Here is a 72,089-nt window from a genome sequence, read left to right as displayed (position 1 = left end):
CGGTTGGGGTAGGGAAAGATAAAGACTTAGATGAAGACTAGAATAGGCCTCTCTTTTGAAACAAAAAAAAATGATATTCCACCTTCATTTTTCTTGATTTGACAATATGATATTCCTCGCACAATTTTGTTAAGATTTGATCTTTGAATGCAATTGAAGAAAAAAAATCCATTTCATCTGTTCTTGGGACCAGTTGAATTGGATTTTTTTTCCCTCACAGGTATAAATTCTGCAACATGGAAACACGGAGCAGAGTGGCTCAAGAGTTGATCGACAAACCACTCTGTGCTCACTGGACACTGGCGCCCGTGCCAATCTGCCATTAGCATGCCACATGGTAAAAGAAACGAAAACGTGTTACCAGACCAAGAAACTCCTATTGTCAAAAAAAAAAGACCAAGAAACTCCTTGTTTTCTTTTCCCAAGCTGTAAGTGCAACATAATAGAAAAGGCTAAAAACAACTCTCAGTACATATTTATTTAACATTCACAGATATACTCTTTGGGAAACTTTGTTCAAGTCAAACTCAGATTGTGAAACTGTACACGTAACTGAACCATTTCTGAACCAATCCAAAGTATCATCAGGGAAGACAGACAGTTCTCAAATCATGACAAGGCCGTTTTTTATCTTATTGATCAACAAGAACCAAAGTTGGCCATCTTGATTTGTACAGGGGAATCTTGCTTATCCAAATTGAACAATCGTTGAACCTATATGATTCATATTTAAGAATAATAACAAACAATGTACCCAGATTCAGTTCCTAGTGTCTGGGGCCAAGCATAGACTGCAAAATGACTGATGACCCGATGTACTAAACTGAAATATACTTTTATTTTTTGCAACAAAATAAAACATACTTTTCTTTGTCGTGGAAAACTGAAGAAACATACTTTTTTATTTTGACCGAACAGAAACATACTTTTATTGTTTGTGGAAAACGGAAACATAGTGGTCTTTGTTCCGTTTTAATGCAATACTTCACGAGTCTCGTTTCTTTTCACAGAAGATTCCACAAGGATGTAATACTTTTCTCAATGAAATTTCATTGTAAGGAACATGGTATCGTTAGGCCATAGTTTGTGATTTTGTGGATTGTGTGACAACATAATCAATAGGACTAACAATGTTTGTGGGCTCAAGTTTGTAGGATTTCTAGGTCTCATAGATGTAATCCAATGTCTCCAATTCGCTATCAAGACGTTCAAATCACAGTGAAAAACCAGAGATAGAATATATTTGAGGTGTCCAAATGATAGCCGCGATGAATTAGACAAGTGCAGCTGAAAAGAGTTGATCGGTTAAACCGACACTATTATTCCATGATGGGTCGATGCATGGTCAGTGCATTGGACAAGATGCAACATAAATAAACTGACCGGTTCAACCGACAGCATGAAAAACCAAAAGCGTCGGTGCATTTGAAAGTGCACATGGAGATCAAATAAAGAAAGTTCAATAGCACCGGTTAAACCAATGGTGCAAGAAGAGGCATCGGTGCATTGGCATTGGTATTGTCCAAAGAGCATGTCAAGGGCAAAGGGACAAAGCTTTTAGGACCGGTTGAACCAACGGGTGTCGATGCAATGATGTCAGCAAAAGAGGATAGTTGGAGTTCAATGATCAGCTCAACGGCTAGCTGCGGGGTCAGTGTGAACGGTTAAACCGACGGTTGTGACCGGTTTAACCGACGCGTTGTGCAGATTTGGCACAATGGCTAGGAACGGCTATGTGCTGCCCTCTAGCCTATATAAGGGCCTTACCCCAGGTCATTGGCGGTTGCTGGAGTCTATAGATGCTACACATACACCAGAGAAGACCTCCAAGCCATCCAAGAGCCCATTGATCAAATCCTAAGATTTTGGCATATGCTTTGTGAGTGATAGTGCTATAGGCTAGCTCAAGTTTGAGTGAGTGTGCAAGGTGTAGTTGTCCTGTGGTGGGTTTTAGGAGTGAACCACAGCTTTTATCTCAGTGTGCCGGCCTCTTGGAGCTTTGGTGGCTCACTGGCAAGTCTTCGACCCACCGGCTTGGTGTGGAGCGGCGTCGATGTTCGTGTGCAGGGGACGTGGAGATCTCCATTCTTCGTGGAGAAGCTACTTAGTAGAAAGCGGGATCAATGTGACCGGGGGACTTGGTGTGAGCCTTGGTGGCCTAGCCTTTATGGCAAGTCAAGAGGTCCTCGGAAGAGACTTGTTGGCTGAGAAGCAATACTGTTGATTGAGTGCTTCAACAATGGGTACTAGAGGTGGTTTAGTGCCTACCGATATCACGGGATACATCCTTATGTCAAGTGAGCATTAATTAAAAATTTGTGCTTATTTCAATGTATAATTAGGATACCATTTTTTTGCGAGCTTTGTGTATCATCATCTGCTGATCTATAGGTCACTAGAACAAGAGATATATAATACCTAACAACGGGGTTTGGGAAGCCCGATGGTATGAATTCTAGGATAAAAGATATATATAAAAAAGAGGGAGTAGTACCTAGGTTTTCTCTTTTTTATCTCTTTCTCTTCTCAGTATGGATGAAAAATATGATGTGAACGACGATATGTTGGTAGCCAATATAGGTGGTTGGAAATGTCCATAAAATTCGTATCATGAAATACCATTCCAACCGGTTATTGCCATCGATATCACTAGCTGTACCTGATTGAGTGTGAAATCCTATATGTAGAATAATGTTAAGCTCATAAAGTCGATGACAACCGATCATGCATATAGAATAGTGAAAGTTTCGGATGATGAAGAACCTTATTAGGACGACGTGGACTTAGACGAAGACAGGACTTAGATGAGCCTCTCTTTTGAAACAGAAATGACAGGAGTACTGGTAGGTCATTTTCATGTTTTGATGATATGATATTTCTCAGTGAACTACTAGTAGAGAGTAATCATTGTTAGTAAATTACTGCCTCTAAGTCTATAAAACAAGTCGTTTTCAGGTTGTTCTAATTAAGTCAAACATTTTAAACTTTGACTACATGTAAATTTTTATATGTTAAGTTGTGAGATGTGAAAATGGTACGAATAGATTTATCTCGAAATATGGTTTCATAAAAGTATAGTTTAGCTATATTTTAAAACTACTTTAGAGCAAAATGTATTAGTCAAAATGTATTTTGAAGAACGTGTCAATGTCTCCAAACGACGTCCTTACGTGCTTTTCCATGCAATGCAAGGTAGTAAACCTGCCATGTAGGAATCGTCTCTGCATTTCCTTGATAGCTTCCCCCTTGTTTCGGGCAACTACTGGCCTAGAGCCTCCCACGCACGTAGGACTCAGAAATTCAGAATGCCTGCCCTCCTTTTATCACCTACTATATATAAGGAATTTTTTTATTTTAATCCTTTTTAATCTAATATTTTAATAATAACCCGTGCAGATCTAAATTTCCAAAAACTAACCCTTTTGGTCGCGCCACATGCTTCGGCGCTACCGAGCTGCCACGCTGGCACACGCGTGCTAGGGGGCCTAACGTGGCAAGGCTGAGTCGCGCCACATGCTTTGGCGTGACTCAGTCGTGCCATGCACCGTGGCGCGACTCAGCCTAATACAGGCCCACCCGGCCAGCCTCCTCTTCCTCCTCCTCCCATTCTTTTTTCCTCCGCTCCCCACTCGACCCGACCTCCATGGCGCCGCCCCTCCCTCTCCCCCTCTAGATCCACTCCATCCTCCACCCGATTCGAAGGAGAAACAAAGGGAAACCGATCCTTGAAGGTAACTCCTCCATTCTAACCAATTAGTTTTTCTTCATTTCGCGAATTTTTTAGGGTTTGAGTTGGTTAGGGTTTGAGACGGCGGGTCCGAATCGAGGCTGTGTGCGGGCCATCTCTTGAGCGGATGTCGATTAAGGTCCCCATCTGTACGGTGCCGCCTCGCAATTGCTCTCCCGTTGCATTACCGTGGCATCGGTGTTGGCAGGGGCCGGGAACTGTGCGGTGGTACCTGACGTGGCTTCCGAGTCGGGTTTGGCCGGCCGCAGTGTCCTGATTCGCTGTTCCTGATGGATACATGGATGGATCATGCATATATACCTTGCTTGCGATGCCTTCTCTCTATTCATGTCAATACCCCGGCTGCTGCTGCTGCTGCAGAGGTGATCTCTTTCACCTGCTGTTGCCTCTGTGTGCTGTGCTGTGATCTGCTCTGCTCTGCCTTTGAATGTTCCTAGCCCTTCCGCTCCTCATCCTCTCCACCTTGGTGGCTTGGTGTCATTTGGATGGGCAGTGCGAACGGGATCAGGATATGAGATGAGATGAGATGCAAAGGAGGTGGTTAAGACTTGGGTAAAACTACCCTGTATAAGTGAAATTTTACTTAGGCTGACCAAATCTGATATGGAAACAGATGGGGACCTATGTATGGGGTGCTGATGAGGGGCGATGATGTTCAACCTTTTCTGAATTGCATGCCATTGAATAATCAAGTCAGTTGTGGGTATCTAATTTGAGCTGAGCTCTCCCCTCTTGAAGCCTATTTAACCATCCCTTAATGTTTGTGGTTCTGTGCCTAGGATGGTCATTCAGATATGTGATAACCAGCCCAGTTCTACTTACATTGGGATGAGTAAATTTGTGCAGCAAGAGATGGAGAGCTTGGCTTGTATGATTGAGCAAAGGCGAAGCTGAGCCCTCTCAGTGCTGTTTCAATATTTCACCATTGTCTTTCTGTACAATCCACTCTCTCTCTCTGTGTGGAAAATTGGTAGGCACATCTGAACGTTGATGTGCCTGGTGTCATCCCCTGGCGAGAGAGAAGGTGTGCATGTTCGCAGCAGCAAAGGATTGGGAACTGTAGGGCAAGTTTGCTGCGGTTCCGGTTGGGGTTTTGTCAGGCAGTGTGAGAGCTGGCCTTGTGATTGATGGATCCTTCCCGCGCTCATTTGTTTATCTGTTTGTATATGCACTCATGTCTGAATTTTCGCTTACATGCTTGCCATTGAGAATTTGAGAATGCCATTTGTCAATTGACCCGGATATTTATATGAAAATGGACTGCTAACGAGTGGGCGAGTGGCAATGATGATGAGCCCCTTTAAAGGACTTGCCTCCCGCAATATTATGTACACATCATGTACAGGTGCCGACCGCGCCCCTCCTGCAATATTACGTACACATCATGTACGGGTGCTGTATTTGCAATATTATTTCCATTTCTTATACTTAATTATTGTAATTAGCTATATATATATGTTGAATAAATTCTCTTTTATAGGAGGACGTCGCGGCCAACAAGGGGCTCTCGGTATTGCAACCCCTCGTAGGAAGGGCAAGGAGGCACCACCTCAGGACATCATCAGCGAGGAGTCCGAGGAGACATCAAGCTCAGAGGATGCCCACAAATGGCTAATTATTTTACTCTGTCTACATTTAAATTGTAGGATTATGTAACTCAGTGCCCATGTTCACTTATTGTATGCATGGGTATATCTATTCAACATTATCAGTGTGGTGTTATTTCAGGTCTATAATGCTGTGGAGATTTTTTTTAAAATGATAGATGTTTTGGCCTTGTTTTTCTTATGAGAAGCTAAACTCGGCTTAGCACTTTCTTTACTATGTATGCTTTCCAAGTTGTTGTTATGTTTTATTTTCATACTCTTTTCAGTTATCAGGAGTCGCGCCATTTATCTTGGCGTGACTAGTTAGCAAAATTTTGACCTGGGCCAAATCTGGTCGGGGTCAAAGATTGGCGCGACTCATCACTGAGCCGCGCCGCTAGAAATGGCGTGACTCTTTGAAGAGTCGCGCCAATCCACTCAGCATGACTTGTAAAGGAGTCACGCCATGCGGTAGCACTGACCGGATTTGGACTAGGGTAGTTACGCGCCAATTAGTCATGCCATGGGAAATGGCGCGACTCCCTCGCATTGGTGCCGACCAGATTTAGCTCAAGATACTTTGGCGCCAAGGGAAATGGCCCGACTCCTTGCAAGACAAGATACTTGATTGCCAATCACAAGATTGTAGATATCACATTACCAGTTTGATAGGACATTACAATATACTCAATTGCACAAAGTGTCGTCCATTACACGTCTAATAATAGTAGTACCAATACATGACCACAAAGTGCACATTATAAGTCCACTACAAGAATAATTCAAATTACAGTAGTGCATGATAGATAAACAAGATCCATGTGCAACAAAAGACGCTCTCTTCCACCGCTTCCTGATGCCGTTGGGGGCCTGGAGCTGCTCTGTCCACCGCTGGTGTTGTTCGAGGATGTGTTCGTCGCGGGAGGGCTATGCAACGGACCTCCACCACCTGCGTCAAGAACAGATCGAGGCACAAGCTTTCAGATTCAATTTAACTGAGATAAAACCTGCATTGCTTGTGACGACCGACGAGAAGAACTCTGACATGTGCCAGTATTTGAATATGGCTGTGTTTAGATGGTGAAAAAATTTGTGTTTTGTGATTAGTTTATATTTAATACTTTAAATATGAAAAGATTCCATTTCAAAATTCCAAGAAAAAAGGAACTAAACACGGCCAAAATGTCTACTCGTAAACAGGGGATCATCAATGAACACATCGCAACTACTCCAGGTCATCAGAATAGCAAAAGAACTCACAAACCCACAGCTAAAGTAAAGATCCATGTCTGATGAAACCTGCTTCAGCTATCAGCTAGACCTCTCTGCTCATGCATCTCGTATCTAAACGACACCCAACCCAACGCAACAAAATAGTATGCCCATGCATCATCAAGAAAGAAGCAGCAAAACAGTGATGGATAATCGTATTCAGCACGCGCAATAAAACAGTGGGGATTCATTAGCAGCATGATGTCATACCTTGCTCCGGCGCGCTGGACGAGGTGGTCCCCTGCAAGGCGACCGTGCGCCTGAGCTGGAAGCCGCTGGGCACCGCCTGCTCCAGGGCTTCATCGCGGCCGGCACCGGCGCTTGTGCTTGTGGCGGACCTGCCGGAGTTCATGGAGTTCCGGCGCTCGAGGCGCTTGCGCTTGGCCTCGAGGCGCCGCTGGCTCTGCATTGCGCGGCGACGGAGCCGATCCTCCATGTACACGCTGGGGAGCGAGGACGTGCGGACCAGGTCGGACGGCGCCGCTGACCCCATCTCAACTCAAACCCTACAAAAACCCTAACCAACTCAAGCCCTAAAACATCCACGAAATAGAGGAAAACCAATTGGTTAGAATGGAAGAGCTATCTTCAAGGATCGGTTTCCCTTCGTTTCCCCTTCGAATCGGATGTATGATGGAGTGGATCTAGAGGGGAAGAGGAAGGGGCAGCGCCATGGAGGTCGGGTCGAGTGGGGAGCAGAGGAAAACAGAATGGGAGGAGAAGGAAGAGGAGGCTGGCCGGGTTGGCCTGTATTAGGCTGAGTCGCGCCACGGCGCATGGCACGACTCAGTCGCGCCAAAGCATGTGGCGTGACTCAGCCTTGCCACTGCACGCGTGTGCTAGCGTGGCAGTCGGTCGCGCCGAAGCATGTGGCGTGACCCTTCTGGGAGTCGCGCCACGGGACTTGGTGCGACCAAAAGGGTTAGTTCTTGGAAATTTAGATCTACACGGGCTATTATTAAAATATTAGAATAAAAAGGATTAAAATAAAAAATTCTAGGGACGACAGACCAATTTATAAGCGATAAAAATGAAACAGTGGTACATGCAAGCCACACCACATGCAGTAGTAATTTAGACTGTGTGATAAGCAGCAATCAAGCAAGCTCTAGAGGAGAACTAAGGTACGTACGTACGTACTGCTAATACTAATAAGTAGTAGTACGCATCATTATGATTATTCTCTATATACTATATTATGCAGTAACATACTTGCACTACCGGATCCAACACAGCACGTTTGCCGTGTGCTGCACACGGCAAAGGGCACACGGCAAACAGAAGCTGGCAAAGAGAACTTTGCCGAGTGCTTTTCGTCGTGCGCTCGGTAAAGAGTTTGTTGTGTGCGAAACAGACACTCCGCAAACATTTTTGGAAAACATAAAAACATAAAAAAAAAATCCGGCCGCTGCTGCCGCCACCAGCCGGCCGCCGCTGCCCCCACCAGCCCGCCACCGCTGCTGCCCTGCCACGCTGTTGGTCCTCCTCGTTGGCCCGTGTTGCCGAGATGCCCGGATCCGTGCCGCGCCGCTCTGCCTCCGCACGGCCGCACCGGCCGGTCCGCGGCGCACTGCTCACCCGCACACGCCGCGGGCCGCTCCGCACTGCTCATCCGCACACGCCGCGGGCCGCTCCGCCCATGCGTGTCGCACTTGCGTGCCGCCGCCACTCCTCTTCCGCTCGCGCGCCGCCGCGCCGCAAGCTGTTCTGCTCTGCCGTCTCGCGCACGCTGCGCCGAACCAGGTGGAGGAGAGTGAGGGGTGAAAGGAAGGTGGAGGGAGAGGGCCGGGGAGGGAGGTAGCCGGGGAGGAGCTCTCGCCGGCTTGGGGCCCGCCGCTGCCGCTGCCGTCGTCGAGGAGGTGGCCAAGAGAGAGAGAGAATGAGAGAGATGAGAGGAGGCTGGTGGCTTTGACTTGGGACTTGGGAGAGAGAGGGGGGATGTTCCGGCTCATGGTGTTTGGATCAATGGTAGAGCTCCATTTTAAAGCCTTGGATTGATGACATGGCAAGTGTGTTTCTTTAACTACCTTCCAATACATTTTAATACAGGCAAATGAGCTCAAATGAAAAAGTTGTAAACTACAAAGTTTTAGATCTTGTCGAGCTCTACAACTTTGGTATAGAACTTATTTACATCCGAAGTCATTTTGAAGTTTTAAAATTTATAATTTCAAATTAGATAACTTATAATGACATTTTGAAGTGTTAAACAATCTCAAATATAAAAGTTGAAAACTACAAAGTTCTATATTTCGTTGAGTTGTACGACTTTGGTATAAAGTTTTTTTTCATATGAGATCATACAAAAAATTTTGTATTCAAAAAATACATCCACTAACTCTCTCACATACAATCACACATATACTTCTTGTGAGATGTTTCGATTTTATAAACATCATTATGACAAAATATGCTAAATCTTCTCAACTTTTTATCACAGCCTCCACGTGTGATACCATCACATCATGACAAATCTCATATTTTTCAGATTTTATTTGCTTTTTTTAGAATTTAAAAATCATTCGAACAAATATTAGTGGTCATATTTCTTGAACAAGATGTTCGAAATTTCTTTTTATTTCTTGGGTAAGGCCTCAAACTGGGCTAAATAACATGAATATAATTTTTCTACTCGTTGTATTCTATTATTTGAATCAATTGCAGTTCAAATTTGACATGATTCAAAAAATTGCTTGAAATGTAATTAATTAATTAATTATAGCAAAGAAATAAAAAATTATATCAAATTTTAACATGGAGTAACACATGTTGTACGTGGAGAGTAGGAAAAATTTTAAGATTGGGAGTGGGAAAAAAACTTAATTCTTTGCTGAGTGTAAAAAAAACACTCAGCAAACTATCATCTTTGCCGAGTGCCAAAAATAATACACTCGGCAAGCCGAGTGTTTTTTTATGACACTCGGCAAAGACCTTATTTACCGAGTGCTTGAAAAAATACACTCGACAAAGGTTCAGGCACTCGGCAAAGATCGAGTTTCCCATAGTGTTGGTCCGTTACAAAATATAGGTCGTATTGATTTTTCTAAATACACACCATATTTGCTGTGTATCTAGATATATATAATGTATATTTAGATGCGTAGCAACATGAATGTATATAGAAAAGTCAAAATCGCCTGCATTTTGGAACGAAGAGATTTTGAAACGGATGGAGTACTAATTAGTAAGACACAGAGTAGCAACATCTAATTGTATTGGCGGATTCTTATATGATCAGCTGGTACTGTACCGTACGCGGATCGATTATTATTAAGCAGGTAACTCCGATCCACCGATCGATCTCCCATGGCGGCAGAAATGGTTGGAATGGTAGGCTCCGCCCTGGCTCAGGAGGGCGTGGCCGGCGTGTCCTCCTACCACTACGTAAGAAAAGATCTATAGTTATGTGCACAAAAATAACATGTTGTTGTTGTCCGTCACCCCACAAGTAGAGGTGATGGGCTTTATCTCCACGCGTCACCCTCGGACCAGTTTGGACCTCGCGAGGCCTCGGCAGAAATGTGGCCCGTCACCTTTGAGATAGGATAGGTGACGTGCCTTAACAACGCCCGTCACCTATACTGGAGGTGATGGTCCACATTCTTTGTCCGTCACCTAGAGTACATTCAATGGTGACGGGCCATGGTGACGGGCCATGACTGAAGCTGCCAAGGTGACGGTCCACATTCTTTAACCGTCACCTAGATTACATCCAACGGTGACGGGCGATAACTGAAGCTGCGAAGGTGACGGCGTTTACTTAGTCCGTCACCGCATCTTGTGATGCGTTTAACCTATGCTACTTGAAAGGTGACGCATTATGCGCATAGTTCGTCACTTATGTGTATGCGTCATCTTAATTACCAGTGGCCACGAACTTAGCCATTTTTTGTTGGACACGTCGCCGCAGTTCTAACAAAACGATGAAAATTGCAAGGTAACAATGCTGAGAATAGCGTAAGATAAGAAAAGTTTGGAAATTGCGAGATTGTTGCAAGATAACAAGGAGACAGAAGTTCATAATATTTATATATATATATATATATATATATATATATATATATATATATATATATAAAGGGAGCTACATACAAACTATGATATACATAGTTTATGGCAGCCCCCTCATGACTTCCGCCACCATGAAGATGGTGTAGACGTATCCGGCGATGCTCGACACAAGTGGCGCATTCACCGGAGGTCTCCAAAGGCGGCCGAGGGTCTCCTTCATCGAGTTGAAGGGGTGGGGATTGAAGACGTCCTCCCCCGCCGCAAGGGCCGGAGGCGGTGCCAGAGCCGGAGCAGGGGCCGGCGCCGGAGGTGACGGAGGACGAAGGCGAGGGCGACGAGAGGAGAAGGGGGAGGAAGACGGCGACGAGGACGACGCTTGAATGTAGTGGCGCCGGCGGCGGGAGCGGCGGGAGGGAGAGCCACCCGACATCTTGGCGTGCGGCGGCGGCTGCGCGCGTGAGAGCAGTTGTGTGATCTGAAGCGCGCGAGAGCAAATGTGGTGAGTGGAGAAGAAGAGGCCGGGAGGCAGTATTTATAGGGCCGGCGGAATGCGAAAGGGCCGGCGGCTGCGGAGAGGGCAACGGGCGGCGGTTGCGATTCCCGAGAAAAAGATAGTTGACGGGCGGTATGTGGAGCCCGTCACCTGTAACCATTTGAAGGTGACGTGGGCAACGGGCGGCGGTTGCGATTCCTGAGAGAGAAGATAGGTGACGGGCAGTATGTGAAGCCTATCACTTATAATGATTTTAAGGTGATGTGAGCGCTTTGTCATAAGTGACGGACCACTATGTCGTCCATCACCTGTAAATGTTGCCCGTCACCTGTAACCATTTCAAGGTGACGTGAGCTCTTTATCATAAGTGACCGACGACAACGACGTCCGTCACCTTTTTATCTTAACCTAGTATTTGCCCGTCACCCCGGTTGATCTTAACCTAGTATTTGCCATCGATCAGCCGCCGCTCGGGCAGCCAGCCGCCGCTCGTTGCGGCGCAGAGGTGGCGATTTTTGGCAGCGACGCATTTGGGCGATTTGGGGGTCGTGCAAGGTTAGTGCTCCAAATTATCCCGTTTAATCTCCCCATTCTATCCTCCTCGGTCACTTCAACCTCGATGTTCATTTAACTGTTAAAAAATCTTGTGTTTTGCGAGTAGATGGAGGATAGAAGTTGGATGAGCCTTTCTAGCCATTGTTGTCCGCAGTACTTAAGGGGGTTGAAGTCTTTCATACAGATTGCCAGGGCCGACATGGAAGTGAGGTCTGAAACAATAATGTATTGTCCGTGCCTCGATTGCGGAAAAGATAAAAAATACTCTGATTTTGAACTGATTTATGCGCATTTGATCGTTTGTGGATTTGTACCAAATTACACTTGTTGGAATAAGCACGGAGAGGAAGGGTCTATGGAAAGCGGGGAATGGATCGCCGATACCTAAGAAGCAGGGTGCAGGGATGATGATCAAGATGGGCAAGGCAACTGTGATCAAGAAGGGTGCAGAAATGACATCAATGTGTAAGTGCAAGTGCAAGTGCATTACCCGTCACCTATTAGCCATAGGTGACGGGCGACATCTGTGTGGCCCGTCACCCATACGTCAAAGGTGACGGGTACAAAACATAGCCCGTCACCTAAGACATAGGTGACGGGCCACATTGGAAACAATCTTCAGGTGCTGCACTGTAAAGCTAATAGAAAGGTCACGGGCAACGAATACTGGACTTAAATCATCCCCCTTAGCCGTAGTTCTTTACGGCTCCCATTTCAAACCCTAGGTCGCGCCCGCCTCCTCGCCTCCTCCGGTAGCACCGCCCTCTTCGCCGTCACGCAGGCCCACCTCCTCGCCTCCTCTGGTACTCGCGCCGCCCTCTTCGCCGTCGCGCAGGCCCACCTCCCCGTCTCCTCTGGTCCTCGCGCAGCCCTCTTCGCCGTCGCGCAGCCCCACCTCCTCGTCTCCTCTGGTCCTCGCGCCGCCCTCTTCGCCATCTCGCAGGCCCACCACCTCGCCTCCTCCGGTCGTGCCGCCCTCTTCGCTGTCGCGCCTTGACCCCCGACGCCGCCCTCAGCCTCGCCCAGGCAAGAGCCAGAGGCCAGCCGCCGCCAGCAGTCAAGATCCAGAGCTGGACATGCCGTCGCGCAGACAAGATCCAGAGCCCAGCCACCGCCAGTGGGCAAGATCCAGAGCCGGTCATGCCATCACGCCCATCGTCGTCTTCAGGAAAAATTGTTCTTGCTGTCATATATTTATATGGATTTGCTGTCAATTTTTGCTGTCCGAAACATCAGTCTGCATTGCTTGGATCTGCTGTCTATTTTTGCTGTCCAGAACATCAGTATGAATTGCTTGGATTTGCTGTCTATTTTTGTAATTAGAGGCAAATGATGATATGGGAATAGTGAATATCTTATTGCCATACAAAATTGAGAGATTGATAATTGCCATGAACAGGTTAGCCTCGAAGGGCATGAAGCAGATGCCATGGACACTCGCTGGTGTGTGACATCTGTTTCTGCCCTTCGAGTCTGAGCTCTTTATGGATTCTTGAGAGTGAATCACTCATTGCCACCTTTCCCAAATTAAATTGAGAGATTGAGTACTTGCCATGAACATGTCAGCCTCGAACGGTATGAGCAGATGCCATGAACACTCGCTGGTGTGTGACATCTATTTCTGCCCTTCGAGGCTGAGCTCTTCATGGATTCATGAGAGTGAATCAGTCATTGCCACCTCTGACAAATAAAACTGAGAGATTGAGTTGTTGCCATGAACAGATCAACCTCGAAAGGCATGAAGCATATGGCTGAGGTCTTCATGGATAGTTAGTTAATCCAAACATATCTCTCGCACTTTTGATGCCTTTCTATGTTATATTTTTGATAGTTGACATGCAAGTGCTGCTGATCTTTTATGTCTAAGGTCATTTTTATGTATTATTGGATCATTTTGGTTTTATTGAATCTTTCTGCAAATGATGATGTGGTAGATTTGCTGCCTATTTAATTGGATCATCATAGTTTATTTTGCTGTCTATTTTTGCAGGATTAGTGGAAGCAGCCATGTCGGAAACTGAATCCTTCGATTCAAATCCACAACTTGACCAGGTGCTGAATGTTGAATACGAAGTGTCTGCACAAATAGGTGCATGTAGCACCTCCCAGCGTAGGAAGCCAAGAGCACAAACCAAGTGGCCTAGTGACATCATCAAAGTCGCAGGCTTCGACGGTGAGGGGTTCCCAACAAATGATGATGGAATGAAACGCTGACGACTGATCTGTGGATTAATCGCACGGCAAAGGGTTGGAATCAATGTCCACTTTGAGGATTTGGATGAGGCCGCGCGGCAGGGCTTGTTCGATATCATGAGGCAATACTTGCAGTTTCCTGAGGGCACATCCGAGGCAGAGCTGAATCGTGTCAGAGGGGCGGCATGCAAATCAATTGCCAAACTCCACAGGAGCTTCAAGTCCAGTCTGGTACGAAATTATGTCAATGAAGGTAAAGAGCCCTTCAAGCTGCACAAGCACTTGGATCGCCAAGACTGGGAGATATTCGTGGAGACTGCCACCTCGGAGCACTTCAAAGAGAAGAGTGAGCACTTCAAGAACCTTCGTGCTAGGATCACGGACAACCACCGCCTCGGTCTAGAGGGCTATGCTGAAAAAGAGAAGGGGAGGTAGAGCAAAGAGGACAAGGCAATGGAGGAGGCGGGGTCAGAGAACCCCTGGAAACAGTATTCTGGGCGATCAGAGCCATATTTAAGGGCCAGGGCTGGTCCAACACCATCCACCGGGGAAATCACCTAGAGTAACGATGGTACCAAGAGGCTGGCCGACCGGGTGATCAAGCTGAAGGATCATGAGAGTGGTGTAAGAGAACATGACATCCTCTCCACTGCTATTGATACGCCAGAGCACACCGGTCGCGTCCGTGGAGTCTCCAGTTTAAGGGGTTGGAAGGAAGCCTTCGGCAAAGAACATGAAGGCTTGTGGAAGAAAAAGAAACGGTCTTCTGCAGTGGATCTCAATCGCCTGAAACAGGACATAAAGAATGACATATTTGATACACTCAGGGCAGCAGAGATTGATGTTGAAGCAGCATTATTAGCTGCAGCCCGTGCGAAGAGCAGCTACGCCTCCAAGCCCACGATACAGCAAGTACCAGAAGAAGCAGCAGCAGCAGCCGCCTTGCCTAACCCCCCTCCCCCGATCAGCGCAGCATGCTGAACCCAAGACCCCCCTCCCCCAACATTGGTCCTATATTTAATGAGCCGGACACAATTGAAAGGCTCAATAATGTTTCAACCCCCTGCAGCATTATAACTGGAAGTTACTCAACTTTGTTGATTGAGCTAGCACAGGGATTGTGCAACCCGGGGACAAGGAATGCCACACGGGGCCAGTGCAGGGTAGGTATGTCGTGGTCAAAATTGATTTTGTCCACGAAAACGCCAAGGATGTCGCTCTACCCATCCCGCTGCCAGAAGCCGACATTTATACTTTGAGGGATGCTCGTACCATGCGGATCCAATGGAAGAAAAGTGGTATTCTCATCCCCCCCCCCCATCGGTCGGTCGTCAACTAGTGGTGCCACGCACCCCAACACCTGATTCTGAAAATGTGAAGGATGCCGCGGCATGCGATGACCCTTCCGGGGCACCAAAGAAAAAGAGACCAGCCACCCCAAAGAAAAAGGGAAGGGGTAAGGCGGCACCCAAGAAACCAGCACAGAAAGCAACGGAATCAAAGGGTAAGGCTGCACCCAAGGAACTAGCTGCAAAGAATGTATGGACTTCTGCTCACTCCAAGTTTGTGATGGGCAAGCCAATATTACCAGAGCTGGATCTGGCCACTACAGGGGTGAATACCAAGGGACTCCACAAGCACTACATGACCCATGCCAACGATGATAATACGTCAATCGTGGGTCAATTCAAGGCTGAGGACTTGCACAGTGGGCCTGGTTTTTTCTCTATTTTTTGGTCTGATCTGTACGACGTCTTCAACCTCGATGCCTTGGACATCTTCCTCATCCGTTGCTTGACACTGTGAGTATATGTAGCACAAAAGATTGTTCACTGCCATTCTTAATTACTTCGTAATGCTAAATCCTATGTCCGCTTTCTGAAAACTACTGTATTTGTATGTAGGCAATTGGCTAGAGAATCAAAGAACCGTCAGCTTGGTGTTGAATTCATTGACCCCCAGGATTTCTCTGCCCAAGTGATCAATTCGGATCCGTAGCACGTAAAGTCTGCCATCACAAAGGTCTTGGGCTCTTCACATGTTGTGTGCTTGCCGCGCACCACACATGTTCCCACTATTTCCTAGTCGTCATCTATCCCAAGTGAAAAATAGTGTGGTACATGGACTCCTTAAGACCACGCGGCGACGATGGCATCACTCTGGGACAACGAGACTTCACCAGCATCAAGGCGGTTATTGATAGGTATATCTCCAAGTTACCACATTTGCAGTCTTCTCATTTAGAGCCTGTCACCTATTTAATTTGCAGCTAACGACATCCATAACGCCTAATGCAGTGCTTTCTCCACCTTTCGAGCCGAGCACTGTCTTCCAAAAACCAAGTTGACTCACGTGACCAATTTTCCGGTATATCTCTGACCTCCTGCATACTAAGTTTTCATGATTTCACTAAATAATATATTTGTCCTAATAGTATATATCATCTTAAGCAGTGCATGCAGCAAGGACCTGAAAATGAATGCGAGTTCTATGTTGCATACCACATGGTCCGCCTTGCTGAAAGTTTCAAAAGCCTTTATATATATATATATATATATATATATATATATATATATATCGTACAAGCACTCATCATTTGACTATCACTTAATTTTTGCTAGGACGTGCGGGGTCGTGCGGGGTCATCCGGACAAGCAATTGGACAACAAGCAGCTCTTGGCTATTAGAGAAAAGCTTGCCTCCTTCTTGCTTCTAGATGTCATAAGCGACAAAGGTGACTTCCACTGTGACAGCTGAACTGATAATTGCATATGTGTACTGTTAATTCTTTCATGGACGTACTCTCGATTCATGTGATTATTGTATATGTGTACTGTTAATTTGTAGTGCAGAGATACAATATATAGTTTGTCATGTACAGTTGGTGGTTGTTTCTTATGTAAGCTTTGTGAGATATCAATTGAGTTCTATTCTGTGTGTTTGCTGAATCAACAAAAAGGCTGTCAAATCCTAGCTGTGCTCTAGGATGCAGCCAGGAAACAAATTTCAACTTGCAGGGGTCAGGTTCTAAGGTGACGGGCAACAACCAAACCCGTCCCTGCTGTATACTCACCAGGTGACGGCGCAGTAAAGCACAACCCGTCGCTTATCTAGAATCGCAGGTGACGGGCGTCGTGAGCTAACCGTTACATGTGTTGGACAAAGGTGACGGTCGTAGACCCCATACAGGAGGCCAGGTCATCGAGAAAGGTGACGGTGCTAAACTGAAGCGTGTCACCTTCTACATAGTGATAAGTGACGGGTTTTGTTACAGGCCCGTCACCTGGAGTAGACAAAGATGACGGTCGAAGACCTCACACGGGAGGACTGGTCACCAAGAAAGGTGACGGTTGCCTACTCATATCCGTCACCTTTCAGTCACATAGGTGACGGGCAAATGCCCATCACTCTTCTGTTCTAAATAGTGACAATGTAGGAGTGACGGGCGCGATGTCCGTCACCATAGAGAGATGACGCCCATCACTATAGGTCTTTTTCTACATAGTTACATAGTGTACATCTCCAGCAAGCTCGACGAGACGGCGTCCAGAGCACACTTGATGGCGAGGCTGGAGATGGCGCTCTCCCAGCTGGAGTTCGCAATCGAGCGGACACGGGAGCTGACGATCACATACGTCTCGCTCCTCCGCCGCATGAAGATGCTCAAGAGCGCCTACGCCGAGGGCACGGACCTGCTCAACAAGCTAGCACAGGCAGAGGCAGCAGCTGCGGGAGCTAGAAGACGGCGGCGGGGGCGATGTTCCGGACCGACCACCGCCGGTAACTAGTGTAACGCGTCGTCACCGCTTCCTTGCCTGGGTCGGCCGCGCCAGAAACCGCCTGCTGCCGGCCTCGTCGTCCCTCCTCGGCTTGATGACGAACAAGGCGGATCACCTGAGCTCCTCCGTCGTCCTGACGTTCGAGTGGTACGCCGCCTGAGCCGACAGGTTCGCCGCCGACGTGGAGTCCGCAGGCCGCCCGCTCCGGCGCGACACCACCGTCCGGTACCCGCTCGTCCGGCGGCTCCTCGAGGGCAAGACGCTCCGGTACGAGACGGCGGTGAGACGGAGCCGCCGGCAGCTGCACAGCCTGTTGGTGTGGCCCGTGCGCCTGGAGGAGAGCGTCGTCGAGGCGCGGCTGCTGTACCAGTACCTGGACAGGGAGCTGCCGGAGCGGCGGCTTAGCCTTCGCCTCTTGCTCCGGCTGTCGGAGGCCACCGACATCGTCGCGATCGACATCAGGTGCCTGCGGGCGGTGTCGGCGCAGTTTAAGCTCGTCGTGACGGAGTGTGCGATGGGGGAGCTCGCCCTGCGTATCACCTGCAGGACATCTCGCATTCCTATGGCCCGCCATTGGACTGGAGCGAAGAATCGTACGCCGCGTGCACGAAAGCGTGGCGGCCAGACCCGATCTGCTGCACTAATAACGACGGCAGCGGCGGTGATGGTGTCGTCTCGCCGCATGGTGTGCCGGAACCGGTCATCGCCGTCGGCTTCGGCTGCTACGTCTCAGCTCCGGAGTTGACCTCATCGCTGCACGGCGGCGGCTCGGCGGCGGGCGGGAACGAGGACCATCACCACGCGCCGCCTCTCTACATGGTGGCCGCGTTCGTGCCTCACCATACGTGCGCCACCGGAGCTCCGCGGGGGCTTGTGCTCACGTACGGAGGCAGGGAGGAGTGCGTCGGTGGCGGCAGCGTACAGCAGGTGGAGGAGGCGGTGAGGTCGACGGCGATCGGCAGCGTCGTCCGGCAGCCGGAGCCGGCGGACTACGATGTGAGCTGGTACGCTACGCATGGTTTCCCGCGCATCACTTTGCGCCAGGCGAGCGACGAGCTGGCATGGGCGAAACGGGCGGCGGCTCCAACTCCAAGACGTGGCCGGAGCGCCGCCAAGAGTAAGCGCTAGAAGGAAATTAAAGCCTGGTGCTACTACTAGCTAGGCGAGAATAAGTCGTACTGTAGTCCTATATTTTGAGTCCAGATACAAGTAATAAGATTATAAGAAGAATGATGTAATTAAAGATTTGTGCATATATATTCAATACTACAAAATTGATATGTACTATTCAGTGGCGTACTTAGGATTTCAGAGAGGGTCGAGACATTTTCTTCCACTTGCAATTCGGTATAATTCATATATAATTCGGTAATAAAATTTAAATTTCACCAAGAAATTCGGTTACCAAGAATATAAGTTACATTCTAAATTTTAAATTCAACAGTTAAATATCGACACTACAAGAGATTTAACTATCTATGATGATCCATTATGGTCACTGAAGCGGCTGCGGCTGCCGCGCCATGCAGTGAGGGAAGCGGCGATGGCTACGAAAGTGGAAGAGGAGAGAGGGTTGACGCGATGAACCTGCGGATGCAGATCTGACGGCGCGTGGTGGCTAGGAGTGGCACGGTCGGCGACGCGGCATGCGGCGGCCTGGCACCCGGAGGACGGCGGCCCGGCGCGGTGGGGCCGGAGCACGGCGACGGAGTAGCGCCCGGTGCGAGGTGGCCCAGCGCGGCCCGCGCCTGATGCTTTGGCTAGTGGCGGCGGGGCTTCGGGACGAAGACTGGAGTCTGGGAGAGAGAAAAAAACAGAGAGGGGTGAGGGGTTCGGAATGAATGGATTTAGAGTTTGGGAAGGTCTGCTGGAGCACTTATATCCGCTACTGGTCTCTTGGCAGGGCACAAAAATGTGCACTACTACAAAAAAAATATTAACCGCGATCTTTAAAAAGACCCTCGGAGGCGGGCAAAAAAAATAACCGCCTTAGTTAATGGCCAGCGGTCATTTTTTATTAACCGAGACGGTTAATAAACCACCCAAAATGAATTAACCAAGACGGGCTGTTTTAAAATAGCCGGCTCGGTTAATATCGATTAACCGAGGCAAAGCAAACGCCTCGGTTAATCGATATTAACCGAGGCAGGCACGCTATAAAGCCTGTCTTAAAAAATATAGATCCAAGTTGGAGCCCAAACAGCCCGTCTCGGCCCGAAATCCCGCTTAGCGTATATATACCTCTTAGCTAGGGTTTGGAGTCTCGATTTCTCTCCATTCTCCCTCTCTCCACCACACAGCCTCTGGCGCCCCTCTCCCTTTCCTTCTACCCCTCTTCATCTCACGCGCGCCTCTCCATGATTGACTAGCTCCGCCTGTAATCGACCTGCCTGCCGCGTGGAAGGATCGTCGGTCGGAGCCTCGGAGGACGACGGGGCCAGGCGTTCCACCCCTGGCGCCTGCTGCCCTGTCGGAGATCGATCCGTCAGTCAGGTAGCGCCTCCACCGGGCGGCAACTGCGGCGGCAACCGCCGCTGGACTGGAGAGAAGACAATAGCTCCGCACCAACGTGCGACCGACGCCCTGATGCCGAGCTCCCCCGCGGCGAACTCGCGCGCACGCAAGACGTGATGGGGACACCGGTTCCTCATCACGCGCAGCGACCCTTGCGGCATCGTGGGCCGGCGAGCGGGGGCGGCTGCAGCCCGAAGCTTGTTACTCTCAAAGGGGCCTCGGGGCCAAGGACGCTGGCAGGCCCAGATCCGGCAGCCTTGGGGCCGGATCTGGCGCCGGCGTAGGGCGACCCCCCCCCCCCGATCCGATCTCCCCGGCGGCGGAGTGAACCGCGGCGCGGCCTCCCCGTGGATGGGCTCGGCGGGCCCGTGGATGTGCTTCGCGGGCCTGTCCACGGGCGTTTTCTTGTTTTTTTAATTTTTTTATTCATTTAACCGAGGCAGTTGCATTATAAAAAATCACCTCGGTTAAAGGATTAACTGAGGCGGGCAGGGAAACCACCTCGGTTAATACCACGATTAACTGTGACCTTCGCTCCGAGGCGGTTGCAAAAAACCGCCTCGGTTAATGTTTTTTTGACCGCCTCGGTTAAAATTTTTGTAGTAGTAGTGGACTGGCGGGATGAATTTTAAAATATCAAAACTTTTGATGGTAAAGTAAATTCATGAACATTTCTCCAAAAAAAACTAAATTCATGAACTCATATATAATTTTATTTGTCACTTGTAATTTTTGGATCTTAAGTACTAAACATGTTGGTCAAATCTAAAATAAATCAAATAAATATGCAGAAAACTATATAAAATCTAAAAATATATTATTACCTAAAATTTTAATTAATATTTCTACATAAACAAACATATGAAATCAGGGTTATATTAAATTGGCATGTTAAAAACATAATTTAAACTACTAATAACCTTCAATATTTCTAGGAACAAGAGGGAGGATTATAAAGTAGTTACAATTTGAACTACATGTATCTCAAATAATATTAAAAAAATCCATAAAAAATATACTTAAAGTACTTTTGTTCATATCCTAAAAATAGATTAAAAGTTTAAATATTTATTTATAATATTGAGAGAGAGGTGAAAGAGACGAGGATGATGTAAATATAGAAGATGATACAACTCAAGGGCTTTTTTGCATATATTCATGCGATGTGGCGCCACGTCAAGGGGTATGCACCTAAGTGGCACAACTTAACAAGTTCAGGGTGCTAGATTTCGATTTTACGAGTTTGTGGACCTAAGTGGCACCTCGGGACAAGTTCGAGGGCCGCTAGTGTATTTAACTCTTTTATTTACAATCTTATTATAAATAGGTAGAAATATATTTATATGATAAAAATAAAATTATTGAACTCAAATTAGAATTAATTCATTTTCATGAACAAACATGGTAAAATCATTACTTGTACGGTTGAAATTTGGAAGATATTATAATACATAGTAAGAGATACAATTTGTGACAAATCTTTGTTTGTCATGAAATGGAAACGTCACTAATAAATTGATATTTAATGAAGAGTTTGTCAAATCGTCATTGATTGTTGCATCTTTTGTGACGAAAATCTGTATTCATCACAAAGATACTCGCCTACCTCAACTTCACGACGAAAACACTTGAATCGTCACAAAACATTGACTATTCTGTGACATTCTTTACCTTCGTCATAGGGATTTTCATCACTGATACTCATATTTCTTGTAGTGCGATGTTGCATAATTATAATACAAATAGTTCAAACATACTAGCTAGTTCAAATGAATAAAAGAAGTTGCTTCTTGTCTGGTCTATGATTTCTAAAGTTCATGAAAGTCTCGATTATGTCATTTTCATCCACTTCAAAGAAAATATCCCGCTCAATGAATGTGACGAGATAACCATCCAAAAGAGCACCACCCAACTTATTTCTTTTCTTAGTTTTAGCTGAAGCCATTGCAGAAAATACCCTTTCCACACTTGCCGTTGCCATTGGTAGAAGCAATACCAATTTGAGAAGCGAATAAACCATATCATACAATGTGTGTCTATTTATCTGCACAAGCTTTACCGAAAGGTCGACAACATTCACAAGGCCTTTGAAGCTATCATTTTGCCTCACATCATCAATATAACTGTCAAGCTGCAACTCAAATTTCATCAAATCATGGCCTTTAATGTCGTTAGGGTAGAACTTAGCTAGTCTACGTACCCCATACAAGAAAGCAACTCCATATGTATCTCATCAAATTGAAAATCATGCTCTTCACTAATTTGATCAATGACACCAATATATATATTTCTCTTCTGAAGTGATAATCATTTGTTTGGTTCCAAGCATAACGTGCTGATTTTTCATAAGGCACATAATTATCCTCTATAGCTGGAATTTGGACACCATGTTTGTTGCAAAACTACGTAACATGGCAGCTGGGCCCACATGGCAGCGCCTCGGACTCACAGCAGACTCGACGCATTGCTGTCATTGCCGTAGGCAAATGGATTACTCCTTACAAGGTGACCGCGGTTCCCCTGGCTGTTACGGTTTTGGGATTAGATTAGTACAGCTGTAATGGGCAACTGATATAATCTAGCTAGTCCCCTGAGACTATAAATAGCGGGGCATGGTGACCTTTGTAATTAAGTCTTGACTAATGCACAATTATCCACAATTATTGCTCGTACCTTTCCTGTTATTCATACTGTGGGACCATTTCGACTTGTTAGACTAGAAATTGCTTCACAATTGCCTTCAGGGCACGTACAACGGCTCGTCGAGAGCTGTAGTCATGCAACATTTTTTTCAAAAAACCCCCCACGGAGCAGCAGTTACTGCCCACTCGTCGCTTCATCCGTCTACGGCTCGAGTGCGTGCTCCCAGACGAAGCAGCGTCGAAGACCCCCGTTGTAGGACGCGCTGCGGGGAGACAGCGGCGACCATGATCCGCTGCGCGCGTGGGGGAGGGGGGTTGTTTTGGCATCCAGGTTCGCGCCTTCCTCCCGCGAACATTTCTTTCCCGTTCCCCATTGCAGCAGCCATCTCTGTTCTTCCCCAACCCCGGCCCGGCCACCTTCGATTCGCCACCTGTGGCGAGTTTCTGTTCGATTCCTCGCAGCTCCGGCCTCTCCTCGCCCTCCTCTACCCATTCCGATGCTAATCCCGTCGTTTCCCTTGCCGTGCAGGGCCTCCCGGCGGAGCTCTCCCGCTGGCGCTGCATCTGCTCGCCACGCCGCCCACTTGCCGCGTAGTCCTCCGGTCCTCCCGTTCACGCCTCTGGTGAGCTTCGCCTCACCCCGGACCATACCCTGCGCCTGCTCGCCGGCCGCCGCTGGCTTCCCTAGCCCATTTCCCCGCTCGGCCGACCTCGTCGTGCCGGCCACACGCGTGCTTGCGCATTCTGGCCGCGCCTCGCCACGAGTAAGGCCCCTGGCCTGCCTTTGACTCGGGCCTGGATCCCTGATCCCCCCTAGGCCCACCTTGAATATATATTATACTATATATATATAAATAAATAAGTACATATATATAATATATGCTTATGTGAAGAATCATACAAATTATTTGAATGTATTGTGCATTCTATCATGTATACAACAAAATAGCTACAAAGATCAATTATGCATTAGATCACTATGAATTGAAGTCAAAGCCTGAATTAATCACTCTGCAAATGGCCAAACAAACAACTCATTGTACAAGCTATCTGCTTAGTTGTCTGTTTGTGACAAAAAGACAGCTGTTGTCTACACTGTTGTACTTGCCCTCACTCGTTTCCCTCCCGGCTCCCACAGATTTCCACCTGCGGTTTCCCCTATTCAACCTCCTACAGACAGGATAAATAGGATAAGCTCTTCCCGTCTTTCGACTCTTGGTAGCTGATACGTGATCGTTGCGGCATTGCTGCTCGTCATGAGGAACCCTGACTTATACATCAAACACATACGCATCTAATGAGTTGGCAGCAGCCGCAGTGATAGTCCAGCGATGTTGGCAGGTAGTCGGCTGCCGCGCCGTGCCCCTTTCATGGCTTAGGTAGTTAAGTAGCCGCACTAGCGGGTGTGGACTGGTGTTTTTGGTTTCATTTTCAATACACCGACTCAGGTTGGACAGGCCAGGAGTCCAGGACGCAATTGACGAGCCTCCTGAATTGTCACTGACACGTGGGCCCACTGGCAAACGGTCCCACATGTCAGTAAAACAGCCGTCTGCAGTAGCTGCAGAGGTACCGTTTCCGGCAATTGAGGGCACGGGCATGGCATCGCCTGGCTGTTCATCATGCGGGCGATGGGCAACATAGGCAGAGATCTACAGCTAGGGTGCCCCAAGAGCCAGACCTCAGGAGACTCAGATAACATCATGTACCACAGCAGGCCACAAGCCACAACAGGCATCTTCAGTGAGAACCATTTACCAAATAACATCAACGCTAGCATAGTCATCACAACAAGCATAAGTCATCTCGTTATCGACGACAAAGATATGTTGATGTTGGGCTAGGGCTCGATCCTAGATGGATCGGAGAAATGCAAACAGACCACAAGGAATGGAATAACATAACAGCCCCAGAAAGAGTTTATGGGGTAACATCACACACTCTGTTCACTTGGCTTCTCAGCCAACCAGCTAACAGTGTTTTTCTCTCACACCAAATCAGCACCAACCACCAGCCGCAGCCAGCCAGTAGTACTTTCCTCTCACACCAAATTAGCACCAGCCACCAGCCACAGCCAGCTGAACAGAGTGACAATTGTCTGCATTTGTGCAGGAACATCCCATGGCATACTTCTGGGTCCAGCTGCGGGCTGTCGCCAAGTACTTAGGCCGGTCTGTCTTGTACATGTGAGCAATCTCAGGGACAAGAGGGTCCTCTAGGTTGGGATCAGTGAGCAGCGAGCAGATAGAAAGCAAAACCTGAAACATGAAAGGATGGTCATTAGTTGTGCAGCTACGCATTAATATGCAGGTTTTCGAGGATTGCATACTACATACTGAATGGTAGTTGTAGATTATGTGAGCTCAAGGTTCCGCTAGGCGCTAGGCGGATTATAGGCGCTGACCCTCAGCCTAGCGCTTAGTCGGGAGTAATCGCGCCTAGGCGTTGCTAGGCGTTTTTCTAGGTGATGAATAATACATGTATAAATACTTAAAAGAAAAGAAAAAAAAGGAGATGAGTGGTCATAAAAAAGGAGAAAGGGAAAAAGGCCCATTTGAAGGCCCAACTAAACCCTCAGACCCTGTATCCCGCATCCTCTCTGCCTCTCTCGCATCTCTCCCTGTCCCGCACGTGCCCGCCGCCGCCTGCACCTGCGCCTGCCGCCGCCTGCGCCGCGCCCGCACAAGCCCGTGTGAGCACACGCCGCCACCCGCAGCTCCGCCTCCCCCACGGGCGACCTCCGCCGGACGCTCCTCCACCCCCATCGGCGCCGACGACGAGCTGCCGACACCTAAGGGTCCGCCTACCCCCATAGGCGAGGCGCTGACCCTTCGACTCGCGATTAGGCGTGCCTAATCGCCTAATCGCCGCCTAGTCGGCGCCTAGCGGAACACTGTGTGAGCTTGAAGAGACAATTACACAAGTACTCTCATAGTCCTCCAGCTGAAAGGTGTATAAATACAAAACTGCAAATATAATAATCTCCCCAGTGCTATTTGAGCACGTGTAAATCTTGGAACTAAAAGAGACAATTGTAATTAATATTCTACCATAAACTCATAATTGTGCTGATTTGCTAACTGCATAAACAAGAAATAGTACTACTTAAGATATTTTTTATTCTGAACCAATTGAATGGAGAAACAGCAATACATCATCGAATCTTCTAACATTTAAAGATTGTTACCATTACCAGGTGGCAAAGACTTGCAATTTCAAATTTCAAGAAGCTATAAAGTACTACTAGAGTTGTTTCAGCACCTTAGAGATTGTCAAAGCAGGGCGCCACTGCTCCTCTATAAGAATGTCTAGACATATGCTCCCATTGCTATTGATATTCGGATGGAACACCTTTGTCTTAAAAGATACCTATAAAGGAGATAGTTCAATGACGGTCAACAGAAACAGGAGAAAACATACAGAGAAAAACATTTTACAAAAAGGATCAGACCCAAATGACAATAATGGAAAAAAAGGAATAAAGATCAACATAATGATTGATAAATGAAATGCTAAAAAACAAAGATAATAGAAATAGAAGTGTTAGTTGACCCTACACTACAGGTCAAAATCTGGGGGAGAACAAACAAATGAGAATTAAAAGTATTACATTCATGAAATGTGTAGGTAGCTAACAAGAACACCTCATCAGAATAAGACATTACATAAGAGATTGACAGCAGAGCATTTTTTTTCATCCTTTAATAAAGAAAAAAACAAATAACAGAGAATTTAACTCTCGAACAAAACTTATGGTAACCTTTGGAGGCTTGAAGGGGTAGTCCGGAGGGAAATGAATGTTCACTAAGAAAACACCTCCAGCATATGGACTATCAGGATGACCCATGATGGTTGCCTGCCAGTGGAACATATCCTCACCAGCAGGACCTAAATAAATAGAAACCTATAATCCATGAATGCCAAAGTGTGTAGAAGAAAAGTACATAAAAGAGCAAAAATAAAATCAGTGCTCAGGACTCATCAAGTCATATTTTTTAAACAAATAAAGAAAAGTAAGATGCTCTGTTCCGGACACTTCCTTTTTGACAATCAAACATTAACATCAGCTATTAGTACAACATGAGACATTAACAAGATGGCAACAGATACATTTCACAGTATCCTGAACAAGAATGGTGAATAAACATGTATAATAAATAAATCTGTGATTACGACAATTGCGTTCCCAGCTGACAAACTGCACTATATACAGAATTCAAATATCTTATGACGGATTCCTGACAGAACCAAACCCACGAACAATTCCAGTTTATTCATGGTCATTCAAAGTACAGAAAATATATGGCAGGCAAAAAATATTTATATATAACTTCACAATCAAAATTCTATTCTCTAGCATAATAAAGATATGAGCTTCTACCCTGTATCTTGATAAGAGATGAGCAGTTTAATTATTATATATCCACATGTATGAATGCTCAATTGCTCAGATATGGCATCATTCATAAATCCACTGGTAAACGAGCCCATAGCCCCATACCTGCACCGCATGATGTCGGAGGGTCCTTTTGCATGTCCCTTAAGTCCTTAAAGATACGATTTGATGCCATGATAAGCCCCTACTTTCATAAAATTCACATTATAAACCCAAGAGTTCAAAACAAGTTTCAATCTACTGCTACTTGTATTAAATAAACTGGCAGCCTGAGTAAACAGAAGGGGAAAAAAGCAAAGGGGATGACATTATTTGGCTACTACTGTACTGCCTCATCCTAAGTAAACCAGACATTAACAATAAAATCTGTGGATTCACAAATACACCAAACTTTGACCTGATTCTCGTTCAATACAAGCATATAAGACATCAATGAGGTATCAATTGTCAATTGGACCGATAAAGTTACCAGTTACAAACTTAGCTGCATGAATCATGGTAGCACTAGCAAAAAAAAAAACGCACCACAATCTGTGAACATCAGATCAACCCCCGCTACTGCTAAACCCATGGCCAGAAACAACGTGCGGGCATGGGAGTCAAGTGGAGCACCCAAAAGAATAGCGAAATTGAACCGGTTTCAATTCAGTACGCCACAGCAAGCAAATCCGCAACGAACTGGATGCATGAGATTTCAGGGCTCGCGGCAGAGATGATACTCTGCCGAGCAAAACGATCAATCCGCCCAAGCTATCTAGGGCTTCCAAACCAAACAAAAAGGGATCGAATCCAGCCTTGGATGGATCTCCAATCGAAGCCGGTGACGGGGGCACGGGGACGGCGAGGACGCATACGGGAGAAGGGAGGGAGCCGCGGTTCCGGCTGAAGGGTACCTGGATCTGGATCGGGGCGCGTCCGGCGCGGCGGGCGGGCGGGCGATGAAGAGCCTGCCGAGCTGGGGAATGGTGGTGGTGGTGGTGGTGGTGGTGGGGTCTTCGGCCTCGGTTGGTGCGGGTGAACCGAATATGCAAGGTGGCCAGGAGGTAATTCGGGAATCCCGAAATATGGGGGCTTGCCTTTCCAGGAAACAATGGCGTAAAAATAAGGGCTCGTTTGTTTAGGCCGTGTCTTGGACAGCGGTGGCGATGCTTAAACGTGGAAAGCGGAAATAATCCCGCCGAACGCCTCGCGTCAACGCCCGCAACGCAAAACGTGAAAGTTTGAACTGCGTGGGGAAAATCGCACAAGCGACGTCGGAGCTGCGTTCACGTATAAGCGGCGCGCTGCTGGTGGTCGCGGTCCCAAACAGGCCTTAGTTCCCTAGTGAAAATTTTAAAATAGAATCTTTTTATATTTAAATTATTAAATATAAGTTAATTACAAAACTAATTACAGAACTTATCTGTAAATTAGGAGATGAATTTATTAAAACTAATTAATCCATCATTAGCATATGTTTACTGTAGCAATTTATTATCTAATCACGGACTAATTAGGCTTAAAAGATTCATCTCGCAATTTACAGACAATCTGTGAAAACCAATTTTTTTCGTCTACATTTAATACACCATACATGTGTCCAAATATTGATGTGACTGATATGTAAAGTTTTTTACTAGGAACTATACAGGGCCTAATAATGACAGCTTAAGAAATGACATCTATTACAAGATTGTTATGTATAGAGTTTAAGATAAATGTTTTTCCCGAAATACAATAGTAAATTGTAGAAGGGCACATCTAGCATTACAACAATATTTTGTTAAATTTTGTGCCTTTGAGAGACGATTCTTTAATCCGTGTGCAACAGTTGTAATGTACTCCCTCCTTACTCGTAAAGGAAGTTATTTTGGACAGCGACACGGTCTCCAAAACACAACTTTAACTTCTTGTTTCTATAAAAATATTTATCGAAAAGTGATATATGTATACTTTAGTATTTTCAAGACAAATCTATTCATATAATTTTCACATTTTCAAACTCAACAACTTGAGAGTTATTCATGATTTATATTTTCAAGGTTTGACTCAAGTATAGTCCCGAACGACTTTACGAGTACAGAGGGAGTAATTGTTTAGTCAAAAAGCCTGAAGTCAGCATCAAATTTGCACAGTAGCTAAAATAGGCACTGGATTAAGTCATGCTTCTTTCAAGTTTCCACCTTTCCGTTAGGAAGATCTCTCCTAAGGATAATGAGAAAGTCAAAGGAGTGTCACGAACATTAAATATTATACAATGTGGTAGAGTCATTTATGATAAAGTCATCACTACATACTTCTCCGACCAGTTACCAATTTTTCATCTTTTTTATAACTTTATTAAGATGATACGACACTTCCAGCTGGAACTGGTCCAACTGCCAGCCGGAACTCGGTACTCCTCCCTCGTCGTGTCGTCACCGTCGCCCGTCGGCCAGCGTGGGCACGGCACGGCGTCCGACGACCGCCACGTGAAATCGAGGCCCCGGCGCATGAATACCATCACGGCTGCCGCCGACGCCGGCAACCAAGCACGCCGCGGGCCTGCCGCTGCCGTGAAGGCGCGCACGGCTACAGCCTACCTGCCTCATGAATCAAGGGGCACAGGAGCGCATCGTCGTTTGCTAAGGACGCTACCGCCAGCTAGCGGTTGCTACGCACCGGGCGCCAGCAACCAGGTAAAGCAATGACTTCGTTTGGTTCGATCTTTCCGACAGCTACGAACGAAAAACCCTAAAGAAAAGGGGCAGGGGAAGGGCACCAGTCACCAGATCTATGCGAAAAGCACTGCGACTGCGAGATCCGACTGGTGAGTGGCGGAAATGTACAATGGAAATCGAATTCATTAATCACGCTGCAGAGATTATGTCAAATTACAGAGCAACGTTATCCTATGAAAATCAGAAGAGCTACTGATTTAACTGAACGACACAATGGCATGGATTATCAATCAGATCGCTAGAATAAGAGGGGGAAACATGGACAACAGATTTACTGAAAACGACCGGGGATAGACAGAAAACTGCGCTGCGCAGGCGGCTATCAACTTTGCTGAAGCTCTATAGGCAATTCACTATGCAAGGTAGCTACCATCTGGCTAAACTATGCTGTACCCCTCATGGTGCCTGGGCAGTCTCCGGCTTGTCCTCTAAGGGCGTCCTTGTCCCTGAAGAGTAGGAGTTCCGGATCTCCGTGATCCTCCTTGTCACCTCCTCCATCTTAGGCCGCTGTTCGGGGGCAATGGCCACGCATGCCATTGCGACCTGGAGCATCTGAACCATCTCATCCTCGACGTTGGTATGCCTTAACAGCTCCACATCGAAGACCTCGGCGGTCCATTCTTCACGAACCACAGACTGCACCCATCTTGGAAGGTGCAATGGAATCCTCACGCCCGGGAGATCTGAGAGGGGCTTTTCCGGTTAGCATTTCGAGGAGCAAGGCACCGAAGCTGTAGATGTGGGACTTTTGAGTTGGTTTTTGGTCTTAAGGACTTCCGGTGCTCGGTATCCGACAAGCCGTGGGGGCGCCTGTGGAGTGGTCATGAGCTGTGCCAAGCCAAACTCAGACACACAACCATCCTGGTTCTGTGATAGGAGGACATTCGATGCTTTGGTGTTGCCATGTATGAACTTCCCACCTCCATCGGCATGAAGATGAGCAATACCACTGGCTACATCAAGCGATATCTTGACCCTTGTCTCCCAGTCCAATGGAGCTCTTCCAGCAGATTTATTCCCTGAAAATAGTTACAATGAAATGCAATAGTGTCAATTCATTTCAACGGTCAACACACATTAAACGATTTCTCTTCAACAAAGACTGATGCTTCTGGCATAAGCTAACAAACATTAAAAACATAACGCTAAATGTCTGAATCTTTTTATTTTTTGTGGAATCAAAATTTCTGAATCTTATCGATACACTTACAGTGGACGCTAATTCCCGTGCATTTTCATTTTGAAAGATGATGCCCGTGCAGTTTCTAACTCATCTATACTAAAGTTGAAACAATTAAAACCTTTTCTCACCAAGATTAGACCTACCGTACCCCTCACGGAGGTCCCACTTGACAGCCCAAAGGTTTGACGAAAGAGGGTATAGACTCACGAAATTGTTTGAAGGAAAATGTTTCCACCCAAAACTCATGTTTTTTTTTTTCACCCAGCTTTGTACATACCCACATCGCGTACACGCCCTGTAGATGCACTTTGCATCCGCAATTAAGCCAGTTTACTTTCCTTTTGCATGTTCTGGTAATTTCCTTTTGCACGTCCACGGAGATCAGGGGTAGTTTACTTTCCTTTTGCACGTTATGTTAATTTCCTTTTGCACGTCCATGGAGATCAGGGTGGTAATTTCCTTTTGCACTTCAACCTCGACTCGTACACCACGAGCGTGCGCCGCCGCACGTCCACGGAGATCAGGGTGGAGCTTGAGGAGGTCCCGACAGCACAACAGCGACGGCAAGACACTGTAACATCCCAGATATTTTACCTAGTTGTGGGCCCCGGCTGTCATCTCCTCTTCCTCCTTCCGTGCCTATCCTCGCTCCCTAACTCCCATCCTCTCGTTCCTCTCCCCCAAACCGAGCCGAGCAGAGCTCGTCCCCTCCCCCCTGATCTCCTCCCTCCGGTCGCCCTGCTTCGATTCCTTGCAATCGGAGGTTCCCCACCACCTCCTCCATCTTCCCTAACCCCTGGCCAAGCTCCTCCTCGGCCCAATCGATGACAATCGAAGCTCCTTCGGCCGTTCACCATTGGAGCCGCTCGAAGCTTGAGGCCGCCGTCGATTTGCACCCCCGGTCATTTCTCCTCACCCCGGACCCCAAGAATCGATTCCCCGGTGAGCCCTCAACCTTCCCCGCCCTTTTCCCCGTAGTTTTCTCGCCGGAGCGCTGCCACACGCTGCCCACGCGCCCAGGTCCAGATCATCTGGCCTAGGGCCGGATCATCCGGCACCATCCGGCGTTGGGTCGAATCATCCGATCAGCACAGACCTTTAGTGTTTGTAAAATACGTAAAAAATTATAGAAAAATAGAAAAAAATACAAAACCAGTTTTGTTAGCTTCATATTTTTATTCTCTATATAATAGAACCATAAAATGTATTATTTGGCAACTTTTACTATGTAGTTTTAATTATGCTAGATAAAATGCTTCTATAGTTTGTAAATGTATAATCGGAGCTAAAAATGTAAAACCAGTTGGGTTAACTTTGTTAGACTCATGTAAGGTTTAATTAACCTCCGCTTATGTAGTTGTTTAGGTTTAGGTAATAGTGACTTTATGCTTGTATTGCTGCACTTTTTGTTGCATCGTCCATGCATTTATATATATGCATTATTACACCTCATTTAGGTACGTAAGATATACGTGTGGACGCAATGTGTGAACGTGAAGCACGTGGTGTTGGAGCTGAACCACAAGACAGTGTTCGGTGGACATCTCCTGAAAATGGAAGGACCCGCTGAAGCAACCGAAGACCCGGCCCAAGATCGAAAGGGCCCAAGGCCTTAATCGTATTAACACTGACTTAGTGTTACCCTCAGGCAAGCCCCGGTGCATGTCCTAATATTTTAAATTATGACTCACTATATATATTTATTATTTGTGCATTATGTTTGAGGAATTGTTTGGAACCCTAGTTGCATAATTCCTAGATCCCTTTAGTTATACTAGTATGTATATGACGATAGTAACGCTATGCTTAATAGTTCTTGGTAGCAGTCGAGTGATTTCTTGTCACTCGCGAGATATAGGATATTTTAGAAGTCGAGTAATTTTTGGTTACTCGCGAGATATAGGGCGTATTTATATTTCGATATATTAGTGATTATATTCATGATGGAAGGAAATGGAAATTGAGACCGGACAGGGAGTGATGATGAGTTATAGGTGACAACAGAACAGGGTTTCTGGTGTCTAGCCCCGTCTGTGTCGATTGAGGACTATACCGTTGTTGGCCCTGCTGATCATGTTTGAATTGTACTGACCCCATGCCGGGAGTAGGAGGTAGTCGAAACCGGTAAACCTAGTACTGCCTTATTTTGAAAGTACATGAACACGCACCCAACTCCTAGGGTGGTGGAGTGGCCGCAGAGAAAAGGGGTTGCATGTATTTACTTTTGGTGGTCTCACGTAGGGCTCGGCTGACTATATGTCGTTGGGTTGGTTCCTGTAGTTCGAGGCGGGGAGGGAAATTGTTGGTGCGTGTGGTCCGACGGGGCTCATGTGTGCCGTGTTGGTTAGGTCTACCTTGAAAGGTTAAATCGGATCGATTCGCCGTCAGTCGCTCTCGGATATTAGCACCTTGATCACCGAGTCACATCGTAGTGATGAGATATGGAACATGTATTACGTACAATGATGATTACTTTGAATTGTGATTTAATATCCTACCATGTTTGCTCTAGTTGGTTTAGGCAAATATTAAATTATGATTAATCTATATATAACTTGGAGCTAAAATATTGAAAATAAGGATCCATTTTTAGACGCTTTTCTGCAAAATAAACTACCAGCCAGAAAGGTTTGCATGTCTAGATATGTGGGCTAAGTATACCCAATAGTCGGGTAAGTCTTACTGAGTTTTAGTTGCTCAGGGTTTGTTGTTTACCCTGTTTCAGGTATAGGAGCTAACTAGGTTTCACATCAGTGGGCTCGATGTGGCGTCTTGTCTTCACGTCTCGGTAGTTCTCGACTTATTTAGTTTGTTTTATTTATTCTCTAGTAAAAATGCTCTGTAAGTCTTCCGCTGCTATCTTTTTTTTTGTAAATTTTAAATTTAAAGCTGTTTTGTAAAAATCTTAATATTATTTACTATTTTGTAAAGTTGTATCATGCTGGTACCGTCTGCGCTCGCCGTCGTGCGAGACTTCTGGTGTGTTTCGATCGGCCTGTGGGTTGGAAACAGGCTGTCAAGTTATGTTTAATTAAACTAATGTGTCTGATGCGTTCAAATGATGACGGTTATATTTAATTAATCATTTTAACTTGACGGTGCCGTCACAGGCGCCGATCAAGAAGCCCGTGGAGCCGGCGGCACCGGCAGCCCTGGTCATCACCATCCTCACCACCAGCTGGTGGCTGGTGCCTCTGTCCGCCGAGCAGGGTGTTCTCGCCACCCTCGCCACCGGCGCCCTGTCTGGCGAGGATTCGCTGGTCGGCAGCACCGTCTGTGCTGCTTGTCGCCATCCTTGTCACCGGCCGGAGCCTCTGACGCCGCCTCGACGACGGCGGCTGCAGCCCCGACGCGGACGCCAGCCGCTGCGTGAAGCGGGCGCGGCCTCAAGAGCGGAGCAAGACCCCAAAGTACAAGTACGTGCGTATTCATGTTCGCCGTTCGAGCACCTGATGGCCGGGCCCGCTGACCATTCCCATCTCGTCTATTCACATATAGTTGATCGTTGATCCAACTGCGCTGTTGCAGGCTGTCCGACAAGCACCGGCCGACGCCCCTAACGACGCTGAGAAGGTTCTGATCATTGCCATCCTAGCCACCGAGAAGGGGCGCCTTGCTAGCAAGGAATTTCACCAACCATAAAAAATTTGTGCAATCAGGTATGCGTCTATCATCTACACTTACTGCTCCTAGCCTGTTCAATGTTTTGACTGTTCATTGTATTGACCAACACATAGGTGATTCCTTTATTTTTGTTGTCAAAAATATTTTGATCAGTTGAAGCAATGGATGGCCATCGACCATTGGGAGACGACACAAATACCTTGAATCCTCGTAAGCAACAATCACATGATCATCTTGATATCCACGCTGTGGAAGATGGTAAATTTATTTGTGTTCTTTTTATAACTGTTTAATTTTAGTTTTACATACGACCATAAACCATAACATTTCCAATTCTAGTTGATTGCACCGAGCAAAGGGAAATTAAACGCCAAAGGGCTAGGGAGAAATACGCAAGCATGCCAACTGATAAAAAATCCGAGTTGAATGCAAAGAGGCGGGAAAGGTACCATCGAAAAAAGGCCGAGAGAGAAGCTGCTTGAAATAATATAGAAAATCTCGGTACATTTTTTAAAACCTTTCCCATCAATAGGTGTTTGCTTCTATGGTCAATGAAACAAATACTTCCAATGATGATGTACAGCACGACACTTCTGAGATCAATGGGGGAACCACGGATGATATTGGTGACATGTGGTTGCATCGCAATGATTCTTTCCAAAGGACTCCAACAGAGGATCTGAGCACTCCGTTCAGAGCATCTGGTATTAACCTTTATCGAGATTATAGCTTCCGATTAGTAACTAAATGTATATAGTAATATTTTTACCCTTTTTACAAACCAGTTGTTCTTCCGAAATTGTCCACTGTTGAGCAACAAATGGAGAAAGCAAGAGAAAGGTCAATTAAGTGGTACCATAACATGACAGTTGATGCGGTGAATGCACTTATGATTGATAGATTTCCAGGGAAGCAGAATGTTTTCTACAACTTTGACTCTGTCAATGATGACTCACGTAACAATTATCCTCTTGATTTTCTCAACTCGATTACCCTTAATGGGCTGCCCCCTCATGAGTTGAAGGTTAAGAAGAACTGTCCTCTTATATTGCTTCGTAATCTCGATCCTCATAATGGCTTCTGCAATGGAACTCGACTGGTGGTACGGGGATTCCAGAATAATTTGATTGATGCTGAGATTGTTAATGGGCAGCATGCAAGAAAGAGGGCATTCATACCGACGATACCAATGTCTCCTTCCGAAGACCTCACTCTTCTGTTCAAATTTAAGAGGAAGCAATTCCTCATCCGGTTGAGTTTTGCGATGACAATTAACAAGGCACAGGGTCAGACCATATCTAATGTAGGTATCTACCTCCCCGAGCCTGTGTTTTCACACGGACAGCTATATGTTGCATTGTCAGCTATATGTGGCATTGTCAAGAGGTGTATCTCGTGAGAATACATGGGTTCTTGCAAAGAGAAACATGAACATCGATCCTACTGGAAAGAGTACGAAGAATATTGTATACAGAGATGTCTTGGAATCGTGAGGTGTGTTTGTGCAACAGTTTTATATAACCGTCGGATGTAGTAATATGCATTTATGCACTCATATAGTCATGTGCTTTCGTGCTATTCTATATATATATATATATATATATATATATATATATATATATATATATATATATATATATATATATATATATATATATATATATATATATATATGTTGTTCCTGCAGGCTACGCGTTTAGAGACTATGATCTCACGGACATATTTGTAATGTATTTTTCCAGCCTTCATAGTTTGACAGAACTGTAAGTACTCTGTGGGCATTGTCATATGGGTATTAATTTCTGTAGTAAAATTTCTAATTTTTTGTTCATTTTCTTTCTGTTCGATTGGCTCCAAATAAACTCATGTAAACTCCCATTGGTTATTCCATTGCGCATCAAATAAGATATTTTAGTAGTTTGATGCAATCCAATCATTTTTAAACATCTCGACTTTAAACACATGCCACAGGCACGTGCATCTCCACTAGTGGTTTAAAACAAAAGGGAAAATGTAATTAACTTGGAGAAATGGTAATAAGTTTAGTTGATTCTTTCTGTCAGAGAAGGAAAAAAATAGACATTCTGCATATGAACTCACAAGAAACAAGAGGTAACACATCAATTATAGCACAAAATATAATATTACTTGAGCCTATTTCTTTAACGATAAGATTAAAGAGCACAATCAAAACAGAAAGGTGATATGTGATGGTCTCTCTCTAGGAAAAAAAATCAGATCACAAAAGTTAGAACGATGACAAAAAATAAGTTAAAACTACTGAAGTCTGAAGGAATCACCCTAGATTATTAGTTACATCAAAGCATTAAGCTTCACAAGGAATTTACAGAAGTTTTCAAAATAGATATTTAGCCCACTCCTGAACCCACTAATAGCATTCTGATTTCACGGTAACGGTCAAAATGAATGTATTGTTTCGATTTTATGATTTTCTAGCTATATAGATATAACCTTGAGCTGGTGCATATTAGTCAAACTAAATTGCCAATTTGTGGCTTCGGTATTAAGGAACAAGTTCAACAGGATAGAAAGCCAGAAATAAAGTGCTAATTGGTGATAATTAAATAGGCAAGCAAAGAACATACCATGCAAAACAGCAGCAAGGCTACCAGACGGGACATAGTCAAACACCAATAGCTTCTCATCCTTGGAGTAATAGTAAGCACGCAATGGAACAACATTTTGGTGCTGGCCAACCCTTCCAATTATCTCCATCTGCTGTTCAAACTCCTCCTTGCCCACCACCACTTCCTTCAGTCTCTTGACCACAACTGTGGTGCCATCCTCAAGAACAGCTTTGTAGGTGGTTCCATAACTTCCTTTCCCAAGAACTTCAGCAGAAGCTCTCAGTAAATCTTCCAAGTCAAAATTATATGAACGTTCAAATTGGCCTTTGGTACCGGTTATTGTAACCGGTACCCCGGAAGTGGTACGAAAGGCTCGAGCCTTTCGTACCGGGTAAAATAACCGGTACATAAGGGCTCTTTGTACCAAAATATTCATGCAAAATATCCTTTGGCTGGGAATTGAACCCGCGACCTCTAGCCTCATGCGTTTCTCCTTTACCATCTCAGCTACGCAGTAGTTTTGATCGAGAAGGAGATATTTTCCTTTTCAAGTAACCCATGGATGAGCCTAAGGTACCGGTTGGTAACACCAACCGGTACCTAAGACTCCTAAGGCACCGGTTGGTAACATCAACAGGTACCTAAGGCTCGTCTATAGGTACCGGTTGGTGGCACCACCCAGTACTAATGTAAAAATTACCATCCGGTACCTATGGAGAGCCTTAGGTACCGGTTGATATTACCAACCGGTACCTAAGACTCATTTATAAATTTTATCCACCCCAAAAGTACCGGTATGGAGATGAACCGGTACCTATGTTAGCATAGGTACCGGTTCATCTCCATACTGGTACTTTTGGAGTAGACCTAAGGCTTGTTTTCTAGTAGTGTAACTGCCCTCGAAGAAAACCAACTTATTCCTCTCTGCTTCCTGAACACCACTGCTGTAGTCTTCCTTAGGGTTTTCTGCCCTGCCACCTGCAACAGCCTTTCCTTTGGACGAAGCTGTGGTAGGTTCAGTGTGCCTCTTTCTCTTGAAAATACATATCAAGAGCGCGAGAAACAAAATAAGCAACAATACTCCTCCAACAGCAGCAAGTGCAATTATCACAATAGTTTTGATCTTTTTCCATAAGCTCTTCTTGGTCTTACTGGGTGATGGTGGTGATACTGGAGAAGGAGAAGGTGCGGTTCCTGGACATAGTTCCAAAGGAAATCCACAGAGAAAAGCATTCCCCAAGAAGGAACTTGCTGGAAATTTCTGCAACGAAGGCGGTATTGGCCCACTGAGGTTTTTGTTGCTCAAATTCAAATGTCTCAATTTGGGAGGTCAGGGATGGGCCCATAAAGAGAGTTGTTCTAGAGAAGCAATGCAGTAAGTTGAGTAAGATTTTGCACTTTCAATGGGATTTCTCCATCAAAAGTGTTGTATAGTAGGTCTAAGAATGTTAAACTGGAAGAGAGGGAAGTTGGTATGATTCCAGACAGGTTATTATGCTGAAGGTAGAGGGAATGGAGGGCAGGAATAGATCCTACATCAGGAGGGAGGTCAACAGTAAGGCGATTGGACCTAAGGCTCAATACCTCCAAGGCATCAAGCTTTCCAAGAGTGTCCGAAGGTATTGGACCAAAGAGTCCTACAGCAGGTACCGCAGTGTATGTACACGGCTCTTATCTGGTGTGCATGTCACCCCAACCCAAGATGCGCAGACAGGTGTTGTGGAGCTCCAGTTGAGCTTCCTGCCATGGGGCAGTGAAGCAGCAAATGCAAGAAGAGCCTGCTTGTCAGAGTTGAGATCAGCACTTTTTGCATGAGGAATGCTTGCAAGAAGGAGAGAAGCAGCCACAAAGGCTATCATTGTAAGAGGCTGCATGGTTAAGACTTGCTGGAAGAGAATTGGACTCAACAATACTATACAAGCTTTCCCATCAGAAATTCAATCCTCTAGCAGCACAGAAAAAGAAACAGAGTTAGCGAACAGCAGATAACATCAAGAGCCTATTTCATATAAAAGAAAGATGCCAGCATATGAAGCATGATGCATAAACTTTTGACCTCTGACACACTTTCATCACTAACTTCCTAATGAGAAAAATAAAGACAATAAGAGCTGAAAATTTTGAGAAAAGATGGGCATCTTGCAAATGTTGGCAATGTTATAATCCCCAGAACACAAGAGATCTTCAGATAGATAGGTGGAAAGTAGGACATTTTCTTGTACTAACAGCCTGTCAATAGCATCTCTACCTAGTTCCAAATAATGGCCTCATCTTAGCTCATTTCAAAAAAAGACTCCCTTGTTCAGCAAGTAAATTGCAGATATTCTATTACAAAATACAACTCTTACAGCCTACAGAACTGTGACACACTAAAACTACAAAAAGTAATGCATTAGAACACAAACAACAGAGTGTAACTTGACCCTAAAATAAACAGTGCAACTCATACAGCATGAGAATTGTTTTCAGGAGTTTCAGGGCAGCATTGAGAGGTACCCAAACTCTACCTACCTACGCTAGGACTTTGTATAACCCAGAATATTCACTTTAGCAACTGGAGTTCCCATGGTCAGAACAAAACCTTTGTTGAAATAAAAAGAAAACTGGATTAAAGTGGTTCCGTAGTGAGGCATACTATGCAGGGCGCCTCTCTGAAAGGAAACACATGACTCTCAGAGTGTTTTCACCTAGTCTCAACCATAGACAACCATCAAACCGATCTGCCATAGTTTATCTTCCTATTTTTAAACGGGGCAGTTGGGGTTGGGATTAGGAGCATATGACAAAAGCAAACCATCCACATCACGTCAGAAAGTAGCCATCATTCATCAGTCACGAGCCTCCTTTTAATAAAGCACAAACCTCATTATCTTAACAAATTAGCGACAAAAAAAAATACTCGTAGACACTATCCCCAAGCACTGGAATTATGACTATTAACCATCATAAGAGAACAGTGGCAGATGATGCCAAGAATTGTTTAGCCAAAGTCTCCCAGAGGAAAAAACTGCTAGATTTACTTGGAGGTGAATCTCCATAATGTACTACCGCATAATACTGCATTCTAGCTCACCCAGACCTTCCTTCTACACCTGATGCAGCAGTCATGACTATTAACGAACCAGATGCTTACCAAAAGTGATGGCACATATCACTACTGGAAAAACGCACATTCGTCCGCGGCCGTTAGTACCGGTCACGGCTTTGGCCGGTACTAATGTGCAAATTTAGTACCGGGCCAAAGGAATAGTGGCCCTAGGAGCCTATTAGTACCGGCTGGTGGCTCCAGCCGGTACTAAAGTCCGCCACCGACAGGCTCTGACATTCGCCACCAACAGCTAGTGACAGTTTAGTACCGGCTGGAACCACCAGCCGGTACTAAATGTGGCGCGTCAGTACCGGCTGGAGCCACTAGCCGGTACTAATGCGCCCACTATAAATTGGCACCCTTCTTCCTCCCCGAGCCCGAGCCAGTGTCATTTCACCAGAGAAGCTCGAGCTCGGGGTTGTTCTTCCCTTAGAGAGTTGCCGTCATGCATTTGTTCTAGTTTTAGTGAGTGTTCTAGTTATCCAAGTACGCCAAAGGTTTGCAACTTCATCCTCTCTTCATTGATAGTCTTTATTCTTCGTTTTATGCTCTATAGTTAGAGAAATTTGTGACTTTTAGAAATAGTGAGGATGAGTATGATTTCTTTGATTTATGCAATGATTTGAGATATATAGAACCGATGACTTGAATGTGGGAGTAGGTTTATTGGCTAGGTTGAATATGAAAAATTTATAGACATATTTTTCAATCATTTTCTATATATTACAAATTACCGTAGCACATTTTTTATTTTTAGATTATGATGAGCATGTGGATAGTAGAAATTTTTAGAATGAGTGTAGACAAAACATGTGATTGTAGTAGATATAACCATAATGTGGATAGTTATTTTTTTTTATAATGAACTAATGAAAGAATTATAATCAATTTTTTTATTATGAATTGATTATTTTGACACTCTAGTGATGTATTTATTCAGGCTCACATTGAAACTATCTATAAGCTAAAAAAATCTTTATTTCGAAACAAGTATACATCGTTAATCTCCATCCAATAGTGATGACACTACCTTTCGGGGAAACACTATGCGCTATATGGACGTCGCGAATCGGCTGGTCGCATCACCAGCACTTCCGATTGATACGTTGACAGCATTTGACGCAGTCAGCGTGGCCGTTGTTGCACTGAGAGCATATCAACGAGCACGCTGCCTGTGCCTATAGTGCTGTGTTCCTATTAACCGGAAATGTTGGTGCTGCGACTGGCCGATTGGTGACATCCTTGTACCGCACCGTGTCCCCCCGAAAGACATTGTCATCACTGCAGGGTCGAGGTTACCGACATATACATTTTCCGAAATAAAGTTTTTTTTTCTTCTAGATGGTTTCTGGATATTGAAAAGAGTGTTCTCCTGGATCTGAAGGGTGTCAAAATAATTAGGAGTTATAGAGATTTATTTCAATTAATTAGAGATTTCTCTCAATTAATTTATTCAGGTTTTTTGATTGAGAATTAATGTGATTTTGCATTGTAGTTCAAAGACACTTACCAGCAAGTGTGAAATGTAAACGAAGTAGTGTTGCTATTGGGGCATTAATCACATTGTGCCTACTCTGTCACAGCTCTTTCTAGACCCTTCATTATGTAGATAGGGTGAGGTCAAGACCGACGAAGAATAAGGGCTTACAGAGAGCTGTGACATAGCATGGCACACAATGATGATTAATACCTCAATAGCAACTCTAATTTCATTACATTGCAGACTTCATTGTAAGTGCCTGTGCAATTCGAATATGAGGATATAATGATGTACATATTTACATTGTAATTGTAAGAGTTTTTTCAATCAATTTGCAAATTAATGTGATTTATTTTAATTAATTTATTTAGATTTTATTGTAATTGTAAGAATTTATAATGTTGTAAAAAATAATAGTGTTTTCCAGTAAAATATGGCTTCAGCAGCTGGAGGGAGTGGCACCGGTGGGGGTGATCGTTGTGGAATGTATGTGTCGTGGAATAAAATGTGTATGTGTTGTGGAATCTATGTATGTGTTGTGGAATGCATCGTTTGGTATTTGTTATGCATTTAGTTGCATTATTTTGGCACTCTAATGATGTATTTATTGGAGCTCATATGGAAACCATCGAGAAGTTTAAAAAATGTATGTTTCGGATCATGAATATGTTGTTAACCTTGATCCTTTGGTGAAAACTCTGATATTTGGGGCTAGAATCGATATCCACGATGCGGTGCGGTATATATGAGGACGCGATGAAGGAGTACGGTCTTGGTCCCAATAATGAAATCCTCGATGGTTTTAGAGGAAGTGACGCTGAAACAAAGCCTTTGCAACATGTATTTATTAATTTGGACTTCTATTAATTTTATATTTGAATGTTAAATTCGCAAAAATGGCTTTTGTATTTCATTATGTTATGTGCCAATTTAAATGATATGAATACAAGTAAAATAATGTTGTTACTTAATTCAAAATTGTAGATCGATGGACCGACAATGGATGTACGGCGACCGGTGCACCATGGCGTGGATTAATAGTCTAAAGTCTTTTCTCGATGCGGCGGAGGCCCACAAGTCATCGAAAGGTTTTATGTGTTGTCCGTGCCGCGTTTACCAAAATAAAAACGAATACTCTAAGAGGAGCACTCTACACGCCCACATTTATGAAAAGGGTTTCATGGATAACTATACTCTTTGGACTAAGCACGGTGAACCTGGAGTTGTGATGCAAGATGGTGAAGAAGATGATGATTATAATATTGCAGACTGGGCTCATCTATATGAAGCGGGAGCCTTTGAAGATGAACCCATGGACGATGCTGAAGAAATGGACGAGGCTAGAGAAAATGCAGCAGAAGACCAACCACCTGATGAATTAGGTCAGGTTCTAGTGGATTCACAAAGAGACTGTGAAACTTTAAAGGAGTCAAAGAAGTTTGAGAAGATGTTAGAGGATCACAAAAAATTATTGTATCCAGATTGCAAGCAGGGGCTTAAAAAGTTGGGTACCACACTTGAAATGTTGCAGTAGAAGGCAGCTAATGGTGTCACCGATAAGGGATTTGAGGAGCTACTTGGAATTGTAAAGAACATGCTTCCAGAGGGAAATGAACTGCCCTCTACAACATACGAAGCAAAGGAGGTTGTTTTCCCTCATGGATTGGAGGTACAAAAAATTCACGCATGTCCTAACGATTGTGTTCTCTATCGAGGCGAAGAATATGAGAAACTGGATGCTTGTCCTGTCTGTGATGCAAAACGGTACAAGATTAGGCAAAATGATCCTGGTGAGATCGACGGGGAGCCCGTCAAGAAAAAAAGTTCCCGCTAAGGTGATATGGTATTTCCCAGTAATACCACGTTTGAAGCACTTTTTCAGAAATAAATCCAATGCTAAATTGATGCGGTGGCAAAAAGAAGAGCGTAAGCAAGATCGGATGCTGAGACACCCTACGGATGGGTCCCAGTGGAAAAACGTGGATAGAGATTTCCCAGATTTTGATAACGACCCAAGGAACATAAGGTTCGGTTTAAGTACGGACGGAATGAATCCATTCGGTGAGTGGGGCAGTAGTCACAGTATATGACCTGTGACCCTCTGTATGTTCAATCTTTCTTCTTGGCTATGCATGAAGCAGAAGTACATGATGATGCCGGTGCTTATCCAAGGCCCAAAACAACCGGGCAATGATATTGACGTGTACCTAAGACCGTTGGTTGATGAACTTTTGCTGCTGTGGAAGGAGGAATATGTACGTGTTTGGGACGAGTACAAACATGAGAATTTTGACCTACGAGCATTGTTTTTTGTTACCATCAATGATTGGCCTGCACTTAACAATCTGTCCGGACAGTCGAATAAGGGATACCAGGCATGCACTCATTGTCTAGAAGAAACCGACAGCTTGTATCTAAAAAAATGTAGGAAGGTCGTGTACATGGGTCATCGTCGATTCCTTCCCCTCAACCACCCCTTAAGAAGAAAAGGAAAACATTTCAAAGGGGAACTAGAAACTCGTGCTAAGCCTATATTCCGATACGGGAAGCGTGTTTTCTCGACGGTGAAGGATGTCCATGTCGTGTTTGGAAAGGGCCGTGGAAGCAAACAAGTTCCGAATGATGAAAACGGCCATGCCCCAATGTGGAAGAAGAAGTCCATACTATGGGAGCTCCCATATTGGGATGTCCTGGAGGTCCGCAATGCAATCGATCTGATGCACTTGACGAAGAATCTTTGCGTGAACCTGCTAGGATTCCTTGGTACATATGAGCAGTCAAAAGATACACTAGAAGCAAGACGTGATTTGAAAGAAACAAAACAACAAGAAGCCCTACATCCTGAGAAGAGAGAAAATGGACAGCACTACTTACGTCCTGCTATCTACACTCTCAGCAAAGAGGAGAAGGAAAGCATGTTTGATTGCTTGAACAGTATGAAGGTACCGTCCGGTTACTCCTCGAATATGAAGGGAAGAATTAATATGAAAGAGAAAAAGTTCACAAACCTAAAGTCTCATGATTGCCATGTTTTGATGACCCAATTGCTTCCAGTCGCGTTGAGGGGTATTCTACCAGAAAATGTAAGATTAGCATTGGTGAAGCTATGTGCCTTTCTTAATGAAATTTCGCAGAAGGCAATCGATCCAAATAAGCTCACAAGGCTACAGAATGATGTAGTCCAATGTCTTGTCAGTTTTGAGATGGTCTTTCCACCTTCGTCTTTAATATTATGACCCACCTCCTGGTTCACATTGTGAAAGAGATAAACATTTTAGACCCTGTATTCCTACACAATATGTTCCCTTTCGAGAGATACATGGCAGTCTTAAAGAAGTACGTTCGGAATCATTCTCGGCCAGAAGAATGTATCGCCAAGGGCTATGGAACAGAGGAGGTCATTGAGTTTTGTGTTGATTTCATTGATGAACTTAGTCCGATTGGGGTCCCCATGTCACGCTATGATGGGCGATTGGAAGGAAAGGGCACACTAGGTAAGAAATCTAATATGCACATCCCTGAAAGTGAAATCCGCAAAGCAAATTTCACCGTTCTACAGAATTCATCCCTCGTGGCCCCATGTATGGATGAGCACATCAATATTGTCCGATATGAAAACATAGGGAAGTCTGAGGCATGGATTACACGTCATCACATAGATAGCTTTGCGGTTTGGCTGAGAAGAAAACTCATAGGTGACAGCACGATTGTTGTACAACTACAATGGCTTGCTAGGGGACCATCGGCCACAATCATGCAATACCAAGGATACGAGATCAATGGATATACATTTTACACAAGAGCCCAAGATGAAAAGAGCACGAACCAAAATAGTGGTGTGCGTATTGATGCAGTAGGCCATAATGGAAATAAGGACAGCTACTTTGGTGTCATAGAGGAAATATGGGAGCTTGACTATGGCCCCTTGAAGATTCCTTTGTTTCGATGCCAATGGGTGAACCGAGCAGGTGGCGGTGTAACGATAGACCGGTATGGAATGACAATAGTGGACTTCAAAAAGATTGGATATAAAGACGAATCATTCGTCCTCGCCAAGGATGTGATGCAGGTTTTCTATGTGAAGGACATGGTAAGCAAACCTAAGAAAAATCAAGGCAAGTGCGACGACGAGCCAAAACGCCACATAGTTCTTCCAGGAAAAAGAAAAATCATTGGAGTTGAAGACATTTCGGACAAGTCAGAAGACTTTGATCAGTTTTACAACCATCCTCCATTCTCTGTCGATGTTGACCCTAGCATCCTGTTGTCCAAAGAGGACGCTCCTTACTTACGCCTCGATCATGATCAAGGGACATTCGTAAAAAGAAAGGTTGTCAACGTTCCATTAAACAATAATGTGTAATCATTATGTTATACTTTCATGTTCATGTAACCAAGTGATTGATGTAATATATGGTGTATGAAATAACTTATATTTTAATTTTTATGCATTTATATAATAGTTTGCACAGAAAACACATTTTGAAACAGATATAAAAAAATTTAGACTCAATATGATAAATTAATTAAGTGCATACTCAATGTGATAAACATAATTAAAACAGAAAATCTATTTAATTAAGTGCATGCACATATATGATAAAACACCCAAAAAAATAGAAAATCTATTTAATTAACTGTTTAATTAACATGTATGAAATAACTGAGATTTAAATTTTTTATGCATTTATATAATAGTTTGCACAGAAAACACAATTGAACTTTGTGAATATTTGTTTGACATCAGCAAAGCTATTTAATTGTTAGAAATTTGCAGAAAATTGATGAACTTTGTGAATATTTGTTAAAATCGACGAAATTTGTGAACTTTTGTACAAATTTGTGAACATTTATAGAAAATGATGAATTGCATCGAACATTTGTGAAAATTTGTGAACATTAGTAAAAATTTACAGAAAATAGTACGAACGGTTACAATATTTTTCATGTAAAAAATTATAGTAAATTTGTCGAACATTTGTAGATATTTATACAAATGAAGTAAATAGTGGAAATTATAGATATTTTTTCAAATTATAGTAAATTTGTAGAAAATTTGTTGATATTTGTAAAAATTTGGTAGATATATACGTAGAAATAATAAAAATAGTAGGAAAATATTAGGAATTGATACGCAATAATGGAAATTGTAGAAATTTTAGAAAATTCGTAGAAAATTATAGATATTTATGCAAATTGTACTAAATTTGTTGAAATTTGTAGAAAATGTATGGAAAATTATAGAAAATGTAGAGGAATTATGGAAAATTATGGAAAATGTGGAGAGATTATGGAAAATTTTGGAAAATGTATTGAAAATTACGGAAAATGTATGGAAAATTATGAAAAATGTATGGAAAATGTAGAGAAATTATGGAAAATTATGGAAAATGTATGGAAATTTATTGCTTAGGTATATTGTACAAAAATCTTCATGTCTTTACAGCTTTATTGAAGTTATATTGCTTAGGTTGAATTGTGTATTAGTAGAAAATCTTAGAAAATTTAGGGCACATTTTATAAAATTCCAGGGCACATTTTATATAAGATGTATATGATGTAAATTTTAGAAATTTTGATCTTGTATGCGTTGTATGGCTTTATTGAAGGTGCACTTGTAAATTTTTTATACATTGTCAATTAGTACAAAATTGCATATCAAACATATGTTGATTCACATAGGAAACGAAATAGAACCCTTTCACTGTGATGACGACGAGGCCTTTCTTGCAGACATAATTGGTACGGGCACGCACCACAACGAAGAGGATGCTGCCGAGGACGATGGCAGCCAATACCTTAATGATACTGGCGATGGCGATGATAACCAGACAGAACAAACGACTATGCAAGATGATAGCGCAGAGGTATATACAATTCATGCTTATATATATAAACATACGCATTAATTATGTATGTAAGTATAATGCATACTAAATACATATTTTTTAGGCATCCGGATCGACTAGGAAACCAAAACAGAAACGAGGGTCGAAGAAAATCATGGAGGGGCACACTATTATCACTTCATTGCATCCTGACGGTGAACCAAAGTCTCCGAAGGGTGTGAAGACGACGGGTGTGAATCAATGTGGATGTTATGTCAGGGACCACATTCCCATTAGCTTCAAGCTATGGAAGAAAAGTAAAGCCATAGATATCGATGTTGACGTCATTCCCGAGACCGAGAAAGAAATGTTATGGGCAGATGTCAAACGACACTTCACCTTTCCGGAGGACAAAGAATAGTTGTTTAAGGATTGAGTCATGAAGAAGATGGATATTGCTTTTCAGACCATCAAGAAAAATTTGAACAAAGATTATGTTAAAAAGGGACTCACGCCGGACTTCGAGAAAAACTTCAAGAATCAACGTCCTTATTGGGAGGCATTCGTGCAGTACAAGTCGTCCGAGGATAGCGAGAAGAAGATAACCCAAGCCAGGGAGAATGCGAGCAAAAAGAAGAACTTCCATCATCTTGGGCAAGGAGGATATGCGTCGGCGATTCTGAAATGGCAGAAGATGGAAGATGATCTCGTTTCCAGAGGAATCGTACCGGCGACTTTCAACTGGCCGTTGCGAGCAAAACATTACTTCTACGCTCATGGAGGCTCATTGAATATGGAAGATGGGTCGTTCGTCACTAGCGATGCCATAAGGGAAGCGGCAGACGAGCTGACGTACGCTCTTGGCACACCGGAACACACAGGACGTGTGCAAGGCATGGGCGTAGTTCCATGGAAGCATGGCTTCAGTGGCGACATAGAGACGTATCAAAGCCGACAGAGAAGAAAGGCTGAAGTAGCAGAGAATGTGCGTGCCCTAGAAGAACGGGTTGCTTCCATCGAAGGTGCACTTATAGCTAGCCAACAGCAGCCACTAGAAGCTAGATCAACGGCTCAGCTGGAGACTAGCCCCGTCGGCTCGCAGCGTCATAGCAGCGTCGCTTCAACAGAACACCCAGCCGCAGATCGAGAGGAAACGGTTGCGGAACATTACCCCGTGGACGACATCGCCGTGAGGACCCCCTATGAGCTTCTATTTCCACTAAGGAAAAAACTGAAAGTAGTCACTCACGGGGTTGCTGAAGTCCCTGTTCAAGTCGGGACAATCCATGGCATGATGATTCCAGAAGGATATGCTAGAGTCATGGTTGACCATGTCGAGAAAGGATGGGAAGACCTCGACCTCGAGATCCCTGGAGGTAATGGAGAAGAGGAACTAGGACAAGCCCTCCACACTTGGATCTGTTGGAAAAAACAGTACATAAAAATTTCAGGAAGGGATCCTAGCCCGTCTCCGAGGTCACCGCCAGCTGTTCAAGGGTCTCCGAGGTCCAGTGTGGATCCACCGTCACCGCCCGCAGCCCAGGACCCCAGCGTTAGTCCATCGCCGTCACCGGCCGCTTCCGGGGAGCCTAGTGTTAGTCCGCCTCCGCCATCTCCTCGTCCCGCAAAGAAGAAGAAATTTGCTTGTGTGCCGCGACCGCCACCTCCAAGATATAAGAAGACCCAAGAACGAAAAAAGAAAGAGAAGCCCGCGCCAGAGAAGTCAGGTTACGAAATGATTCCAGAGGAATTGGATGCTTAGGTGCAAGAAGATGTGCGCAAGCAGTTGAAGCCAAAGAAGCCTCCGCCAAAGGAACCAATAGATCCGGCAGCGAAGAAATTCTATCTATCCATGATGTGCCAACCAAAGCCTCCACTGATGTCGGACTACGACCGCTCGATTACAAAATCATGGGAGAAGAAGAGTAATCAGAGGTAGAACCAAGTCCCCTAGCTCGGCGAACAACCCAAACAAAGCATACCCCCTCTAGTAGTGCTTTCAAAAGAGGATGAAGCTACTGCTGAGTTTGTCAAGGAAACGAACCTCACAAAAGCTCAGCTCCTAGGTCAGGAAAAAATCCCGGTTCACCAAGGGGCAGGAAGAAAGCCATTTGTACTGGGGGAACCTCTGATGTGGCCAGAGTTGATTGACACCTTACCAACAAGAATGCGTGAGTTACATCAGTGGTACTGAAAGCATGTACAGAGGGGTATATAATGCTAGCTGCTCGAATTAAACATACCCATTTCTATCGGGGAATGGATGACATTTGGATTGATTTTGACCATTTTTGGTTTCTATTCCATCAAGACGCCCTAGACAAGTACCTCGTCAGTGTATGGTCTATGTAAGTGTTATCGCCATAAATTAACAGGGTTAATTTATGGGCCGAAAGCAAGATGGGCTTAAAGCAGAAGATTGAGGAAGGCTTGCAAATCGGCTCCTGCGTGAGCATATGGGCCATATTGGTCGTGCATCCTTAGATTTAGTTTAAGTTTAGAAATAGAGTCCAATCGGGACAAGGTTAGTTTAGATTGTTTCCCAAGTCTCCGGACTATAAATATGTATCCTTTGCTATTCGTAAAGAGAGCGTCATCACGACTCGCAAACAACAACTCTCGGCGCATCGCCACCCCTAATCCTAGGGTTTTCATCCAAGTAAGTGCCATGCTGCCCTGATCGCTTCTTGCGATCAGGGCAGCGTAGTTCTTGCTTTTACCTTGGTATTACTCGTACTGAAGCATTTTTGATGGCGAGTAATGCTAGTTATCCTGATGTTCGTAGCATGGCTTTTAGTAGATCTGTTGTGCTTTATCACTTATCATCTGCGAATATCATGTTGTCTCTGTGCTGTTACGTTTCAAGCTCATGCTAGTTCTTATCGCATAGAATTAGTCGCACAGAGGCAACACCCTGCTTTTTTTAAGTTTAATAGATCTGATCTGTTCTGGTTTGCTCTTATCTTAAGAGTTTGCGTAATATCTGCTGGGTTAGGCCTTGCAAACGGATTGGATGATCCGGTGGCGTAGTAGATGCTTTATCTTAGCCTTGATAGGGATTGTTCCGGGAATCGGCTCTTGCTAGTTCTTAGGTCTCTGTTTTGGGTTGTGGTTTAGTTATCTGTTACATTTATTAGGCCTAGTCACGTGTAGGATGTTCCGATCTAGCAGTGAAGCTTTTACCATCGTGGATTAGATTAGTTAGATTTAATTGAAGCAGCTTTACAGTTATTTGCTTATTTCATTGAAATTTGGATGGTTATAGATCCAATCTGACACCGGGACTCGATCGGCTCTTTAAAGCCGATGCAAGAGTCGTCTCGGGGAGCCGACCACGGCTCGGACTTACGTTTACACGTGTCTTTGTATGCAGGAAACTGTTCGGAGCACGTTTGCACCCTCCTGATCGGGTATAGGTCAGGTGGCACGCCCGGTTTTCCACAAAACCTCCGGGCGCGTGACGGAATTGCGGGCCGTCGACGAGGGAGCAGTGCCTGCCAGTGCCCCAGCAACCTCTCGGCTCTTCGTGTTTCCCGTCGCTGCTCGCCGGTGGGTTTCGGCTGACAACACATTCTGGCACGCCTGGTGGGACCACTCTTCTCGGCAACAACGTCCACTGCAACAATGACCGGAGCTCAAGATCAAGAACCTGCTCCCAAGCCAGTCACATATGAAGAACTTCCTCCTGAACACAAGAAGAAGTATGACGAGATCAAAGCTCTGCTGGAAGCCGACCTCATCGGCTCTTTCGAGAAGACTCGTAACCATGGCATCAGGTGGAAGGGGTTCTCACCAGAAGGCGTTCTTGACAATGTAGATCTGTCTGTACCATTTGAAGAGCGCACCAGAGCCCTGCGTCAGGAGATGAACTACATGGTGGCCCATTCGCTTCATCGGCATTCTCAGAGCCTGATGAACGAGCTTGAGCGCATGGCTCACCGCGTCATCCAGGAGATAATCAAGAACCAGTACTCTCCATCGGGGCCAACCCTGGGGAGTCACTCAGAGGAAGCTGCACTGCATTTTAGGCCGCAACTGCCATTCTCATTTGCAGCTCCCAGACCACAGAGCTCGCCGATCTACGTCGTCCACAAGATCGGCGGTGATCCTGGAGAAGGCCAGTTCCTCACCGAGCCACCCAAAGAGATCCCGCACGGTTACACGTGCGCTTACATCCCTGACAGTGTCAGTCCAGCACGCTCGGTGCAGATGGCGAACCCAGGAGCTTCTGGAGTAGACGCAGAGAAACAAGCATGGCTGGCAAAGTACGCTACTGGGCCGAGTGCTGAGCCATCGGCCCCAGGAGTTCTTAGTGTGGAGCAGGTCAGTGCAATACTGAGAGACCAGTTCGGCATCCTGCCCAAGAGGAAAGCAATCGGCTATTCCAAGCCGTATCCAAGCGACTATGACTTGATCCCACTGCCACCTAAGTATCAGCTTCCTGAGTTCACCAAGTTCAACGGGTCAGAGGGAGCCAGCTCCATCGAGCATGTGAGCCGATACTTAACGCAGCTTGGGATGATTTCAGTGTCGGATCCGTTAAGGGTCCGGTTCTTCGGCCAATCCCTGACAGGCCCAGCTTTCGGATGGGATGCATCGCTGGCTCCAGATTCAATTCGGACTTGTAGGCAGCTTGAAGATCAGTTCCATACCCAGTACCATTCGGAGGCTGCTGAGGCCGGGATTGCCGACCTCGCCCAGGTCAGGCAAAAGCGAGGAGAGACCGTGTCGGAGTACATACAGCGCTTCAGAGAGGTCAAGAACCGATGCTACTCGTCGCGCATCACAGAGAAGGAGGCAGTCGATCTGGCCGTCCTGGGACTTGCTAAGCCGATCAAGGATGCGGCTTTTCAGTTGGAGTTCACGTCTCTGGCGCACCTGGTGCAGAAGCTTACAGCATACGAGCATTACCACCCTGAGCTGTACCAGGACAAGTTCAAGCGCCATGTAAACATAGCACAAGCTGAAGAATCTGACGACTCTGGCGAGGAGCAAGAAGTAGCCGTGGCAGAGTGGACTCGGGGGGCAAACCCTGTCCCGTGCAAGTGGGTCAAACAGCAGGGACTTGTGAAGGACTTCGACTTCGACGTGACCAAGGCGGAGCAGATATTTGATCTACTCCTCAAAGAAAAATAGCTGAAGCTCCCAGAGAATCATAAGTTGCCAACGGCCCAAGAGCTGCAGGGGAGACGGTACTGCAAATGGCACCACTCGTTCACTCATTCCACGGGTGAGTGCAAGGAGCTACGTCGACAGATACAATCGGCTATCGAGCAAGGCCGATTAATCCTGGCTCAACACACGATGAAGGTTGACATCAACCCCTCCCGGCAAGCTAATGTGGTGGAGCTGTCGGCTTTCGGATCCAAGGGCCAGGACTTGACATTCCAGATCAACATGGTGGGACCCATGCGCTGCCATGATAGGCAGGGGAGAGAGGCCGCTTCGGGCAAACGGCCGCAAGATGAACGTGAGCTGGAGCAGCGGCACGTGACTGAAGAGCAGGTGCGGCACATTCGCAATCAGCTTCCAGCTTCTAATCGGCTTCTGGAAAAATACCAGTACCAGTACCAATTGTGACGCCGATATGAATCGGAAGAAGATGAGTACGAGCATCGCTCAGGAAGGACATTGGGGAGGCGCCAGGCTATACGCGACCACTGGCATTGCCCGTTCTTCAGGTACTGTTGGAATTCCGGCATGAGCCGATTACCTACTATAGATGATTGCTTGGAGTGCAGGCCTCGAGGACACCAGCAACACAAGACATCAGTGTTCCGGCGCTTAGGTCCTGGAGCACATCATGATGACCATATGAAGAGGCCAACCAAGGGCGATTCCGAGCAAGAAGAACAAGAAGACAGGTACCATCGCCCGCGGTGGTGTCCTGATGGGCTCAATCGCTCGCAGAAGCGCAGAGTACAGCGCTTGCGCAATCTGGAAGAGGCTGAAGCAAAGTATCTTGACATGCTGAGGAAAGCACGTCTGGATCTCGCGGAGCAGGACAGGCGACCGAGAAGGGAGGAAGAGCGCCCTCCAAGAAAAGAGTGGCGCCCCAGGCAGAAAAAAGCCGATGAGAAGCCATCGGCTGACGTAAACATGGTGTTCGTGCTCCCATCGGAGTTTCGAGCACCCCAACCGGAAGAATTGGCTATCGCGCAGCTGGATCTCGGCCCGCGGCCAATCATCTTTGAAAAGCCCAAGGAGAAAAGCTACAAGCACCTGAAGGGGTTGTATCTCAAGGGCCTCATCAACGGAAAGCCTGTGAACAGGATGTTGGTCGACACTGGCGCTGCAGTCAACTTGATGCCGTACTCTGTGCTGCGCCGATTGGGTCGTTCTTCTGCCGATCTGATCAAGACCAATGTGATGCTTAATGTCTTCAATGGACAGCCATCAGAGGCGATGGGGGTTCTTAACGTGGAACTGACAGTGGGACGCAAGACCGTACCGACATCGTTCTTCATCGTTAACAGCAAGAGTACATACACAGTGCTGCTTGGAAGGGACTGGATTCATGCTAACTGTTGTATTCCCTCTACAATGCATCAGTACCTCGTCCAATGGGATGGCGATGAAGTAGAAGTGGTCCCTGCAGACGATTCCAGCGAGGTCTTCGTCGCAGATATGAACGCCTGGGATGCGGAAGGACAAGAGCCAATCTCAGGGATCGCTCTGGAAGACTGTGATCGGATCGAGGCGACAAAAAACGGACTGAGGCTGGTATTATCCACTGGCCTCACAGAGTAGATACATCCTGGCAAGCTAATAGAGAGGCCGGTCCCGGCGATCGGCCCCAAAAAATAGAAAAATTCTGTTTGTGGTCGGAATTGTTACATCGTGTACACATGATGGCCTGCTCTGGCAGTTGGCCACTCGTTGATTATTTGGCTCTAAGTGATAATAGAAGTTTAGAAGCGGCCAGCCCGCGCGGTTGGCCAAACAATTTTTCTTGTCATCTCCCTGTGTTTGCCGCTGATCTTGTAGACAACGGAGACTCGCCTGCGTTCGCAGCTGGTTTTTCAGACGACGGTAAATTAGGATACGGGTTCACGTCGGCTGATGATTTGGAAGAAATTGATATCGGTCATGGGGATAAGCCACGGCCGACATTTATCAGCAAGAAGTTGGATCCGGTCTTGCGTGAGGAGATGATTGCATTACTGAAAGAGTACCGGGACTGTTTTGCATAGGACTACACTGAAATGCCCGGTCTGGATAGAAGCATCATCGAGCATCGGCTCCCTCTCAAGAAGGGGTTTCGGCCGTTTCAGCAACCAGCACGCCAGATGAAGGCCGAAGTGCTAGAGGAAGTCAAGAAAGAAATAGAAAAGATGTTGGATGCTGGGTTCATCAGGCCGTGCCGGTATGCAGAATGGATCTCCAGTGTGGTGCCGGTGCAAAAGAAAGATGGCCGATGGCGTGTCTGCGTCGATTTTAGAGATCTCAACAGAGCAACTCCGAAGGATGAATACCCGATGCCTGTTGCAGAGACATTGATCAACGCCGCTGCTGGCCACAAAATGATGAGTTTCATGGATGGTAATGCCGGTTACAACCAGATCTTCATGGCCCCGGAAGACGTGAACAAGACCACGTTCAGAGTACCAGGCGCAGTTGGCTTGTTCGAGTATTTGGTTATGACCTTTGGACTGAAGAACGCCGGTGCAACGTACCAACGTGCCATGAATTACATTTTCCATGATCTTATCGGCAGATTGGTAGAAATCTACATTAATGATGTTGTGGTCAAGTCCAAATCGGCTGGGGGGCATCTAGAAGATCTGCGCCAAGTTTTAGAACGGACTCGAAGGTTTGGGCTCAAAATGAACCCAAAGAAGTGTGCCTTCGGTGTATCGGCTGGTCAATTTCTGGGATTCCTGGTGCATGAACGGGGAATCGAGATCGGCCTGAAGAGTCAAGAAGCTGTGAGGACGATGAAACCACCTACTACGAAGAAAGAGTTACATAAACTCATCGGTAAAATTAACTTTGTCAGGTGGTTTATTTCTAATCTGTCTGGACGCATTGAGCCGTTTATGGGTTTAGTGAAGATCAAATCCGATGATGAGTTTCGTTGGGGGGCAGAACAGCAACAAGCTTTCGATGAAATCAAGGAATATTTGTCAAAGCCTCCAGTATTGGTTCCCCCTCAGCATGATAGGCCGTTTTATGTGTACCTATCTGTGGGTGACACTTCTATTGCTTCGGTGTTGGTTCAGAAGCATGATGGCCAGAAGAGGGTGGTTTTCTACCTCAGCAGACGCATGTTAGATGCCGAGACCAGGTACCCTGAAATCGAGAAGCTTTGCCTTTGCTTATACTTTACATGTACAAAGCTTCGTCATATTTTGCTCTCGGCGGAAACAATTGTTATATGCAAATCGGATGTCATAAAGCACATGCTGTCGGCTCCTGTCTTGAAAGGCCGACTTGGAAAATGGATGTTTGCATTATCAGAGTTTGATATCCGATATCAGCCTGCAAAAGCAGTCAAGGGACAAGCACTGGCGGATCTTGTTGTGGACAGGATCAGCACTGATATTGCTGCGATATTTATTCGAGCCTGGGCTATGTTCTTTGATGGATCGGCTTGTGATGATGGGTGCGGCGTGGGAATTCTATTGGTCTCGCCTCGTGGGGCGACTTATTCCTTTTCCATCAGAATGACTTCCCCATGCACCAATAATTTGGTAGAATATGAAGTCGTTCGCAAAGGGATGGAACTGCTCCTTGAAGCTGGAGCAGAAGCGGTGGAAATTTTTGGGGATTCAAAGTTGGTGATTTCTCAGCTCACGGAGGAATATAGATGTGAGAGCGAGGCTCTTTTACCAATATGGATGCAATGCCGTGAGTTGATGTCACAATTTAGGTATATCAATTTCCACTGGATACGCAGGACTCTGAACAATGAAGCCAATGATTTGGCACAGATGGCTTTCGGGTACAGGGAAGCAGCCGATGGAGTCGATGTACAGGTTCAGTTTCTGGAACTTGGAGACTGGAGAGCCGATATCTTCAATTACTTGAAGAATTCGGCTCGGGGGGCACCCAGAAGGATAAGACTCAAGGCCATGAAGTATATTCTGATAGGGGATGACATGTTCTACAGAACCTTGGAAGGACTGCTGCTCAAATGTTTGGGGCCTTCAGAGTCAAATCGGCTCTTGCACGAAGTTCATGAAGGAGTCTGCGGTACGCACCAATCGGCTCATAAGATGAAATGGCTAATTAGGCGATCGGGTTATTACTGGCCCACTATGCTTGAAGATTGTTTCAAATATTACAAGGGATGTCAGGCATGCCAGAGGTTTGGCAAAATTCAGATAGTGCCAGCATCAGTGATGAATCCTATCATCGAGTAACGGAAAGCCGATGAGATCCATCTGGCTGCAGTATAATAGGCCAACACGTTGAGTTGGCCGCAAAAAAAAAGAGAAAAGAGTCATGAAAGGCCAACACGTTGAGTTGGCCACTAAAAAAAAGAGTCATGAAAGGCCAACACGTTGAGTTGGCCAGTAAAAAAAAAGAAAAAGGAGAAAAGAAAATCATGACAGGCCAACACTTTGAGTTGGCTAGTGAAATATATGAAAAGCGAACAGCCGATGTGTGACCATCGACTTAAGATGTTTTTAAAGGACAGTTACAAATCTCAAGTTAACAGGCGATACTAATTCTCTCTTGAGCCTATCTACTGGTTCAGGAATTCTTCTATGGCGTGGATGGCTTCAGTACGGACGGCGTCTGCTCGTGCTATAATCGCTTCGTCATCCTTGTCATCGCCTGTGACTATCTGCCGACTCAAGGTGCTAATTTCTGCAAACTCTGCTTGTATCTGCTTGGCTATTTCCTGGGTTTCTTGTTTGAAGTTTGCGATGGAGATTTCCTCGGCCTGGATGAGTTCTTTGGTGGTGCGGACCTTTTCTTCGAGTTCCGCCAGTTCTTTCTTCAGGAGGTCGAGTCGGTTCATGTTGGCAGACACGTCAGCTTTGATATCTAGAGTTGCCTTCTTCTGGTTGAGGGCCTTGCACTTTTGGGTAATGTCAGCTTTCAGAATTGTTTTGCCAAAAGCGACTAATACTTGATCCTTGCTTTCCATATTTTAGCCATTATTCAAGTTTCAACTATTTATCTCTAGATTCTCAACATAAGTAACCAATCAAGGTGGAATCAGTTAATTAAGCATCATAACATAACTATCCATCTTTGATTCTTCATTCTCTTTATTACTCTACGATACGACAAAGTGACCAAGGTTCTCTTAACCGAGAGAGACGGCGAATCGATCCTATTTAACCTTGTAAGGTGGACCTAACACACACGCCACATGTAAGCCCTGTCGGGCCACATATGGCAATTGTTCCCATCATCACTCCGGCGTCTGAACCATGCCTACCAAAATCAAGGTGAAGGCCCCCTCATGGCGAACTCCCAGAGAACCCGAAGGTGACATACCATCCAATACCCGCCATCATTCCACGCCTAGACTAGCAGGTCGCGATTCAAAGTATCATTGCAAGTCACTTATTTAGCTTACCGTCTTCAACTACCTCCTACTCTGTTCAAACTTGATTAACACTACCAACAACGGTACGGTCCTCAATCGACACGGACGGGGACATTTCCGAACCATATCCTGACCAACAATATACCCCCCGCCCGGTCTCCAATTTTTATCAAGTGAGTACTATCCAGAACTATCAGAGATAACCAGATCATATGTCTTGTGAGTGAACGGAAATCACTTGACTTCTATCGGGTTCCTAATTAGTAAAGCATTTCTAACGACCCCTGCATACTAGTAAGGACTCATAGGCACCTAGGGTGAAACATGCACACCAGGTTCCATACATTTCTAGAAACATAAATGCACAATAGATAATAAGTACAATATTGCATAGTGTTTAAATTAAGGGTTATGCTTTGAGACTTACCTTGCAAGTCAGCGGGGTTAGCGGCTTCTTCTAGAACTAGCTCAACTGCTTCTTCGCCCTGCCGCTCCTCTACTTGTGGCTCCTGGACCGGCTCGGCGACTAACTCGTAGACAGCTTCGTTCGCGGTGTCTATACATAAGAAAAATGTGCCATGCAAGAATTAGAAGAACAGCGGAGCACTTGAAAGATGCATGACTCATGGTGCAATCCAGGGCAGATAAGCATGATTAACTCAAGGAGACACAGGACTCTAATCCAATACCAAGTTGACCACTCTACAAGACATTTATCTTAGTTTAAGCAAAACTTTACAGCAAAAGCTGTCAAACAACATCTTTCCTAGTCCTATCATATAGAGCATGAAAAGATGAAGTTAACAAAATTGGTTTTGCAATTTAGCATTTTTCCTTGAATTGCTATGCAATTTCCAGTTTCAACCGACTAAAATGTCTAAAACAACCGGTTAGACCGGTTGGCACCACCGGTAGTCCCTCGAGCTGAACGCGATCAAGGCCAGAGCTCAGCATTGCCCGGCAGCATTCCCGCCATCGCGCGGCTTGCCGGTGGGGGAGCGGTACTCGCTCGCGCCAAGGACGGCCCCAAAGATGCGGCGGCGCGCAGCAGCACGGTGCAGGCCCGTGCAAGGGCGGTCCGCGGCGGGCGCACAGCGGCGGCACAGCAACAACGGCGGCGCTGCGGCGTTCTGGCGGTAGCGGCACCGGGAGTAAAGGGAAAAAGGGTCGGGAAGGAAGAGTGTGACGCGGGGAAGCTCACCAAGCACTCCAATTGGGCGGAGGAAGGCCGGAGGGCGGAGCTCGACGTACTGGGGCGGTGGTCTTGCGGAACGGCTATAGCGGCTGTCGGTGGCAGGGTCGATTCGACCGGGGAATGGCTTGAACGGGCTCACGGAGGGGCGGCGGTGGTGCGGAATGGCGTTGGGGAGGTGCTCGCGAGAGGAATCGACGAATGGCGGCTGGAGTCGGCCGGCGAGGTGCCGACGGTGGCTCTACTCAGCTCAGCCCTAACTGAGCTCAAGGAGGAAGAAGGGATGAAGAGAAAGGGGAAAATGGGCGTTGGGTAACGGATAAGGCCGACCGCGTGCGCGGAGGGCGAGGTTCGCCGGAACGGCGATGCGTGGAGTCGCCGGTGCTGTGTCGTTCATCGGTATGGCCGCCGGTACGGCAAACAGGGGAGCACTAGTCAAACCAGTGGCCTTTGCCGGTCTGATCGGCCATGGCCTGAAATAATTTTGACCCACTGGTCAGATCGGTGTCTCCTGCCGGTCTGACCGGCCTCAACCGAAAATCAAAAAGATTTGCATTGAACTTGAATTTGGCCAAAACAGAAGTCGTAGAGGAAAAAAAGAGATCTACAACTCTGATAAAGGGCAAAACTTGATTTGAGCCATGAATTAGGAAGAAAACAGACTACGTGTGCTTAATTATGCTAATGACAAGCTTAGGCCCATGATTAGTAATTAAGCATGAAAATTAACACTGGGGTGATACAGCCCTCCCCCTCGTCCCGAGATTCAAGCATGCAGGGAAGCACAGAGTGGGAAAGTTAAGTGTGAGGGTACCTTGATGAGTGCTTAGAAAATCAGGATACTTGGATCTTAGAAATTCCTCTTGCTCCCAAGTAGCTTCATCTTCGGAGTGGTTGCTCCATTGAACCTTGTAGAACCTTGTGGTATTACGACGGGTAACTCGATCTTTGCGGTAAATAATCTTGATTGGGTGCTTCGCATAAGTGAGATCGAACTCTAGCTGAATTGAGTCACTTTCAACAGCTTCTGTCAGAACTCTAAGACACTTCTTGAGTTGTGATACATGGAAGATGTTATGAATAGCAGACAGATTTGTTGGAAGATCCAATCGGTAAGCTATTGGACCACATTTCTCCACAATTGGATATGGACCAATGTAGCGGGGAGCCAATTTCCCTTTTAACCCAAACCTGTGAACGCCTTTCCATTGTGATACCCTTAGGTAGACGTGGTCACCGACTTCGAAGATGAGTGGCCTACGCCGCTTATTAGCATAACTCTTCTGGCGAGATTGTGCGGTCCTCAAGTTCTCTTGGATTAGACGAACTTGTTCCTCGGCCTCTTGAACTATGTCGGGTCCAAAAATAGTTGTTTCCCCGGGTTCGGACCAATTTAGAGGAGTAAGGCATCGACGACCGTATAGTGCTCCGAAAGGTGCCATCTTTATGCTTTCTTGATAGCTATTGTTATAAGAGAACTCAGCTAACGGCAAGCATTCATCTCATTTCTGCTGGTATGCTAAGACACATGCTCGGAGCATATCTTCTAGAATTTGGTTCACTCTCTCCTTTGACTGTCTGTTTGAGGATGATAGGCAGAGCTGCGAATGAGATGGGTTCCCAACAAGCATGTAATTGCTCCCAAAAGCGAGCAAGAAATTGAGTACCTCTATCAGAAATGATGGTCCTTGGCACACCATGCAAACATAGTATGTGAGTCATATACAACTCGGCATACTGCTTGGCTAAGTACCCTGTCTTTACCAGAAGAAAATGTACTAATTTGGTGAGGCGGTCTACAATGACCCAGATAGAATCGTAACCCTTTTGAGTTCGAGGCAAACCAACTACCAAATCCATACTGATATCTTCCCATTTCCATTCAGGAATATTCAAAGGCTGAAGAGTTCTGGCGGGCCGTAGATGATTAGCCTTAACTCTTCGGCAAGTATCACACTCAGATACATACTTGGCAATTTCTTTTTTCATTCGAGTCCACTAAAATACTTGTTCTTTATGAACAGTGCCGGGCATCCCCAAGGTGAGGTGCTCAATCGAATGAAACCCTTATCTTGCAATTCTTGCAACTGGATTTTCAATTCAGCTATCTCATTCGGAGTCATTCTATATGGCCTTCTGGATATAGGTGCTATACCGGGCTATAACTCAATGAAGAACTCAATATCTCAATCTGGAGGCATGCCTGGTAATTCCTCCGGGAACACATTGGGGTATTCACAAACCACTGGAATTTCTTCTAAGACTTTTCCCTTAAGGTGGTATACTGCAAATCTTGTGCTGGGAAGGATGGATATCAAAAGGACCATACATGGGAGACTTAAGCTGGATGACACGAGAAGAGGTATTAATGATAGCACCGTCCTCTTTCATCCAATTCATTCAAAGTATGATATCTATCCCTTGGCTTGGAAGGACAATGAGTCTGGTCCAAAAAATTTTCCCACACAAGTCAAGGGGCACACTCGGAATTAATTGGCTGGTGCTCAACCGTGCTCCCCGTGCATGAATAACATAAGGGCTTTTCATGTAAGTTACTTGTAAATTGAGCCGTGCTACACATGCTTGACTAATGAATGTATGTGATGCTTCAGAATCAAATAACACAATAGCAGGGTGGTGGTGAATGGGAACATACCCGCCATCAATTGAGTACCCTCCGGAGCATCTTCTAGGTGGTGTAGTTCACTCAACCAGTCTTGACAGGTACACCCTTCTTCTTTTAATTCTGCTAGCTAGGACTTGGAACTGATACAATGGCCTTGTAGTTGCCCTGCCTAGGTGGCATATGCAGTCACGCGCAAAATGCCCAGGAGTTCCATAGTTGTAACAAGAGTAGTTGTTGTGGCGTGTAGCTTGCTGAACTAGAGGTCTCTGCGCCTGCTGTTGTGTTGGAAGATGTGGTGCCCACTGCTGCTGCTGTGGCGGTCTAGCAACCCAACGACCCGGCTGCGTAGGGTAACTTGATGCTTATTGAACCCCAGTCTGTACCAGCCTATGCCTCTAGGGTGTACTGTTGGAGGATCCAGCGGGTGCCTTCCTCTTCTCGTCAGCCTTATATGCCAGTGTGGCATCCTCCTGAGTGATGGCCTTGTTGACTAGCTCAGTAAAATTGTTACACGTAGTGAGAACTAGCTTGTCCTGAAGCTTGGTGTTGAATCCTCTCCTGAAGCAATCATGTCTCTTCTCATCATTATCCACATGGAAACCACCATACTGGGCCAGCTGGTTGAAGGTCTGGGCGTATTGAAGGACGGTACTATTCCCTTGCTTTAGCGCTAAGAATTCTGCCATCTTTCTCCTCATTAAGCTAGTAGGAATGTGGTGGGCTTTGAATACCGCCACAAACTCATCCCAAGTGGGACGCGCATTGGCAGGGAGTAGAGACTTGTGATTGTCCCGCCATATCTTTGCTGGCACTACTACAAAAAAACATTTACCGCGACCTTTAAAAATGGCCTCGGAGGCGGGCACAATTTTTAACCGCCTCGGTTAATACCTGCGATTAACCGAGGCAGTCATTTTTATTAACCGAGGCGGTTACAAAAACCCGCCTCGCAAAATCGATTAACCGAGGTGGTTGTTCTATTTACCGAAGCGGTTAATAATAACCGCCTCGCTTAATCATTTACGGAGGCCCAGCCCACAGCCTCAGTTAATTTGGCCCAGCCCACAGCCCACTATCGCACTCGACTATATAACCAAACCCTAACCCTAACCCTCGCTCCACTCTCTTCCTCCCTCAATCCCCATCCTGGGCCGCCCTTGCCTCAACTCTCTCCCTCTCGCCCCCGTCAGCCCCCTCCCTCACCCCTCCCCCTCCCTCCCTCACTCCTCGGTGGCCGCACGGCGGCGGTCGGGGCCCACGCACGGCGGTGCTCGGGGCTCGGTGGCACTTGAGGTTGGCGGCCGCGGCGGCACTCGGGGGCCCGCGCGCAAGCGGCGGCCGCGGTGGGCCGGCGGCCACGGCCGCGCTTGGGGATCGGCAGCGCTCGGTGGGACTTGGCGGCGCTCGGTGCTGGGCCGCGCTTGGGGCTCGGCGGCGCTTGGGGCTCGGGACAACGGCGGCAGATCCGGTGAGCAGGGCCGGATCCGGCCTTCCCCGGCGGCGGCGCGACGGCGGCGGCAGATCCGGCGAGCAGGGGCCGGATCCGGCCTTCCCCGGTGACAGCGTGACGGCGGCGGCGGATCCGGCGAGCAAGGGCTAGATCCGGCCTTCCCCGGCGGCGGCGCGATGGCGGCGGCGGCCTCCCCTGAGGATGGACTTGGCGGGCCCGTGGATGGTCTCGGCGGGCCTGTCCACGGGCATTTTTTTTGTTTTTTTTTCTATTTGATTAACCGAGGCGGGCAATCAACCGCCTCGGAAAATGGCTTATTTACTGTGACCCTATGTCCGAGGCGGTTGCCAAAAAGGCCTCGATTAAGATTTTTTGCCGGCCTCGGTTAATGATTTTTGTAGTAGTGTGGGCCCCTCAGTTGTTGTGCTGCAAAGGCAGCCTTGTTCACCTCCGTGCATTGGAGAAGGCTGAACTTGTCCTCAACGGTACGAATCCAAGCATTTGCCTCAAGTGGATCATCTGCCTTGTGAAACAGAGGCAACTGAGTGGCAAGAAAACCGACGTAGTCTGTTCCTGCAGGTGGTGGTGGGGGAGCTTGTCGGCTTCTGCTGGTATTGCTCTGCACAAGCTGCCTCAACAGCTCAGTTTGCTCATTGCGGTCAGCAATGAGAGCCGCAATAGCCTGAGCCAAAGAGGGAGGTGGCGGTGGTGCCCCATGACCCTCGTCATTGTGGTTACCGAGGCTGTTATCGCCCATCTGCAAGATAACCAGCCTTGGGTCAGCCATCTCGCTATCTTTGATTAATTCATGCAATAAAGAATGTGCATATCCGATATGAACATATGGCACGCATTATTCCACTCTCATTATGGCTCCACAAAAGAGTAACTCAACTAGCTGTAGTTAATATAGAATCTGCCCAGATTTGAGCAGCCCACAAGAAAAATCACAACTTCTTTCATACAACTACAAAAATTCTCAAATTTGAGCAGTAACTTGGTAAAGCAGTTAGCTACCACTTTGCAGTTTCAAGGTTTCATAGATTCTGCCCCGAAGTAGCTCTAAAGTGGGTGGGACTGGGCAGTGCTCAACCAGAATTGCAGATTCACATGCATCAAATGCACAGCTAAAAACTGAAGTTCCACACCACCAAAATTAACGAAACTTTGACAGAAGCTAGATCTCTAAGTTTTGTTACAACTTTCGCACAACCAGGCTCACAGAAAAGATCATTAACAGGGGTAATTTACATTAAATAGCAATACTGCCCAGATTGGAAACAACTTCATTACATCATCATAGTCTTGATGTGGCAACACACTAGCATTAGCAAAGGGGATTTCATACATGACTCGAAACTACCGAGTCACAAAAGAACTTCTCACCCCAAGGTTAGCCTAAAAAGCCACATTGGTCAACCTACCCAACTATCCAAAAGTTAGGCTACCCTACAAGGGGAAAAGCGATGCCATCTAACTGTGATCTCACGGGGTCCCAGGTCCAGACTCTACTCCGGACTCTCCCTGAATCTCCTTGGGGTCTTCTTCTTCTTCCGGGTCCTCACCATCGTCCTCCCCCGCATCCATGTCCTCAATCTCCTGCATCTAAGCCTGTATTTTGTGGATAAACTCGTGCGCCTGCTGAAGCTGTCCCTCAAGGTGCTCCACCATCTGAGTCCTATTCTCAAGTTCCTCATTTAATTCCTGGATCCACACCTTCCTAGCTCTTGCCTTGGCCTTTAAGGTCTTGATCTTGTCCAAGGCACTAGTCATATTCTGCTCATGAATATGAGCCTCTCGAACCCTTTTCCTACACATCACATTCTCCTCACGCAGCTGCTCATACATGTGGATCAAGGCTGAAGAGTAGCATAAAGAGATGGCTATCTTGACATTGTAGTCAGGCATCATGTGGTTCAAGTTGCGATCAACCTGATTTGTCCAAGCCTGGGTGGTCTCATCCTTCAGAGGGATGACACTGTATGGTGTCTCCATCATCCCAGCACTATGCTTCTCTGAGAACTCCTCAATATCCCTTCTAGCAGCAATCTCCCACGAGTCTGCCAGCTTTCTGCCAAACACTGTGAGCAGCCATGAGCTCCAATCCAAGCGAGCCGGGCATGCAGGAATCTTCACTATCATGTGGCAGCGCTCTGTGCCCAACAGGCTAGACTCCTGCCTTGAGTACTGTGGGGGCTCAGTGTAATCAAACACCCTGAGCATCTCCCACAACAGGTGAGGGAAGTGGCCAGTGTGGAGGGTATTGGAGTGTGCCCAACCCTCGGCGTCCACGACCACGTGTGTGAAGTTAGCCATCTGTGTAGGAACACATAACGTTGACGTGAGCCACAATTTTTAAGTAGAGGCAAAAAAATTTTAGTAAGACAACATAAATAAATTTTAATGAAGCACGACACTTAACAAACAAGGCAACAAACCAAACCAAGATATGCCATGATGCATGCATGTTTTATTCGTCACTCACCCAAATAATTACTAATACATGATATACGAGGACGACCGGTGGCACAATTACGTACTCTCCCTGTATATAGTAGCCATTCTTATGATCAAGGATTTCGTAACGCGCGTAACGTGGTTAGTGTACCTACAGAAAAACAATGCATATCCACTTCTAGACCCTTCGTGCTAGCACACACGAACGGCCCCCATGTATCCTACGCCACACGAGTAACGCATATGCAATTGCCCACATATTCACACATACATTACAACCCACTATAGAGATTGCACCCAAACGTTCAATGCTGAATGGGCAGCGCATCATACGTCATAGTGATGTATTCACTCCACGTACCATTGCCTTATGGGGAACACCAGATCCGATGCCGCCTGGAGTAGCATCGGTTTCCGCAACCGAACAGCGGGCACTTACCTAGGTTACCTTAGCATAGGTGCATTGATACAGAATATTAAAGGTCGATTGTGCAAGAATTTAAGTTTTCACAGGAAATAAAGTGCTGGAAGTGCTGAAATAAAATAGAAACATAGACACCACCTAACTATTAACACAGATACGGCATACGAGCTATCTACCTTATTCCTTAGCGCAACTAGCGTCAAATTTTGAAAAACCAAGAATTTTGCGAGCTAAATGTTAGTTTAACTTAATTAAGCAGGCAAGTAATCACCCCAATGCAAAATCAAGCTCTGATACTAGTTGTAGCAGAACTGCCTAAATTACACTGGTTAAGTGCGCTAACTATCACTTTAATAATTAATCAAGTTACCACGCACTTAAAACGGTGTAATCTGACAGTCTGTCAGGTAAAGCCCGATTAAACTACTTTAGTTAAGGATCGATATATACACCGGAAGTCTTGGACAAAGATGAGCAGAAGTGATACAAGCATAAGGGGTTCTCAAATTAATTTACAACACTAGGTTTTACAAATAGTTTTCAAATACAAATGACAGAGTTCAAACACAGTGGAGAATAAAACAGAGATCAGCTTTAAAACACGATAGCTACGAACGACAATACAAGGTGAGCTTCACAACTTGCCCACCGATGTGCTGCCAACCTGCCCGAACTTCAAGGAGAAGACGGGACCCACTCGACAGTCCAACCAGGAGGGAGAGGATGACCAGCTCAAGGTCAACAGAAACACAACATGCTTTCATGGCTTATAACAACAACCCTGAGTATACTAATACTCGCAAGACTTACTTGACTATGGACTATACTTAGCCAACTCCTAGACATGCAAGGCTGTTAGCTGCTGGATTTGTTTTGCCAAAAGCGACTACTACCTGATCCTTACTTTCCATATTTTAGCCATGATTCAAGTTTCAACTATTTATCTCTAGATTTGCAACATAAGTAACCAATCCAGGTGGAATCAGTTAATTAAGCATCATAACATAACTATCCATCTTTCATTCTTCATTCTCTTCATTACTCTATGATCCGACAAAGTGACCAAGGTTCTCTCCATCGAGAGAGACGGCGAATCGATCCTATTTAATCTTGCAAGGTGGACCTAACACGCACGCCACGTGTAAGCCCCGTCAGGCCACATATGGCAACTGTTTCCATCATCACCCCGACGTCTGAACCATGCCTGCCAAAACCCGTGTGAAGGGCCCCTCATGCCGAACTCCGAGAGAACCCGAAGGCAACATACCATCCAACACCCGCCATCATTCTACACCCAGAGTAGCAGGTTGTGATTCAAAGTATCGTTTCAAGTCAGGTATTTAGCTTACCGGTTTCGACTACCTCCTACTCCCGGTATGTGGTTAGTACTGTTCAAACTTGATCAACACTGCCAACAATGGTACGGTACTCAATCGACACAGACGGGGTCATTACTGAACCATTTCCTGACCAACAATATACTCCCCGCTCGGTCTCCAATTTTCATCAAGTGAGTACTATCCAGAACTATCAGAGATAACCAGATCCGATGTCTCGCGAGTGACCGGAAATCACTTGACTTCTACCGGGTTCCTAATTAGCAAAGCATTTCTAATGACCCCTGCATACTAGTAAGGACTCATAGGCACCTAGGGAGAAACATGCACACTAGGGTTCCATACATCCCTAGAAACGTAAATGCACAATAGATAATAAGTACAACATTGCAAAGTGTTTAAATTAAGGGTTATGCTCCGGGGCTTGCCTTGCAAGTTAGCGGGGTTAGCGGCTTCTTCTAGAACTGGCTCAACTGCTTCTTCGCCCTGCTGCTCCTCTGCTTGTGGCTCCAGGACCGGCTCGGTGACTAACTCGTAGATGGGTTCATTCGCGGTGTCTATATGTAAGAAAAATATGCCATGCAAGAATTAGAAAAATAGAGGTGCACTGGAAAGATGCATGACTCATGGTGCAATGCAGGGTAGATAAGCATGATTAACTCAAGGAGACACAGGACTCTAATCCAGCAGCAAGTTGACCACTCTACAAGGCACTACAAGATAAAAGGGCATTTATCCTAGTTTAAGCAAAACTTTACAGCAAAAGCTATCAAACAACATCTTTCCTAATCCTATCACATAGAGCATGAAAAGATGAAGTTAACAAAATTGGTTTTGCACTTTTAACATTTTTCATTGAATTGCTATGCAATTTCCATTTTCAGCCTACTAAAAAGTCAAAAACCACCGTGTAAGGATCACCGGGGTGTCCGACCCTAGAGGGGGAGGGGGTGAATAGGGTCGCTAATCGCTTTTTAACCTAGGGCTCAATCTACTTGCAAACGATAAACCTAACACGTCCTACACATGCTAGTTATGACTAAGGTTTATCTATGCAACTCTCTACTTACCCCTAAAAACTTGCAACCTATAGCCAATCCTAATCAAATTAACTAGGAAAGTAAAGGCACACAAGAAAGAGTAAATGCGGAAACGTAATAAGGTAAGTAAAGAGATAAGTGCAAGAGGGATGCAAACTCCCGAGTAGACACGGTCATGTAACGTGGTTCGGCACAAACGCCTACGTCCACGGGACACCGAGGCTCTTCCGATCACCGTCTTGCACTACGCCACCAAGGCGATGCCGGCAAGCAAAGGCAAGTGCGCACAAGACACCGAGTCTAGAGCACCGCCACCGTCTCTCTCGGTCACCCGGCCGAAATCCACTACGGAGCTTCTCCACCAAGGAGGGGGCCTCCTCTTCCCCCGCACAAAGTGTCGTTGCCACTCCACACCAAGACGGAGGGTCACACGACGGATCACAAGTTGCTTGCCGCAGCAAGACTTCTCTCAAGGGAGCTCTCGCAAGAACTAATCCCTAAACAAGCACTAAGCACTCTCACAAGTGTGCTTAAGCCTATATGATGTACAATGAAGCTCTATGGTGGTTGGAGATGATCTTTAGCTCTTGTATACTTCCTTGAACTCCAGCACTCTCAAATGGTGCGGCCTTGGGGGTATATATAGGCAGCACAAGCAAATATAGCCGTTGGAGAAAAGCTGCCAGAAATGTGCTTAACACCGGTTAATCCGATGCTCCCCAAATTTCCATCGTCGGTTTAACCGGTGATACTAAACTGCCCACTGAAAACTAGCCGTTACGTGTACGGGCAATCAACCGACGCAATCGACCGGTGTATGTAATATTAGCGTCGGTTTAACCGGTGAGTGCAACTGTCCTCTGATCCTTGAAAAACAAACTCTCTGGACAACTGCACCGACGCCATTAACCGGTGCATCATCGGTTCATCCGATGTATGCATTTTTCTTGGTCTGCTTCTGCCATTGCACCGACGTATTCAAACTTCCTATCGTCGGTTCATCCGGTGCCAAACCCTAGCCCGCAGGCCATCTCTGTCATTGCACCGATGAGTACATTTTACCTTACGTCGGTTTAACCGGTGATACTAAAACTCCCAGACGTGCTCAAGTCAATGCACCGACGGGGAGAAAGGGGAAAATGGGCGTCGGGTAATGGATAAGGCCAACCGCATGCGCGGAGGGCGAGGTCCGCCGGAATGGCGACGCGTGGAGTCGCCGACGTTGTGCTGATCGTCGGTATGGGCGCCGGTACGGCGAACAGGGGAGCACCGGTCAGACCGGTGGCCTTCGCCGGTCTAACCGGCCACGGCCTGAAAAAATTTCGACCCATTGGTCTAGCCGGCCTCAGGCGAAACTCAAAAAGATTTGCATTGAACTTGAATTTGGCCAAAACAGAAGTCGCAGAGGAAAAAAAAAAGAGATCTACAACTCTGATAAAGGGCGAGACTTGATTTGAGCCGTGAATTAGGAAGAAAACATAATTAAAGCAAGCGAAGGGGAAAACATACTACACATACTTAATTATGCTAATGACAAGCTTAGGCCCCTAATTAGCAATTAAGCACGAAAATTAACACTGGGGTGTTACAATGGCGATAGAGCAAATATTAATTCAACACAGAAAGAGCTACCTGGATTACACTGGAAAAATATTGTTGGTGAATAAACTTTCAATTACAATGGAATAAACTTTCTATATGGCATCACAAACAAGAGAAACAATGGCAAATCTGTTGGTGAAGAGCAATGCTTGCATCACCCTCCATTTAGGAACAGACAAATCCATCTAGTCAAAATTATTAGAAGAATGTTACATATTCATTGATAGAAAGACAAATAAATTACAAAATGGGAAACATTGTGACAGAAAAGGTAAATAAATTAGATATTCAGTATCAATTTAGCATGTTTTAGCTTCGAATATTAATTTTTATAGTGCAACATAGTGTTAATTATACATAATATGATAAGTATAATTTCAGAAATGTGCAATGTAATTCTTTTTTAACAATATGTAATTATAATGGGAAAATATAGGGTGATTTTAATATCATACAAGTAACAAAACATATGAGCAAGCATGTTGCTACTAGAGGTGAAGGTACATTGGTATGATATGTAGAAAGAGATAGGAACAAGAAAATTTATAAAAACATCATAGAGACAGAAATTAATAGAACATGCGGCACTTCAACATGCTCTGATGAATAGAAACATAGCACACGCATGTATAAATGTGAATGATGCAGAGATCAATTAACAAATGCAAACATGTAGAGTTCAATATAAATGTCAGGATGGTCAGATACACATGGATAAAAATTAAAAATAAATCAGAAATTAGAATCTAACAGTAGCATCCAGCAAATCAAATCTTCTCCAAAATAACAAGTTCACAAGGACAAAAAAGCATGCTTTGTATTGGCATCTGAGTACTTGACTACTTTCAGAGTCAGTGCAATATGCAGTGCAAGTTTTAGACTATTGTTCAATAAATTGGCATAAAAGGGACCATTTCCTCAAACCAACCTTGACACCAAGGAAGTAAAAAATCTTACCTCATCGAGCACCTAGTTGCTGCACGAAATAAAGATGAATAGTTACCTATTTCTTGAGGGTGATTCACAGCAAGGTTGAGCTTTTTATTCTTGATCTCTAAGTCCTGACATACACATGTTTAAAACTCCACATCACACAGACTTACAAGGAAATTGTAACCAAATAATAAAGAATTACACAGAAATAAGAAGGTGTAAATATAGTAAAAGACATTAGTGATTTTGTGTCAAAATATCTAAAACACATCTTTCTACCAATATATCATCTATGACATTGGTCTTGCTCAGATGCACTGGTCCAACTAATAGCTACTGTTGTTATTAACAATCTATTAGAGATGACAAAAGTTCAACAACAACTACAAAGCCTTCATATTTGACTGAATAATTCTTTTAACAATGAATACCAAGGTGCAAATTTCTGGCTATGCCACTGTCCCCAAATCGAAAACTAACAGTTCACAAAACAAACATAGTAGACCACAGACAACAAGACTACCAGTCACCAAAAATTTACAAGAGAAGAACAGAAATCAAACCTATGAAGGCCACATGTTGGACACAAACAAGAGGAAATGGTACCTGCAAAAAAAAACAAGAGGAAATGGAGAAACTGAACACTACAACACCAATGTTGCCGAATCCCTAAAAGCAATAAGATAAAAAAGGTGGCCTGATAAAAAATGGAGATCTTACCTCTCAGGCTATGCTACTGTCCTACACGATCAGATCTGCGCCTACAACATCTGCCGGACGACACAAATATATAGATGAACATAAACATGCCCCTAATCAACTAAAAATGAAATAACATGCAA

General features: G+C 45.6%; 3 protein-coding genes and 1 pseudogene across 4 annotated transcripts in view; 1 reads left to right on the top strand and 3 right to left on the bottom strand.

Annotated features, from left to right (window-relative positions):
- The window catches only part of LOC120645521 (ninja-family protein 5-like), a 10,093-nt gene extending 2,994 nt beyond the window's left edge, over nucleotides 1-7,099 (bottom strand). The window contains exon 1 of the mRNA XM_039922303.1: nucleotides 6,817-7,099. Within this exon, the coding sequence (XP_039778237.1) occupies nucleotides 6,817-7,099 (283 nt within the window). The remainder of the gene's footprint in view (nucleotides 1-6,816) is intronic.
- Nucleotides 7,100-24,546: 17,447 nt separating this feature from the next.
- On the bottom strand, nucleotides 24,547-28,233 carry LOC120644100 (ubiquitin-conjugating enzyme E2-17 kDa-like). The gene is made up of 5 exons (XM_039920652.1): nucleotides 28,083-28,233; nucleotides 27,295-27,373; nucleotides 26,554-26,681; nucleotides 26,055-26,162; nucleotides 24,547-25,051 (listed from the first exon to the last, which is right to left on the bottom strand). Exons 2-5 carry the CDS (start codon nucleotides 27,362-27,364, stop codon nucleotides 24,845-24,847), a joined length of 513 nt encoding a protein of 170 aa, XP_039776586.1. The 5' UTR covers nucleotides 27,365-27,373; nucleotides 28,083-28,233; the 3' UTR covers nucleotides 24,547-24,844.
- A 2,009-nt stretch (nucleotides 28,234-30,242) lies between these two features.
- Nucleotides 30,243-39,157, bottom strand: LOC120644098 (annotated as a pseudogene).
- Nucleotides 34,001-36,263, top strand: LOC120644099. 2 transcript variants are annotated; one of them, XR_005663398.1, is made up of 6 exons: nucleotides 34,005-34,487; nucleotides 34,600-34,730; nucleotides 34,849-34,953; nucleotides 35,035-35,196; nucleotides 35,279-35,399; nucleotides 35,481-36,263. XR_005663398.1 is itself a non-coding variant. In XM_039920650.1 (5 exons), exons 4-5 carry the CDS (start codon nucleotides 35,240-35,242, stop codon nucleotides 36,092-36,094), a joined length of 774 nt encoding a protein of 257 aa, XP_039776584.1. In that variant the 5' UTR covers nucleotides 34,001-34,487; nucleotides 34,600-34,730; nucleotides 34,849-34,953; nucleotides 35,035-35,239; the 3' UTR covers nucleotides 36,095-36,263. The 2 variants fall into 2 exon arrangements, 1 of the variants encoding a protein (XP_039776584.1); XM_039920650.1 differs by having other exon boundaries at nucleotides 34,001-34,487; nucleotides 35,035-35,399.
- Nucleotides 39,158-72,089: the final 32,932 nt, after the last annotated feature.

Source organism: Panicum virgatum, chromosome 8K (genome assembly GCF_016808335.1).
Source record: "Panicum virgatum strain AP13 chromosome 8K, P.virgatum_v5, whole genome shotgun sequence".
In the NCBI taxonomy this organism is placed as follows: domain Eukaryota; kingdom Viridiplantae; phylum Streptophyta; class Magnoliopsida; order Poales; family Poaceae; genus Panicum; species Panicum virgatum.
The sequence above is the reverse complement of the archived record's forward strand: the minus strand, read 5'-3'. Positions and strand labels throughout refer to the sequence as shown.

Excerpts from the sequence above, each read along its gene's own strand:
- LOC120644100 (XM_039920652.1), bottom strand. The coding sequence starts at position 27,364 with ATGGCATCAAATCGTATCTTTAAGGACTTAAGGGACATGCAAAAGGAC. Across the intron at positions 26,163-26,553 it reads ACCCCTTCAAGCCTCCAAAG|GTATCTTTTAAGACAAAGGT; the intron begins GTTACCATAAGT and ends TCTCCTTTATAG. Across the intron at positions 25,052-26,054 it reads CTGCTTTGACAATCTCTAAG|GTTTTGCTTTCTATCTGCTC; the intron begins GTGCTGAAACAA and ends TTCATGTTTCAG.
- LOC120644099 (XM_039920650.1), top strand. The coding sequence starts at position 35,240 with ATGGTCAATGAAACAAATACTTCCAATGATGATGTACAGCACGACACT. Across the intron at positions 35,400-35,480 it reads CACTCCGTTCAGAGCATCTG|TTGTTCTTCCGAAATTGTCC; the intron begins GTATTAACCTTT and ends TTTACAAACCAG.